The 69,997-nt window shown below is 52.7% G+C and overlaps 1 protein-coding gene and 1 long non-coding RNA gene across 3 annotated transcripts; one reads left to right on the plus strand and one right to left on the minus strand.

Moving 5' to 3' along the window:
• Positions 1 to 13,412: 13,412 nt before the first annotated feature.
• ACKR3 (atypical chemokine receptor 3) lies at positions 13,413 to 27,514 on the plus strand. 2 transcript variants are annotated; one of them, XM_019793124.2, is made up of 2 exons: positions 13,413 to 13,773; positions 25,626 to 27,514. In XM_019793124.2, exons 1-2 carry the CDS (start codon positions 13,608 to 13,610, stop codon positions 26,738 to 26,740), a joined length of 1,281 nt encoding a protein of 426 aa, XP_019648683.2. In that variant the 5' UTR covers positions 13,413 to 13,607; the 3' UTR covers positions 26,741 to 27,514. The 2 variants fall into 2 exon arrangements, with proteins under 2 accessions (XP_019648683.2, XP_011215374.2); XM_011217072.3 differs by lacking the exon at positions 13,413 to 13,773 and adding an exon at positions 15,847 to 15,971 and having other exon boundaries at positions 25,626 to 27,513.
• Positions 27,515 to 30,863: 3,349 nt separating this feature from the next.
• LOC117801167 lies at positions 30,864 to 40,210 on the minus strand. Its single transcript, XR_004623687.1, has 3 exons — positions 40,078 to 40,210; positions 32,682 to 33,160; positions 30,864 to 31,875 (listed from the first exon to the last, which is right to left on the minus strand). It is a non-coding gene; the product is annotated as an uncharacterized LOC117801167 (long non-coding RNA).
• Between the last annotated feature and the right edge of the window lie 29,787 nt (positions 40,211 to 69,997).

Consider the following 69,997-nt stretch of genomic DNA (forward strand, 5'->3'; position numbering starts at 1 on the left):
CACGGGGCAGNGGGTGGGGACGAGTGGGCAAAGAGCACGTCTTTGCCAGATGAGGTCCTAGCAGGAGACGTGGGGGTGGGGTGGGCTCCCTGCTGCCTCTGCACCTGCCGTCGGCCGAGCCAGGTTAAAGACGGCGTCTCAGTGTCCAGTGGAGAGTCAACATTCTCCGCATCACGGGGCAGTGAAATACGTGCTGACTGACGGCGTTCCCTTTCCAGGGAATCCGCGCCGGGGTGACGGCTGTGCTTTGTTCCGGCAAGTGCAACTTGCTAAGGGTGAGGCTGAGGGTGAACCTGAAGCTGGCCAGCTCCAGGCAAGATCAGTCCTCCCACAGCAAAGACCAGCCTCCCTCCCCAGGCTGGGGGCCCAACGACTCCTAAAAGTCGCGCACGCCCTTGGGCAACGCACAGCCCCTCTCCGAGCCTCAGGTTCCTCATCTGGAAAATGGGTGTATGAATACTCTGCAGGGCAGTTACCAGGTCAAAGATAAATGCAGCCCCTGTCAAAGAATAAATACTCGGTATTTACTTATTGTTGCTGTGTTATGTTTATTGCTAATAAAACCATTCGATGTGTCATGTACATCCCTACCTGGCTGTCCCAGTGGGTGGCCGCAGTGATCTGCACCTGCCTACACCCGCGGCTGGAAAGCTGGGGCCCTGTGCTGCTCAGGTCTTATCGCTAAGCCTTACCTGGGGCTTCAGTCCCGTTGCAGAGGCTGTGTCTTCTCCGCCACGGGAGTTCCCACCCTGGTCTCCCCTGCATCCATCGGCACTGAAGATGCACCTGCCGTCGGGTCTCTTGCCATGGGGGTGGGGGGCACCCTCCGCTGCATTTCACATCCCACCCAAGAGCTGGTCTCAGGGGAGCCTGGGTAAGCCGGTGCACGGCTGCATGACCAGCAACCTGCTTCTCCTTCACCCTCACAGGATTCAGGGCTCCTCCTAGGGCCCCAGCCAGGACACTGACTCCTCATGCTCCAGAGCCCTAGTGCCCTTCCTCTTGGCCAGCTGAAGTCCCTTGCTCCAGTGTCTGGGGACCTCGCTGGTGACATTGAGTTGACAGTGGCTGCCCCTGAGGCCAGCCTTGTGGATGCAGGATGGGAAGTGTGCTTCTGCCGCCCCCCCCCACCCCCACCCTGCCCGGAGGAGCTCAGAAAGCATTTCCCCCTGAAAATCTGAGGCACACGGAGGGAGGCTGGCACACTGCTGTGAGCTGACACTCGGCTCCCAATGCGCCCTTTCTCTGCAGGGGAGTGAGATCCAGGCACCTGCCAATGCATGTACTCACTGACCCCCGCATCACAACAGGCTGTGTTGGGACCCATCACCTGCTCTCCCTCCGCCACCTTAATCCACAGAATGATGGCTTCTAAAAGGAAAATGGAATATTTGCAAACAAGAAAATGTGCCTTGGGCTGTTTGCCTTCATTCTCAGCGTTTACCAGCCCTGCCTGGTTTATATTTGATCACAGAACTCCAAGACCTGCCTGGATCCTGTGCCCCGGGTCCTCTGATTCCTGCAGCTGAGGCCGGGAGGAAGGCCGGTCCCCACCCTGCCTCTGCGCCAGCCTGCCCTGTCCCGGGCTGTGGGTTGGAGGCCGTGGGTCCCACCTGCCTTGGGACTCAGGTACCAGTATTTGGACTCTGGCCCTGATTCTTAGTATCAAACTCTTCTTTCTATCCGCATGTTAGTAATTGAAATGGGTCTCTTCCCTTGGTGGGACTTTCTGCTGGGTTTCCTGTCTAATACCCTGATTCAGAGTATTTACCTTTTTGTAGGGAAGTCCAGGGGGATTTCCCAGAGCAAGTAGTGACTATCTTCTAAGACATAAAGGTGCTTAGTGAAACCCCGAGAGGAGGTGTGAGAAGGGAGGGAGAACTTCCCGGTGGGTGACTCTGACCTTGTCCTCGGGCGTGCACCGAGATGGCAACAAGGGACAGAGGCAGGAAGAGCCAGGATCTCTTCCCACCTGCCTGTCATCGGTCCTGTTCATTCACATTGTTTCTATTTCACATGGTGAACAATTGAGGAATTAGTAAAATCAGAAGTAAGTGAATGTCAACAGTGGCCCCACCACCCAAAGAAAACAACCTTGAGAGTTTTGGTGTGATTTCCCAGGCTTTTCCTCCTCTGCTTTATTCTTTGACAGCAGTGATCGCTACGGGCTGCAGTGACCCAAAGCAACTTCTGTTTTGGTGCTGGAGGGGTACTTTTATTTGGAAAAAATGGTAAATGTCTGCTTTTGTCAAAAAAATTAGATAAGAGATTCTTAACTCTTCAAACTAAGGGTTGCTGGAGGGAATGGGGTCACTGGGCGATGGGCGTTCAGGAGGGCACGTGATGGCATGAGCACTGGGTGTCCTAAGCAACTGATGACCCACAGGGTTCTACCCCTGAAACTAATGATACACGATACGTGAGTTAAACTGAATTTAAATAAGAAATTAAGAAAACATCCCAATGGGAGAAAAAATTAGAAAACATCAACAGTGATGACACCATCAGAAAAGGGAAATCTGAAGTGCGTGTGTCTACAAAGGGCATACGCGGCAAGACAGTGGGTGGCGCAGACCGTGAAGCACCGATTGGTCCCCAGAGCCGGAAGCCGGGGGTCATGGCACAGCCAGGGAGACCTCATGCCGGCCTTTTCCCAGGCCCCTTCCCGGGCCCCAGGAGAGGACAGGCTCCCATGGTTGCTCACATTATCCCGTCCTTTGGAACATTTGGAGAAGTACCACGTTTTAACGGCCATTGGGTGAACACATTTCTCTTTCCATTCTGATTTCAAGTTCCCTCTGGCACACTCCCCCCACCCCGCTCCCACTTGGGGGTTTGTAGTGGCCCAGGTGTTTTCTAGTCGTAATTTTGCATTCTTTTTCTAAAAGGGGACTGCCCAAGTTGTAGGAGCCCCATGGCACCTGGATCTACCGTTACGGGGGAGACAGACTTGGGTGGGGTTGGTGGCTCTGCAGGGCACGCTGGGGTGAGGTGGAGAGCAGCGTGACATTCCCCTCCTATCTGCTGCCTGATCCCATCAGAAGCCAGAGCGTCCTGGGCCCCGTGGATGTGGCCGCCGGCTCAGCCTCCAGGGTAGGGAGCAGGGTGAGAGGGGGGGGGGGTGGGGCGTGGCTCTAAAGGGCAAATGAAGCTCTTTGACACCCCAGATTCCCTCTCCCCATAAAGATAGCCACTGGTGTCACTTAGGCATATTTCTGCTTGTGACCCTTTAAAGACAGCTCTGCTAGACGTGGGAAAGACCAAGATCTGGAGAAGTCAATAAAGAAGAGCCAGAACGGAGAAGACAGGTTCCAGAAGGGTCTCAGTCAAGAAGAACACTGGCTGAGCTGGAACATGGCCCGGTTGTTCGGAACAGAATCGCAAGTTCAGCAAACTAAGACACAGACAGAGAAGCCCCTGGTTAAAATCTGAGATGGATAAGGAAACCCCTCATCTGTGGACGTGGTTGAGAGTGCTTCTGTGGGCCGCCCATGAGACACAGGTGGGCAGAGGCCTGAGGGACCGGCTGGCTGTGCACCGTGGGGCCCCGGGAGGCCTGTGTTCAGAGCAGTTTTGAATGAGCCAGTGCTGGGCTGTGGAGTGAGGTGGTTTGGTCTGCAAGCATCTGTCACAGGCAAGGGAGTGGAAAGGGTCTCAAAAAAATATGACCTTCAGAACAAGAAAGTGTTCTCCTTGGTGATATTCTAATTGTTTCATCTCAGCTTGCTGCAGTCCCTGTGGGAGATTTGTCCTGCATTGTTATTCCATTTGTGTAGGTCTTTGTTCAGAAAATTCTTGCGCACCTGCTCTCTGCACCATCGCTGGACAGGGTCTGGGACAGAGGCTCACAAGCTGTTTTTGTTTCTGAGGGCAGGACATAGGGTCTTAAGGAGCAACTCTGAGACACAGCTGGGAGTCTGACCTGGACTCATATTCAGAGGGACTTAAGTCTAGTTTGGAAAAGCTTCCAGGTCATCCTGATACCTGCCTCTTCTCCCATTCTGGGAAAATAAGTGATTAAGACACCTTCCCTTACTCTTGAGGGTTATTAATCCTTTGTACATTTTACATAAGTATTAATTATGATTAATGCCTGTGTGCACAGATCTACATGAGAGGTCCCTGGTTCCGTGAGGGGGTGATTCACTCTGAATGGGAGGGAGAGGAAAAGCGTCAAGAGGAACAAGGCAGGTGCCCCCCTCAGGGTGTGAACAGGAGAGGAACCACACGGTAACCCGAACAGGGAAGGTTGAGGGTAGAGCCTTATTAGCTAGAACAGAGGATTAGAGGCAGAACCGAACGGCTGGCAAGAAGTAGCGAGAACTCTAAGGAACACAGGATTGGCAGATATGAGAACAGCCATCACTCGGGGGGCCGAGACCCAGACCTCACAGCACAGGGCGTGGCGGGGGCTTCCTGGACGCCAGAGATGTTGCTATGGTGACTCACTGTCAGGACTCATCAGAACTCTGTCCTCCAGGGCACTGGGGAAAGTTGTTCTCAAGGAAATGTCTCATTACAGGCAACCCAGATTTTGTACAAAAAAAACACCGTTTCTGCTACAAGATCTTTTCGGGTGCTGGGGGAAGCTGCTGGTGGCTGCTGGCGGCCATGCACACTGGGAGCTCTGTACCTGGCCCACCCAAACTAGGAAGCCAAGCCCCTTGGGCCCCCTCCACTGACAAGACTCCACATCATGCCAGCTGACATAGTAAAAATATTTAAGGGGCTCATGCCCACTACAGAACAATAAAAAAGGATGAGTTTGCAGCTGAGAGGCAGTAAGGCAGTAAGCATCCAGCAGGGTTTCACTGAATGTCAAGTTTGGAAGGGACTCTCAAAGCCCTATTGTATCCCAATCCTCACATCCCCATTGAGTGGTTGTCAAGCTTGTGAGACATCCACAGCAAGACGCCTACCACCACCTGGGATGGTCAGACAGCCCCTCCTCACCCTGAGCCCCCTTCTGTCTCTGGTTCTGGCTCTGATTTACCTTATGTCTGCCACCTGACGTGAGATAAGCTCCTCAAATATATGAACCCCGTCCTTCTGCTTTGCTTCTTTGCCAAAGCTTCTGTCTCTTGTAAACTACACTATCTTATGACCCCTCCGACAATTCAGAGTCTTTTCACTCTACCGAGCGTGAGGATGAACGCACTTCCACGTGTCTTACTCAAGACTTGGTCATCTCTCCCCCAAAACCTGTTCTAATGTGGTCTGTACAAAATGGAGCACTTGTAACTGACCCTGTCTTGTTGACCACAGTGATTGATCTAAGGAGTGACTTCTGATCTATGTCAGAAATGGTACTTTTCAAAATGGCGGTAGGAAAAAATCTCTTTTCACACCGGGTGAAGAAGCTAAGATGTTATGAACCCAAAAAACTGCCTCCAGACCTGATTCCAGCCAAAGAGAATGCATCCAAGTTGAGAGGGATGCAGAGATGGCAGAGAAAAGGCACTGGGGCCACTGGAGTCCCCCGTGCCCACCATCCCTGAGGCCAGTCCCAGTACCTTTTTGCCTTGGTTTGGCTGTAAGAGCCAATAAATTCCTCTTTTTTTCTTAAACTATTTCAAGTTGGGTTTCTGGCAATCACTAACAAAGAATACCAACACCATCTTTCCTAACATTAAAAGAGGAAAAAAAAAAAAAGGCAAGGATGTCATTGTCTCACTTCTTTGATACAGGGTTTCTGTAGAAGCTAACACATTTTTAAATAGTAACTCTGGGAATTCGTTGTTAGAGTGATTTTTAGAAAAAGTGTATCTAGAAAATAAGATCTTGCTCCTCCTTGTCTTTTCCTTTTTCTTCCTGAGCAATTCAGTCCGAAAGCAATTAAGTCCTTCCCACAGTAGGAAGCCATGGAGACTCAGGATGGGATAAGCAGGGCACTCTCACAGGTCAGTCCTGTGGTGGGTGTTGGGGCCCAGAGAGAGGGAGGAAGACTTTCACAGAAGGGGAATAGGGATGACAAGGTGTCCCAAAGATGTCCACATCTCTGATCCCCAAACATATTTTTTGTTCCTCCAAACCTATGAATGTTACCTCTATGGCAAGAGGTGATTGAGCTAAGGATCCTGAGATGGGGTGATTATCTGGATTATCCAGGTAGGTCCAATGTCATCATGGGGTCCTTATACAAGGGAAGTGGGAGATCTGAGTCAGGAATAGGAGGCGTGAGGACAGAATACGAGGTTGGAGCGACATGTGGAAGGGGCCAATTCGAGGCCTGTGGGTGGCTTCTAGAAGCTGGAAGAAGCAGGAATATGTCTCCCCTGAAGCCTTCAGAAAGGGAGAATCTCCACCGGAACAATGCTTTTAGGCTTATGATGCCCCCAAATGGAAGAAAAGATGATTTGTTACAGCAGCAACAGGAAAGTACAAGGGGAATGAGCAAATGAATTACCAAAATAAGGATCACGGAAGCCAGGATTGTCACCGAGGAGAAGGGAGTTGCAATACACATTAGCTGTAAGCACATTTTGCACCCAGATCTTGGCTTCTAAATACCACTGTCTACTAAGGCTCCTCGGAAGGCTGATTTCAAGCCAGGTTAGAGAAAGTGCAGGATGAGCCTGGATCATCTTCTTGTGCCAAAAAACAATGGGAGTTTCAAAAAATGATGGAGGTCTATTAAAAGGGCACAGATGCCAGCTCCCACTGGCCATATCAGGGAAAAATCTGAGCTGCAAAATAAATACTAAAAGAAATGGATCATAACTCACTAAGACAGGAAACCACAAGTTTGTACAGATTATAAATAAGTAAATGAATAAATGGAAAGTTTGAAGAAGAATGACATATTTGCACAAATTCAAGCTATCTACCCTCAAAATTACATGGGAGAAAAGAGTAACTACAGTGGAAAAAGCCTGACAGACAGTTCTGAATCAACGGATCAGAGCGAGCACCATCCGTAACGGAACAAATTGATGTTGTTCACCATTTGATGGGTTGCAATGAGAACACACCCTCACTTCTGTGAAATTCTCACCAAAAACATATAGCCTAATCAAAAGGAACCATCAGTCAAACTCAGAAGGAAGGACAATCTATAAAATAATCAGCCTGTTATTTTCAAACAGACTGTGGACTCTGGGAAGCAAACTGAGGGCTTCAGAGGGGAGAGGGATGGCGGAATGGGATAGGCCGGTGATGGGTAGTAAGGAGGGCACACATTGCATGGAGCACTGGGTGTTATACGCAACTAATGAATCATGGAACTTTACATCGGAAACCAGGATGTACTGTATGGTGACTAACATAACATAATAAAAATTATTATTAAAAAAACACAAACAGTTTCATATTATAATTGTCGAGAAAGGTCTAAGGGAATGAAATGGAAGAGAGGTAGCAGCTCAATGCAACACATGAGTCAGAGGATCCTTTCTCTGCAAAAGGTGTTATTGGGATAACCAGCAAAACTTGAATCTGTGCACTTGGAGGTGGGACTGTATCAGTGTTAACTTCCTGATTTTGATGGCTGCATTCAGATAAAGAAAGAGGATATCCCTGTTTGTGAGAAATGCACACTTAGTATTTAGAGGATGATAGGACATCATGTCAACAACTTACTCTCAAATGGTTCAGGGAAAAAAAAAGAGTTTTTGTTCTTGTCTGACTCTTGATTTTGGCTCGGGTCATGATCTCGGGGTCCTGGGATTGAGCCCCTCATGGGGCTCCACGCTCAGGGGGGAGTCTGCTTGAGATTCTGTCTCTCCCTCTGCTCCTCCCCCCATGCTCTCTCTCTATCTCACTATAGAATAAATAGGTCAATCTTTAAAAAACAAACATAAAAATAGGAAGGAAGGAAAGAAAGAAGACAGGAAGGAAGTCTTGCTTGCTAATTTCACATAACATGGTGTTAAGGTCTTTAGAGGTATTTTCAAACATCAGTGGAAATGAAAATGTATAACTTTATTAGCATATATGAAATTTGTAAGCTCAAAACTCAAATCAGTTGAAATAATTCTATCAGCTATATTCAGATATTTTTTCTTCATCTTCAGGTTAGATATTTTTGGGCTGAATCATTTTTAGGCTTTGAAGCTAAAATCTATATATTGAACTTTGAGAAGTGTGAAATCACAGCACTTTAGAATGTTGCCAAAGTTTCAGAAAAAGTGAGACTAAGGTTTGACCCGATATGCTTGCCATCTCATTAGGCCCTCCATGCTTTGATCTACTCTCATGGTAGAAGTTTCCTGGACTCACTCGGAGATCAGAAAACATTCTTCTCTGTGTCAAACTTCACAATGCAGTGGAGGGAAAGCAAGACTTCACTCAGAACTTTCAACTCAAGTTTTCTCCCCCTTTCCTTAAAATTTAAAAGCTAAAATGAAAAATCTTGAACACAGAGAACAGCAAGTAATATAAAGTATACCTGTGTGCTCAACCAATAAGATCTAACAAATGGGAATATTTTGCCTAAAGAAATAAAAATACTGTAGAGACTGTCGATACCCCTGTGTATCCCACTCCATCCCCTTTCTCTCTCCCTCATCAGAGGTACCCATTGTCTTCAAGTTGGTGTATAGCCTTTCTTACCTCTAGGTAGGCTTTTTGCATAGTTCCATGAATAATATGTACTTTCCTGTGAGTGCCTTAAAACTTTAAATAAATGGTGTTACTTTATGTTTTCATTGTGCAACTTTTTCAAAAAAAATTGAGGTAAAATTTAATGAAAAGCACCGAGATCTTAAGTGTACAGGTGATGAGATATGATAAATATATACACCCAGTTTAACCACTGGTCTAATCAATATATAGAACATTGCCATCACCCCAGAAAATTCCCTTCGAGTTAATCCCCACCCCTATAACAGCAATAATTTTTTCTGCTATAATATAGTAATATAATCATTCATAAATTTTGTTAATTGCTATGGTGCCTCTGTTGAATATCAGTTGCCTGTGTGTGTAAGTCTATTTTTGGACTTTCTATTTTGTTCCCTTGCTCTGTTTGCCTGTTATGTCAACACCATACTAGATTGCTTGCCATGGCTTTAGAGTAAGTCATGAAATCACAAAGTGAGTCCTCCAACATTCTTCCATTACAGGACAGTTTTAACTATTTTGAAGTCTTTCAAATTTCCATAAAAGTTTAAAAGTCAACTTGCCAATTTCTACAAAAGAATCTCCTGGGATTTTGATAGAATGACATCAGTTTGATAGACCAATTCAGGAAGAATTGGCATATTAACAGTATTAAATACCCCAATCAATGAACACGGTATATCTCTCCATTTATCTTGCTCTTCTTTTGCTCAGGGTTGTTGTTATAGAGGTCTTATGTGTTTTTTGTTAAATTTATTCCTAGATATTTTATGAGTTTTGGTGNTTATTCCTAGATATTTTGTGAGTTTTGGTGCTATTATAAAGGAATTTTACAATTTTATTTTCTAATTGTATGCTGCTGCTATATAGAAATGTAATTGACTTTTGTGTGTTGACTTGGTATTCTGAGGCCTTTCTAAATTTACCACTTAGTTCTTGAAGTTGTTTCATAGATTCATCAGGATTTTCTATGTAAATAATCATGTCAGCTGCTAATAAAGGTAATTTTACACCTTTCTTTCTAATCCATATGTCTTTATTTATTTATTTTTTAAATATTCTTTATTGGCAATAGCTAGGACCACCAGTATAGGTGAAAGGAAAGTGGTGAAAATGGATATCTTCCTTTTTTTTTAAATTTTAGAAGTAGAGTGTTGAATTTTTCACCATTAAATATGATGTGAGTTTTAAGTATTCATACATGCCCTGTATCAAATTCATACATGTCTCTATATCAAATTGAAGAATTAAATCAAATCAAAATCATTCTATTTTTAGATTGCTGAAGGTTGTTATCACAAATTGATTTTGAATTTTTCAAATGCTTTGTTAACTTAGCGAATTATATTGATTTTTAAATGTTAAACCAGCCTTGCATTTCCAGGATGAGCCCCACTTAGTCATGGTATATATATGCTATATTTGATCTGCTTTTTTTTTTTTGAAGGATTTGTATCTCTACATCCATGAGGATATTGATTTATTATATTCTTTTCTGCTCATGTTGGGTTATTTCTGGTTTGGGGAGTTCTTATAAATAGTCCTATTGTACACATTCTGGTGTATTTCATTTGGCCCAATGTATACACCTTTAAGTTATACCTTGCAATGAAATTGCAAGGTCATCTGTATGTATACGTTCAACTTAATAAATACTGCCAAAATGATTGCGCCACATGACACCTCTGCCATTGGGATACAGCAAAGTCCCTTGAATTGTGTGCTGTGGGCTATTTGCTACTAGTCTGCAAAGAAGTAGGGTTAGAAATTGAGAATGAGGGGCGCCTGGGTGGCACAGCGGTTAAGCGTCTGCCTTCGGCTCAGGGCGTGATCCTGGCGTTATGGGATCAAGCCCCACATCAGGCTCCTCCATTATGAGCCTGCTTCTTCCTCTCCCACTCCCTCTGCTTGTGTTCCCTCTCTCGCTGGCTATCTCTCTGTCAAATAAATAAATAAAATCTTAAAAAAAAAAAAAGAAATTGAGAATGAGATATCCTTCAGGAAGGTTTAAAGAAATGTGACATTCTTGTGACACACAAAAACATGGTCAGCCGCCTTGTGTGACAGCCTGAGGCATAGACAACTCACGTGCTGCATTTGCATGATGACATACAGTGGCAGGAGCTCCTCCCTAGTCATGCTCAGTGGGACCATGTCCTGGTGTGCACTGCATTGGAAATCTTAAGAAACAAAAAACAAAAAAAAACCCCCAAAAAACAAAAACAACCCTCCCCAAACCACTTGTCCTTCACCACATAGTCTGAGATGCACTGATGTGGGAGCATTCTGGTGGTTCCACATCCCTTAAAAAACAAAAAACAAAAAAACCCCCAAAAAACAAAACAACCCTCCCAAAACCACTTGTCCTTCACCACATAGTCTGAGATGCACTGATGTGGGAGCATTCTGGTGGTTCCACATCCTTGCTAACGTTCCCTAATTTTCATTTTAGCCTTTCTGGGGGTGTCCAGTGGTAATGGAACTGTGTTTTAACGTGTATTTTTCCAATGACTAAGGAAATTGCACACTTTTTGTATTTTTATGGGTCACAACTTGGTGTGAAGTACCTATTCACGTGTTTTCCCTACTTTCAACATATGTATTTTAAGTCTTCCTAAAACATTTTTTGGGGGCTCTTTCCTTACTGACCCCTCAACCACTTCTATGAGGCAGAAGGTGAGTGAAATATGGGGAGGGCAAGAACCTGATTAAAAATTAGACTCTTCTGAGTTTATTCATTCAGTTAATATTTATGAGTCCCAACCATGTGCCAAGCACCCTGTGTGACAATGGGGACACAGCAGTGAACAAAACAGCAATATTCTTACCCTCAAGGAATTTATACTCTGGTGGGGAGAAGACAAACACTAGACTAGAAAATTGGGTAACAGTAAGTGCTGTGAAAAATATAAGATAATGACAGAGTAACTGGAGTGAACCAGAGCAGTGAAAGAAGGTTTTTCTTAAAAAATATATATTTAAGTCGACTTTAGAATAACAAGAAGGATATCACCATACCATGATCATTGGGAAGAACTTTCCAGGAACAGAAAATATCAGGTACAAAGGTCCTGAGGTAGACACAAGTTGGTCTGAGTATTAATTAGTGAGTATTCTCTTATTTGGGTCAAAATTGACATAAGAGGTGCCACTGATGCCTAGTACAGTGGGTACGGGTGGCGTGCTCCCAGATCCCTTCGACCTCCTTATATGTCTGGGTGTCTGCTTAATGTGGGTTTACTGCCCAGGCCTGTGACTGGAACTTATCTTTGAGAGACTGACCTCAGGTTACTGGAGCTGCTCTGCCTACACAGGGTGGGAACAGGAAGAAGGGGGAGGCTACGTTCCCCACCTTCCCACCCAGCAGCCCTGATCCAGGGTTTGGAGGACGTAGGAGTATAAAGGCCAGAACTCTTGCCTGTAGTTGGGGTGAAATCAGGGTGGACCGCAGGCTTTGGAGGCTCATGAAGGGGGTCAGGCTGCTGATGAGACTTGGCCAGGAACATACCTTTGGCTGTGGTTTTTCCTTCCCTTGCTAGTTTCTTCTGGAGTACTTCTGTAATAAATGGGTTGCCCCGAATTCTCATCTCTTCTGCCTTTAGGAAGCCCAGCTTAAGACAGGCTGATATATTTTGCCATGGCTTTTCTTTTTTTCTTTTAAGAGTATGTCTTCTGTGGTACCGGATGATAGCCTGTGCTGTGAAGTCAGACAGACCTGGGTTCGAATTCCCTCCATTCACCAGGCTGGGCAGGTTATGCACTCTCTCTGGGCCTTAGCTTCCGCAGTTACAAAAGTGGGACAAAAATAGTGCCAATATTGGGTCACCATAAAGATTCAATGAAAGAATGTAGGCAAAACACTTAGGTCAGCAAAGAGCAAACGCTCTTATTATGAAACCTGTCCAGACTTTACCAAAGGGTTCATAAAATGTTGCGAGCCTTGGGTTATATATCTATTTTATTGCTTAAAAAAAACACGCCGTGTCACTGGAATTTCGTTAGCCGGGGGTGGGAGGAGGAAGAGAAGTAACCTCTCTGGGATCTGTGAGGTGTCTCTAATATGTAATCTTTCATTTAATCCTGAGAAGCACCTGGCAGGAATAGAAGGTTTTATTATAATTATTATTTTTTAAAAGATTTTATTTATTTATTTATTTGAGAGGGGGTGGGGAGAGAGGGGCTCAGGGAGAAGAGAGTCTTAAGCTGTCTTCACATTGAGCGTGGAGCCCAGTCTGAGGCTCAATCCCATGACCCCTAGATCTTGACCTGAGCTGAAATCAAGAGTTGGAGGCTTAACCAACTGAGCCACCCAGGCACCTCTATTATAATTATTTTAAAGATAGGAACTTCATTTTCAAAAAGGCTAAGCTGCCTAAGGATACATGGTGCGTGGGTTGGAGCTCCAGGTCAGACCTGTCTGGAGGGAGCCCAGGTTGGGGACCCTATCTCCTTGGGGGCGGGGCTCTGTCTTTACTTCTAGATCCTTCCCCCAGAGAAGGGGCCTGTATCTGCCATTCAGGGGGAACGTCCAGTGCCAGCTGAGACCACTCCCACAGGCCCAGGCACGAGATGAGATGATGCAGCTTCTTCCAGGGGCATGACTCCGGGAGTCTGGAATGTGATACTCTGGAGACTGGAGCCAAGACCCAAGGTTGAGCAAAGTCAGCCTTCCAGCTTCAGGCCCATGGTGCCCTTGAGCGTCCCTGTGGCCAAGCCGCAGTCGTCAGATTCCACGCTGACTCCATTCTGATGGTGCTCCCTACGAGGCCAGACCCAGCCTACCAAGGATGCCCGCGCTGGTAGAGTGAGGTGGGGTTCAGAGAGCAGGCCCGTTGGGCGGCTACAACCCAGGCAAGAAGAGAAGCTTCTATTTATAATGATTTTCTCTGCAGGCAAATCAGGTCAGAGCGGGGAGAGTCCGCTCGGTGGAGTCTCCGGTCCCAGGTGCAGATTAGACACAGGGAAGGAGGGGCGAGCTCGGCCGAAAACCCCTCCACCGAGCCTCCCACCCAGTGCTCACGGCTAGAAAACGCAGCGAGAACGGAGTCATGAGTCAGCTGGGACAAAACTCCAGCGACAGGGTCCCATTCCTGCCTTCTCAGACTTTCCTGGCCGGGATAACCGAACTCCTTCCTACCCAGCTAACCACTCTGTGTGCCGCCTCCCTTACAAACGCGAGCCTTCCGCAGAGCTGGAGCCGACCCGACCGCAAAGGTTCCAAGAGACATTTTAGGGCCCGGGGCGCTGGAATCCGGTCCCCTTCCAAAGCGGTGCTTACTGAGCTTCTCATTTTCCCCAGGGCTCGGTTCTGGCACCTGGTGGGGCGGGGGCGGGGCGCACGCAGCCGAGTCAGGGCCGGGTCGGGGATGCTCCGCGTCCCGGGGGCTCTGCAACGTCCCGGGGGCTCTGCAAACCCGGTGGAGAGCCGGCCCCACCGCCGAAACCGGGGTGGGTTTTTTTGTTTTTTGTTTTTTTAACAACTACGTTGGGTTTTCCTTCCTCCGCTTGAGCGACTGCATCCTGCAGCACGTTGCTCGTCAATGCGTGTTTTCTTTTAGAGAGAGCCGCTCACTGAGAGCGGATTCCAGCCTGGCCGGGCTGCGCTCCTGCGTCCCTCCGAGCTTGCCAAAGCAGAAACGGTTTCCCAAAGAAGAGACTGTCAAGTTCTTGGAAGCAGAACGCCAGGCGTGTGTGTCAGTGTCACAGAGGCGACCTCTGCTCGCTGGCGGGTGCGTGCATTTCCAGCAGGCTCAGACATAGGGTCACGCGCAAGAAGAAACCAGGACCAGAAAGTTATGGCAAAGCGATCTTGCAGCGGGCGCTCAGTCCCGGGCAGCGCGCCCTGCGCACACCGCGGCCCCGCAGCTTTTCTTTGGCGCAGCTTTCTCGCCGGGCGCCAGGAGGTGGAGTTCCGGTGCCCAGGCGACAGGGGGACCCGTGCGGGGCTGGGGCGGGCCCTGCGGGCAGACCCCCCCCCCTCCGTGAGCCCCGGGAAGGGGGGGGAGCAGGTGTGCGCTTGGCGCTCGCATGTGGTGCTCCCCCGCGGGAGAAAAATGGGAAGCTTTGATCTCAACAGAGTATTTCTTTTGTTAAGGGCGTTCTCCACACCAGGGCCTTCTAGCCGCAGGAGAGTTTGACCTCACAATCCCTCCAGGCTCGGCATTTCGCCGTCTGCTGTTATTTTTAGCAAGAAGTATAAAAAGAATCTCAAAAAGTTTTAGCTGGGGAGAAAGTGGGAACATGCGGGTGCCTCCACGCCTAGGTGCCCTTAGAGAACCCCAGGAGAAGCAGAAAGCAAGCCAAAAGCCAAAATGTTGCAGGATAATCTAGGCGGAAAAAGCTCAGTGAGCACAGGTTTTAAAAGTGAAAGTTTAGGTCGTTGTTTCATGGTCGATTTTTCTAAATAGGGTGTTAGAGGTGAATATCATATGGAACACATTCCATATTGCCCGTGGACAGAACTGTAGCTATACACTTCTAGATGAGAATGTAGATTTCAGTAATAATAATAATAATAATAAATCATAATAATACATTTGTTAAACTCACTTCAAAAAAGGACTATATGAAAAGACCTTTATTATAACCCTAATGTGTGTCCGGCACTGGGTATGTGTTTCAGAACACCAAAGTGTTTAGATTTTCAAGGACTTTGGACCTGAAATACTTTACAAATAAAAGTATTCAAATAAAACCTTAAAATCTATTTCTAAAACCCTTTCCCCCACTCTTGGGGTATGTAAAATGGTGCCGATTAATTGCTCATACCAAAACTGTTACTTCTGTTTTGGAGGAATTAACAAAGAAAACCCAGGCCAAATAAATCAACACGGAGGTTCAGAAGGTCAGAGCAATTTGTCTTGGGAACAAAGTCTTCCCTTGAGCTAAGACGCATTCAAAGGAACTCTTGGTGGTAATGGGATTATTAAAGATATACCTGAGACCAGATAAATATTTGATGATTTCGCAAAGCACTAGGGTTTCTCTGCAGCTTTTCTTCTGCTGACACGTTTCCCCATGGGGTCCGGACCTTGTGGCTTCATTAGACTTTGCAAGTCAAGGGCGGCTGGGGTTTCCCCCAGAGTGCGTTGTGGGGTACGGAGCTGCGCGGGAAAAGACAGTCCAGGGTTTACCGGAGGGGTGTGCGCGCGTGTGTGCGTGCATGCTAGCGCGTGTGCGTGTAGGAGCGCGCGCGCGCGCGCGTGTGTGTGTGCGCCTGCACGTGTGTGGGGGGCGGCGCGGGTGGGGAGGGAGGGAGTTGCGGGTTACAAAGCTGCCACCTAGAGGCGCCTTCCTGCAGCGTATATAACGCAGGTCCGCCGGCGGAGAGCTCAGTCCTGCAAACACTGCGCAGCCCCGAGGCGGTGAGCGCAGCGGCGGCGGGGAGCCCAGAGCCCGAGCCCAGCCGGGAGGTAAGGAAACTGCTCTCCGCAGCCCTGCCTGGAAAGGAAGGGGAGGACGGCGGGCAGGGTTTCTGTTCTTGAGCTAAGCTGTCTTTTCCAGAGGACTCTTTCTGAATCTCTGTGATGGTTGCTGGGAGTCTGCAGGTCTGGTTTCCCGAAAGCACGGGCTGCATGCTGCATGGCTGCTTTGCAAATCCTGTCTGCTAACTTGGGGGCTTCGCCCTTCTGCTGCAGAAAGTAAAAAGGTCAGCTTTCCTTAAGTCACTCGTGGAAGGGACGCTCTGTGTGTGTGTTGGCTTTAGGCATCTGGTGTTTATTTGTTGCTGTGGGTGTTTAAGCTCCGGTAACTAGAGAACTTTGGAAGAATGCAGACTGTCCATTCTGCTTGCTCAGAGTTGGCATAGGGAACAGCCTGGCACCACTGCTAACCTCGTTCACTGGTAGATCGTCGGGAAATAGAGGGACTTGCCAGTAGATATGTAATTGCAGAAAGATGTACACTTTATTAAGGGGCTTCCTTAAGTGAAGCACTAAACCGAGGTGTGAATCTTTGTGATTCCAGAATGTATTTGAATTCGGGGCTTTGGGGGATTACCAGCTTCTGTAAGCCCGGAAGCTATAAGGGTGAATGTTCATTCAACTCGGTATTCGTGGCTTTGATTGCATCCTTGCTAATCTGATTTGAGTATTTATTGTGCTAGGTAAGTCCAACTTTAGTTAGGAAAAAAAAAAGGCACACACACAAGTCTAGGATTTTGTAATTTAAATACACCCTTCAGGTAAAGCATGACTTTTGTTCAATTTTGTTAGCATGCATAAAGATTCAAGGGGTGACTGACAGTGAGAGCTTTGGAGTGAGGTCAGGGGTGGGTGGTTAGCCAAGACTTGTAACTTCCAGGCAGAATGAGAAGTTGTAAAAGTCAGACTGGCTGTCTCCCTCCTTCCCTCCCACCCTCCCTCCTTCTTTTTTCTGTCTCTCTTTCTTCCTTTCTTTCTCTTTCTTCCTTTCTCTCTCTGTCTTCCTTTCTTTCTCTTTCTCTTTTTCTTTTCTTTTCTTTTCTTTTCTTTTCTTTTCTTTTTTTTCTTTTCTTTTCTTCTCTTTCTCTCTCCCCCCCCTTCACTTGCTCACAACAGGATCATTAGCTTTTCCAGAAGTAGGAGAGGGCCCCCCTGACATGGTTTATAGCTTTGAAGGTATTTGGTACGCTGACATCCCCTGAAACTTCATTCTGCAAAGTCTCAATGTGGTAACTTTTTCTTTTCTTTTTAAACGCAGATGCTGCCTTTGTGTCCTTTTATTTATTCCAGGAAAATGCGGAGATCAAATAGGCTTGCCTAGAAAAGAAAGTGGAGGCGGCTGGGGTCTGTGCTTAACTTTCTATAGATTTTAAATGGATAAACTGCCTGTCCTTCCTCCCATCAGCACCCGAGCTTCCCCAGATGCAAAGCCTTTCTCTAAAGCAAAGTTGCACATGGGAGCTCTAGCTTGGAAACAATTTGCTCTTTTTCTCCGGGTCTCTGCCATAAACACTTGAGTGTGTGCACAACTGCTGAGCTAGATGCCACAGCCTCCAGGGGATGAAGGGGGGGTGCAGGGGGGTGTGGAAGAGTAAGAGAAAATTGAGAAATGCCTGTGTTTTGCTGCCTGTCCAATTTTTAAAAGGGACATGCATTGCAATCATAGTTTAAAAAAAGTTCCAGAGAGTATAGCCAAGGCAGCATGCGGGTGCTAACTGAGTCAGGACTTTGGAGGTGAGTTTTTCCCTTATTAACAGCAAGTCCTGGGAGAATTGAGAAGGTATTATGGTTTCTAATCAGACCCAGAACAGGCAGAGTATAGGCTTTCTGGATGAAAAAAAAAAATCCAAACAAAAAAACCTACTTAATCAGGAACAGTGGCTTTTTGTGCGATCATCTAGGCAGAGGGGCTCCTGTTTTCGGGGAGGCGTGAGCGAGCTGGCTGAAGTTACTCAGACCTGAGACTGGCCGACTGTCACTCTAGAAACCCTAAGAGTCAACCGAGGAGGAGAAAAACCTTCAAGATTTCAGGACTTTAGATTTTTGTCAGTGGTTTTGCCGGGCACACATGGAATTTGGAACTAAAATGTATAGGGTTTGAACTTAGTTTTACTTTCAGGAACAAGTACGGTGTCAGAACGCCTTTCTAGTTGAGTTCCATGCATGTAGGTAGAGTTTAGAAAGAAACCCAAAGCTGGCTCACGTCAAGTGTTTTTCAAGTCCAGAAAATTATAGCCCTGGGACACATATTTTCTATTAAAGTAAAAACAAACAAGGAAGAAGAAAAGCTAGAGAGAGACAGGGTGAGAGGGAGAGAAGAAAAGAAGAGGAATAAAAGGGGGATTATCTGATTTTGAATACTTGATGGTTTTGTGCAGGGGATATATATATATATTTTTTAATCTGAGGATCTACTAATTTAGAATTGGAGAAAAAAAGTAGGTGCTTTCCTTGTTAAAGTGATGAATGAGGGGCTTGCATATTTTTATGATGAACATTCTGGGGAGCCACAGGTAGGTTTGGGAGCTGACTTGGTTTTGTTTGTGCTCGAAGGGTGGAGGGACTGAGAGTAACTCAGGTGACGTTGGACCGCTGTTGGCTAAGGGACAAGTAAAGGGCTGTGCGTCTGGATAGCCAGCATCTTCGAATTTTCTTACGGTAACAGATACCTTTGTGGGGATCATCCCTGAGTTTTAGGAGGAGAGGCCAAGATGGAGTAGTCTTCTCTTGGGAACCCTATTGTGTCTCGCCCAGAGCCTGGCTGACCTCCCACTGCCTCATCCAGGTCCTGAGCTGGGTGGGAGCGAGGGCTCTGGTTACACGGGGCCAACCCAGCCTGCAGGCTTTGTGACGCGGATCTCTGGATCTGCCCTTCTGGGCACAGCCCTGCTTCCCCGTGGGCAGCTGAACACAATAGGCCAGATCGGGTTTCTGGCTGTGGGGTTCGTTTTCTCCCCGAATGCTTAAAAGTGGGCGAGGATGCCCCACCCGGTGTGTTAACAGGAAGTATGTTGAGGACCCCATCGATAGGTGGCCTCTGTCTGAATCAGGATAGGGTGTTTTTGTTCCTTTTGACTCTCTTTATTACTTTTAGAGTTTTCCTATGATTTAGGGCAGTTCCTGACTTGTGTGAAATAAGTTGTAGTCAAGACAGCATTGTTCCTCTTTGCCCTCTTTGCCTGGCACTGGGGGACGGACCGATCCCCAGTCTGCCGTCAGCCCCCGCAGCTGGCCACAGGGAGACTGCCGGGCCTGAAGCTTTTTTGGACTTCCCCACAGATTTCATGCAGCATTGGTAAAATACAAACAAACAAACAAAAAACCCCCAAAAAACCAACCCCAAAAAACCCTGACCCCAATGACGTACCATTGCCTAACGATTTTCTAGAGGTTGTGGGTTCTCCTTACCTGAACCGCAGGCCAGCTAGAGTAGAAGGGGCGGGACTCCGGCAAGCAGGCCAGAGCGTGGCTCCCCCTGGGCGAAGCCTCTGGAGAAGCTGGGACCGTGCGGAGAGCTGTTGTGAGCCACAGATGGAGATAAGCGGGTCTCTTCTGGCCTCGGCCCGCGGGTGCGCAGCAGTGAGACGCTGAACGAGGTGATCCGGTCTGAGGGGCACGGAATTGCTCTGTGAGATTCCCTCCTGGGAGGACGCAGATACCAGATTGCAGAAAGCTAATAAAAAAGTCACCTGGAGGCAGAGGTCCTAAAGAGCCCCGAGGGCCAGAGGACCCCTTGCTGTCCGACTGGTGCCCAGCCCTGGCCTGGCTGGTGTCATCTTATCTGCAGCACCGGGGACTGGGTGGGAGCACCTTCCTCCAGCCTGTTTTCACCCTGTCACCAAGGCGCCCCACTGCCTGCCTTCAACCTGGGTGCTGTCACCTCCACCCCCAGGAGCCTTTTCTGCTGCAAGCCGCTCCCTTGCTCAGAATCTCTGTGGCTCCTGTGGGGCAGGCCCGGCCTGACTCCCCCACTCCCCGCACCCCTGCCCCTAACTCTGGTCACCAGCTTTCCTCTGTGGGGAGCTTGGCCTCAGTCAGATTCAGGGACCCGCTTGATCATCTCACCGCCTCATTCATCCCCCATAAACCACTGGAGCGGAAATTCCTCACCTCCTGCTTGGCTGGGGGGGGCACCCACCACCACCCTGCTGCCTTCTTGCCCTTCTCGGTTGGCTGGCGAGTTTTTGGGGGACGGGGCATGGCGATTCTGGTCTATTAGGCCCAGAGCAGTGCCCCTCACACACTCCATAAACATTTGGGGCTTGAAAAGGCTGATGTTTGTCTCAGCTCCATGAGGGTTTGGAAAAGTCCTTCTGGACTCCTGTTCCCAGGGATGGCCTCGGAGTCCAGGACTTGGGGGAGCCTGATTGTCACTGCTGACTTACTGACCGGATGCACCAATCACCCGCCTCGTGCTGGGAATGGTACACGAGGATGAAGACCTCGTGGGGGTGCGGGGCTTGGGCAGGAAGATGGTGCGGTGACACGGCATAGAGATGGTCTGGGTGCGGGGCAAGGCGTGAGAAGCGGGACACGTTAATTGGGATAGAGGCAGCTAAGGGGTTGGTTGGGAAGAATCTTCCAGGTCTGTGATGGGTGTTTGCAAACATGCTGGAGGCCGTTTTACTGAAGAGCATCCAGATGCCGGAACACTTGGCAGTCTCGTCACGGAGGGACTGACTGTGGGCCAGAGGGCCTGTTTTCTGCAGGCCGTCTGCCACCCTGTGCAGGCCAACCTTGGGGACGACTAATTCTGGCTTGACCGCCAGCTCCCTGGGTGAGCTCCGGCCGCCGTTTGGAGGCAGCGAGATGCCTCCGGCCGCTTGTGGTAGTTCAGTCGTTGTGGGGATACTTGTTGACTAGAGCCTGAGATGTGGGTGGCACGTCTCCCAGGAAAGTCCTCCCGTTGACGAAGAGGAGCCTTCCTCCGTGGGGGCTGGGGGTGGCGGATGAGTCCCTCTGCAAACGCCAGGCCGGTGGGGGGGCCCGGCCAGACACTGGGTCCTCCGCTGGCCATAGGAAGCTTCTCTTCCTGTCCCAGCAGAGGTGGGATGCTCCCTGCACGTGAGTGGGGGTCAAGGTCTAGAGCATGTGGCCGTGGCCGCTGTAGGGGGGGGGTCAGAGAAAGCACGGGGAGTACGGGGAGAAGGGAGCGGAGGGGGACAGCTCTCTGCTCTCGTTGGGTCTCTGGGCTCTAGGACAGTGGAACTTGAACCGCTCAGGTTTTGTGAAACATCCCTCCGTCAGAATCGACGTAATTCCTGATGTCAGATTTCAAATAGTACAGAAGTTTATGGAGTAAAATCTATAATCCCCCCCTTTGTACTCCCACCCTCTCCTGCCTGCCCAAAGCTTTAACCTCGAAGGTCTTTGTTCTGTGCCTTTGTGCGCAGGTGTTTACATACAAAGCTGCGTGTACTCTTTGCTCCGGTTTTTACGTCCGTGAGGTTATGCTCAGCGCCTGTGTCTGCCTGTCGCCTTTCCCTTCAGGTGTGCAGGCCCCTCTGTCTTCTCACAGCTCTGTTGTATTTCAGGCAGCGGGTACGCGGTACTTGATCAAACCACCCCTCTCCCGATGGACGTCTATGTTGCCTCCGATTTCTTGCTAACGGAGAGAGAATCAGTAAACATACTCGCGTGTACAGTTGGGGACACACGAATCTTTCGAGAGGAGAAATGAGTGAACTTGTAAAATCAAAAAGCTGTAAAAAATGCAAAGCCCTCTTTTTCTCCTTCTCTCAGGACCCTTTTCGCAGATGACCTACCACTTAGTTGTAAGTGGGTCTCATCCTGCCGCCTGCGCTGGTGGGGGCTCTGAGCGCACAGGGACGCAGGCCGTGCTCACGTGTGACTGACTCCAAGCTCTGGCCCCGGCGGCAGGAATGGAGTTGCTGGCTTATCCCAGCAGAGAGCAGCTGGTCCCAGTGGGAAGAGGGGTCTCCTCCAGGTCCGGGGCAGACCGCTCCTGCCTCCCAGCATGAACAGACCAGCACACTGGCTTGGAGGCCTGACGGCTTAGACGGGAGCACAGACGCTTCCCGACTGGCGCAGAACGCGCTTGGCTGTCCGTGTACCGGCTCAGGTGATGGCCTGCTCTTGCTGGAGGGCAGCTGNCCCAGTGGGAAGAGGGGTCTCCTCCAGGTCCGGGGCAGACCGCTCCTGCCTCCCAGCATGAACAGACCAGCACGCTGGCTCGGAGGCCTGATGGCTTAGACGGGAGCACAGACGCTTCCCAACTGGCGCAGAACGCGCTTGGCTGTCCGTGTACCGGCTCAGGTGATGGCCTGCTCTTGCTGGAGGGCAGCTGGGATTCTGGTGTGGGAGTTCACGTGGCCCTGTGGCTCATTAGGTGGCCCCCTCCCTCCGCGGGGACAGGAAGGGAGGTTTCCTATGGCCTGCTAGGAGCTTTGTCACCAGGCCTTTGGAAACCAGGGGCCTGGGTAGACACTCTGTGGTTTGCCACATTGGTGGCTCTGCGGGTGCCGCTTGTGAAGATCTCTGCCGGTGGATGAGGAAGAGTCCTCTCTCCGATGGTGGCCACACACCGTCGGTGGAATGGTGTGACATTGGACGTACCTGCCCCAGCCGTCCTGGACCCTCACTGGGGCAGACCGGCCTTTGCTGCAGACCCCATGGGATGTACCATGCAGATTGTCTTTGCCAAATCATGTTCTTTTCTGGAAACGACCCTTGATTGTTTCCAAAGCCAAATGCATGAAGAATACCGAAAGGACAGGGCTGAGCTGTTGGGAGTCGTGTTTCCCTCTTTCGCCCCTGTTTGGATTTGCAGGAGTTTGAGGACTGCGGTTTGTTTCATCTTCTCTCTGTGCCTCCCTCCTTCTCTTGACCACTAAGGCCTCCCGCCCTGGGAGGGTGTACAAGGAGGTCCCCCTGGGGGAGGTGGTGGCCAGGGCAAGGGCCTCGGACTGCAGCTCCTGGGCTGATGGGTGGTAGGAGATCGGTGATTGGGGGCCAGCTGGCTTTCGCACTCAGGCCAGGAGCCTCGAAGCCTCTGCTCTCCCCTTCAGCCCTGGCTGGAAGAGTCCCACTGTGCCCCCGAAGGGACGGGACAGGACGGCTGGAAAGGAGCCGTGCCCTGCAAGCAGGTAATACTTCTGGCTCAGATCATGTGATTACGTGATCACGAAATCTCCATTGCTCAGAGGGCAGAGGTGGAAACCAAGGATGGGGCCAGAGCCCTCCCCCACCATGGCTGGAACTCTGGGAATAATGATGGTTGGTAGCCCCAGAGGGTGGATCTGGACACCCTTGACCTGGTAATTTCCAAAAGGGCAGGGTGTGAGAGGCAGGTGACTTCTCATAGACCCCTGCCCCTGCGTGGGTCTGGCTGTCCATACTACACAGTGCCCGGCGCCCGTCCACTGAAGAGCATGGGCGGCCAGAGCTCGCTCACTGTCTCCTTGTGGTGAGCGAAGAGCTGGGGGTGTTTGGACCCAGTCAGGCTAACCAGGGCTGGGGCGCATTCCTTCCTCTCCTGCCCCACGGACGGCCGAGCCCCCGGGCTCTGTGGCTGTGGCTGCCAAGGCCTTGCGGGGCTGTGCTGGAGCGGGCTGAGGAGGGCGCCCTGCCGATGGGGCTGCGGCTTGCCGAGCTCGTCAGCTCTGCAGGGACTCCAGGGTCAGATGAGGTCCTGAGGCGAAGGCCCTTTATAAACTAGCCTGTGCTGCACGTGTGTTTCATTTTAAGGAGATGGGGGGGGAAAGGGGTCACCACATGAGAACCATGAAATCTTTGCTTAGTTCTGGAATTGGGGGCTTCACGGAATGGGGAGGGGAAGGTCAGCCCCAGGCAGGTGAGTGGCCAGGGGGAGGTGGCAGTGGGAGCTTCAAAGCGCAGTCTGGGGCTGGCTGCCCACCCCGAGGCCAGTCCGGTGGGTCAGGGAGTCCTGGCTCCTCAAAGGCGCCCTCTGCTGCCTCTTGTCCCCACGTCCTTTGGGGTCCTTAGGCTGCCTCTTAGGACGGGGTTGTCCAAAGTCTGGTAATGTGAGGAATTTCTTTGTCCTAAACTTGGTCGTGCTGAGTCTCCGTGGGTGACCCGTGTGCTTGTATGTCTGTCTGGTCTGGCCCAAGTTGGTGGTCCTACGGCATGGGGATCCTCCTGGTGGGGTGCTCCGAGGACCACCAGGCTCTCTGGCTCTGGGCCCTGCCCCTGGCCTCCCCTCCTGGGAGGCCCAGCCTTCTCCCTTCAGCAGCGGGGACACGGGGACCTGCTTAGGTCACTGGGAGAGGGACCGATGGCCACTTTGAACCCACAGAGAAGAACTGCTCAGAAGCCTGCGGGTGGTCTCCGCTAACTGAGACTTAAGATTAGGTCACCTCTTGTGAGTTTTGAGGCCAAGAAGCTGGTCCTGGGAGGCAGCAGAATGTCTCGCTCATCAGGGATTTTGTTCATTTATCCTGAAGGTAAACCCGTCAACTGCCCCGGAGTCTCCCTCCAGGCAGGGACGTGTGTCACTTAGGCTGTTAAGAGGTCGTTTGAAATGTGGAGGAGGAATTAACGAAGGCTGTGCTTTTTGCCAAAGGGATGGGGGGGGAGATTTACAGAGCGTCTGCTGTGTGCTAGATTCTGGATTGGGCCCTTTGGTTCTCGGGCACCTTTGTGAGATGGCGTCCCGAGAATGCAGCCGAAGACAGGTTAGCGAGTCAAGTTAAACACCACCAAGGAAGGAATCAGGATTCCTACCCGGGAAGGTCTGATCTCGGGATGGGTGCTTTTCCCAGCTATGTGTCCTCATACTGTTCGCATAGCCACCTGGGCGTTGACCCATGGACCAGGGTTTCCCATCCTCCTATGTGACCTGGGGTCCACTTTGGATGAATTTGCAAGAGAGTTGAGATGATTGTCCCCTCCCCCAAAAGTGCAGCAGGTGGTGACTTTTGTGCTCTGGGTCTTGGCACAAGTTGCTCTTGAAACAGTTGGATAAACAAAAGAAGGGGAAAGGAGGCAGTGGCCCACAGCTCCAGACAGCTGGGTGGCTGCCATTTGTAAAAACCCCACGGCAAACCCAGGGTCTGCAGGTTTGGGGTGCAGTCAAGCTGCAGGGCGTTGCACACCTGTGATCTCCATGACTGCAAAGTGAAGGTGACCCAAGACCCAGGTTTCCATGCACATTTTGCAGGAAGGTTAAAAGCACTGAGTCCCATTTTTGATGCGCACTTGGGAGGGAATCTCATTAAGACAGCAGAGCGGGATACTCGTAATACAGCAGTAACAGGAACAGATGGACTCTGCCGTTCTTTGGGACATGGGGACGACGGCTCCGCTGTCCTGTGCCAAGAATGAGCCAGCTGTCTGCGTCACTGTGGCTCTCAGACGTTTCTCTGGCCCCTGGACCATGCTGATCTCACACTGTGGGCACAGCCAGGCTGGTGATGGCTGGAGAACACAGCCATAAAGAGATAAAGAAGGCAGTCCCTCTTTCTCGCTTAGGCACCGCGTGAACTTAGATGCTGGGCCTGTTTTATGTCGTTGTGCGGAGCTCTGCTACCCTGTTTCCTTTTCTCCTTTCTTTGGGAAGATACGGCCGAGTGCGTGGGCCCTCGGAAAAGCGCCTTGGCCGGCCCTCCGGTGTTGCCTAATGAAGCCACTTTTCCATCGCATCCTTTCTGTTTGATTTCTGCGCAGGCCGTTTGCTCGCTGCCCACAGCGCCATGGATCTGCACCTCTTCGACTATGCGGAGCCGGGGAACTTCTCCGACATCAGCTGGTCGTGCAACAGCAGCGACTGCATCGCCGTCGACACAGTGCTGTGTCCCAACATGGCCAACAAGAGCGCGCTGCTGTACACGCTGTCCTTCATCCACATCTTCATCTTCGTGGTCGGCATGATCGCCAACTCCGTGGTGGTCTGGGTGAACATCCAGGCCAAGACCACCGGCTACGACGTGCACTGCTACATCCTCAACCTGGCCATCGCCGACCTGTGGGTGGTGGTGACCATCCCCGTCTGGGTGGTCAGCCTCGTGCAGCATAACCAGTGGCCCATGGGGGAGCTCACGTGCAAGATCACCCACCTCATCTTCTCCATCAACCTGTTCGGCAGCATCTTCTTCCTCACGTGCATGAGCGTGGACCGCTACCTCTCCGTCACCTACTTCGCCGGCACCTCGAGCCGCAGGAAGAAGGTGGTCCGCCGCGCCGTCTGCGTGCTGGTGTGGCTGCTGGCCTTCTGCGTGTCCCTACCCGACACCTACTACCTGAAGACCGTCACGTCGGCGTCCAACAACGAGACCTACTGCCGCTCCTTCTACCCCGAGCACAGCGTCAAGGAGTGGCTCGTCAGCATGGAGCTGGTCTCTGTGGTCCTGGGCTTCGCCATCCCTTTCTGCATCATCGCCGTCTTCTACTGCCTGCTGGCCCGCGCCCTCGCCGCGTCCGGCGACCAGGAGAAGCAGAGCAGCCGCAAAATCATCTTCTCGTACGTGGTGGTCTTCCTCGTGTGCTGGCTCCCCTACCACGTGGTGGTGCTCCTGGACATCTGCTCCATCCTCCACTACATCCCCTTCACCTGCCAGCTGGAGAACTTCCTCTTCACGGCTCTGCACGTCACGCAGTGCCTGTCGCTGGTGCACTGCTGCGTCAACCCCGTCCTCTACAGCTTTGTCACCCGCAACTACAGGTACGAGCTGATGAAGGCCTTCATCTTCAAGTACTCGGCCAAGACGGGGCTCACCAAGCTCATCGATGCCTCCAGGGTGTCGGAAACAGAGTACTCCGCCCTGGAGCAGAACACCAAGTGACGCGCCCCGCGGGGGCTCTCCGGGACAAGCGCGCTTGCGTCGTTCCAAGAGTAAAGCAAGGTGGCTTCGGGGCTTGAGGCTGGAGTCACGGGAAGTGGGGAGCGGGTGCCGCCGCGCACCCTTCCCCTCCTTCTCGGGCCACCGCGGTGGCCGTCGCGCGGCTGTGAGTCCTGACGTGTCCGAGGCCTGTCACGTGTCCACGCCGGCCGCGGGGCAGGCTTGCCTGCACTTCTGTACAATAGGACGTTCTGTGTTCCCTGGAGGTTTTATACGGTGATTTGTATTTAAATCTTAAGACTTTATTTTCTCATTATTGGTGTACCTTATAAATGTATTTGAAAGTTTAAATATATTTTAAATATTGTACGAGAGCTATAACGCTGACGTGTATTCAGAGTGTTGTAGTTTTAAGGCTAGTTTGATTTCAGTTCTGACTAAGGATGACATTAATTGTTAGCTGTTTTGAAATTATATATATATATATAAAAATCTATAAATCTATAAATCTATTCCAGTCCTGGCTGAAATGTTGTATTTACGATAGTTTTATATCTGTGTGGTGCTCTGAACCGGCATGGGATATGGAACAGGAATGACCCCATAAAGCCGCCTATGATAGTCATAGTTTGGTAAAGTTACATTAAAAAAGCAAAACGGAGCAGAGCTATTCCAGGCTGCAACGCTGTGCACAAAATGAACAGTGTATTTCGGAGAGTTCTCTCAACTTGTAAGTTATTATTTTTTTTTAATAAAGATCTGTTTTTCCTAAAATGGCATCCGAGTCTCCGTGTTAAAAGCATGTTTGGCATTCAGGTGGCGTGTGTGATAATAATAGTTCAGATCTATACCGCATGTCAGCTTGACCTAATAAGCTTAAGAAAAGAGCGCTACCAAGAAGGCAAAACCCAAGGGGTTAACTTGGATGCAGTGACATAAAAGGAAAAACATTTGAGCGTATTGAGGGTTTTGGTTTTTAAAAAATATGTTGTGCAACATATTTGTGGGAGAAGAGACGGCTGGTAGGTGTGGCTCTCAAGGCCATGCTGGTGCTGGTAGGTTCTCGGCTGCTGGCGGCCCAGAGCTGTCCAGAGCCCAGGACTCACATTGTCGTGTATGCCCCCATGTGCCCCCAGGGCCACATGTCACAGTCCCTTGATGCTTCCCTGTTCTGTGGTTTAAGTCCTGCTTTCTGTTTCTGTGCCCAGGACAAATTCTTCATTTAAAAGATAACACCAATCAGTGACCCTCTTCTTGAGGCCGAGAAATGAGCTAATCGTCAGTCTGTGCATTACCAAATAAATCAGTTTACGAGAGGCTTGAAAGAGCACGGTCAGAGTGGCCAGCTCTGCCGTGACCTCACCGAGGCTCTGGGGGGGGGCGGTCGCAAAAGAGAGAATGGTGGAGGCCTTAGCAGGCAGGTGCATCGGGGCAGGACCTGGCTCCCCAAAGCTGCCCTTACCACCTCCACCTCTGATGGGACTGATTTGCACAGGGAGCGATTTGCCAGCACAAGGATGGACCCCGGCTGGGAGCTCTGCTCTCACCTGTGAGCTTGGGGGCTGCTACCATATAGGGAAGTCCTCGTGCACCTCGTCCACCCCCCACAGCCCCCCACGGCCCATAGACGGAGCCTGCTGCAGAAGGGCTCCTATGTCCTCAAAGGCTTATGGCTGAGAGTTTTCAAACCAGGGTTATAAATTACTCTAAATATCTCCTTGGTACACACACATGTTCTCAGGTGTGTATGTGCCTTGCCTTGTTCCAAATAGGACTCTGGTTGGATAACAATAGTGTAGCCCGTGGAACAATAGCTTGACTACAGGCGAAGATCCCAAGAGCCAGGGCAAGTAAGAGTAGACGGCCCAGTGGAGTCCGTGAATCATGCCTCAGACACTGCGTTCCCGACAATAGGACAGGATTGCAGTCTGCTCCGAGCTTCCTAGTGGTCTAAGTCCAGACAGAAACACGCTCACCAAGTAGTAAATTCAAGGTGGGGGCAGAAGCCATAAGCTCCGCTGTGCAGTAGGTTTAATATAAAAGTAATTCCAGAGAGTTTCTATTTCGACGCCCCACGTCAGTCAGTTCAGAGGCTCCGCACCCTTGCCCAGTTACCCTGGGATTTGGGGCAAGCTCTGCAGGGGGGGACTTGGGGAGGTGGGGGGCCATCCTCACTCTCCTGCCAGTATCTTCAAAAATGCCCATCACCGCCTGCCTGGTGCTTATACAGGTCTCCTCTGTGTCACCCCATTGCAGGGCCTCTTTCTGTTTTCTCCAACCCCACTTTGGGTCATGGGATACTTGGGGACTGCCCTGGCCCTTTTCTGACTTCTGACCACCCTTGGCCTACAAGAATCACCCAGCTGCCCCCTCCTGCACTGAGGGGTGGAGGGAGGGCGTGCAGATGTTCAACGGATTCTGGACATACCATGAAGCACTTTTTGCTTTGTGGGGACTCCCATCTCCCCCCAGACCCCAGGACGTGGTGCCCTCAGAGCTCTGTGGGGTCTCTGGTGTGCAAGGTTTGTCTCGGGGATGCTGCGGTGACTGAGCTCTCTCTGCTCCTTGAAATCCCCTTCTTTGCCCTGCCTGGGACTTGAAGACTTGCTCGATTCATCCCGGTTATCCAGACTCCAAAGCCCTTCCTTTGATCTCTGGCTGTACCAGCCTTCCTGGGAGCTCTGGCTCTGGACTGTGGCGCTGCTGGTGGATATGGAGGCACGGGTCAAGGGGTACAGAACTCTGTGAGGGGGCAGATAATCAGTTAATATTAAAGAAATTCCATCGCACCCATGTGGATGTGGAGTTAGGAGAAGGAGCCCTGTGCCAGATTTTGCATAGGAGGTGGGCTCTAGGGGGAAGAAGATTGGGGCAGGAGCCCCCGGTTCTCCTCAAATTCATTGTCCAGAAAGCCTGATGCTGACATTTCTCCCTTTTGAGGTTCATTCGATTGGCATCCCTTCTGATGGAAAGATCTTTGAAAATGCCAGCCTTGCGACATGGTAGTGAAGCTGTTAGTGATTTCGTGCACGATGGCATGTGGACCCCAAGAGGGGTGGCTGGCGCTCCAGCAGAAGATGGGGTATGGGATGGGGAGAGAAGTGGCCTGGAGCCCCCACTCCACTGGAGAGAGGGGAAGCCTTTCCTGTTCTACTGCCTCCCTCTGACCCTGCTCCGAAGGCAGAGGCAGGCCAGCACCAGGGGCTCTGACCTGATGGCAGCTGGTGTCAGGGAGTCACCAGTGAACATATAAATGGCTTCCTGGGTCCCTGCAAGTGAAGAGGGAAAGTACCGCAGCTGAAAACACCAGTTGTAAAATCCTGTGGGCATCACGGAATAAATCTGGCCCCTGGATGATGGACTTCAGCCTTCTAAGAAGGCTCAGGGTAAGCCGGCATGAGAGCCCACGGACACTTGTGTTCCAATCATGTGTACCCTCTTGCTGGGTAACAAGAAATTTAAAATCTCCATGCTTCTGGAGGTCTGAGGCAGCAGCCCAGGATGTGGCCTATCTATGAGGCACCTGGCAATTCTGTCTCACTGGGCTTCTTCCTGGGTCCAGGTGATTCCCTATCCACACTGAGCCTGGTATCTCAGAACCTGGGGACCCATGGGGAGCTGCGGTTGTGCACCAGATGGGGTCTAGTGCAAGGGCTGAGGGGTGCAGGAAGTCCTCCCCTGGAGGTTCGGGCCTCTCTCCTAAACCGCAGGGATGTCTTTGGGTAGACGTATGCCCCTGACGCTTCTGTCCTTCCAGGGTGATGGTTTCCGGGGGGCCTAAATGCTTGAGAAGATCTGCCAGTGTTCTAAAACACTTCCCACTGCATGTTCTAGTCCCGGAATTCCCAGGGAGAGCTCCTTGCATCCTGGATGGTGCACAGATATGCAGGGCCTGCGAGCAGCCCCAGAACCTGACACCCCTCGATATGGAACGATAGTAGTTTGCATACGGCGTGATAGAAAACCGACTTAGTCATTGTAGGCAGTTTGCATTTGCAACGGATTTTGCAGTTTCTTGGGATGTAAGCCCATCCTAAGCGGGAAAGACCTGTGTGTCCTACCTCTGGTGCACTCTCGTAATTTCCAGGCTTGTTGGACCATTACGAGTGGGTTTCTGTTCACCTGTGTATGGCCGCATGACACGGTACACGTGGCCTCTGTCTAGATGCCCCAGGGCCATGCTTGGCAAGGACTGAGAGAAATGGCCACCAGGGCGGATTCTTACCGAAGGAGGGGATGGTCATCTTATGGTATGAGAAGAGTGATGGGCAATTTTGGCGTTTTTCTTATTTTTCAAAAGCTTCAGTTTTTTGGCTTTTCATATGCTTATTTCCTCAGACCTTTCCATGTGGGAGTCAGGACGGCTGCCAATCACGTCATGTCTCCCGACGTGTTGGGGACACGCGGTGATCATCAGCCGTTTGTCACAAGGTAACGTGCCGAAGCCACAGAATGGAGAAGTCTGAATTTCCATAGCTATTTCCTGAACTAAACTGATTAAAATCATTTCCTAGGTAGGTCGGAATCTTCCCTTTAACAAGTTTTAGAAGAAACAGCAGAGAGAACGTCATTGTGGCAATGGCATTAAATCTGCTTGGATGACTCAGAATGTACGTTGGCACGGCAACATATCATGGGGCGAGCCGCAAACACGACGTGTCGGTGGCCGCCGCACGTCTGAAAGAGCCCCGGGCTCCGCTATACCATGCTGGATTTGCTTCCTTTTAGCCTTTCACATGAAAGTGTTTGAAGCTAAATCTTTTCATTCCCTTTTGCAGCGCTGTAATCAATAGGAAAAACGCATTAAAGGTTTTCCAGCCACTGCATTTCTCAGGGTCGTTGTTGAAAGTGCGGATTGTGTTTTATGCGGTCCTGTAATGAGAATTTGAATTTCGTGCGGAGCCTGAAGTGTAAATGAGAAGTCGTCAGTGGCCCAGCTGTGCAACCGATGGATGTCTTTCTCTGCAATTTATTCCACACTTGCTTCTGTTCACGTATTCACCCATCTGTGCCCTTGTTCATTCAATCACGGATCCGATGAGCTCTGCGCAGGGCCCACTGTGTGCCAGGCACTGTGCTTGTCTTTAAAATGTCAGAGACGGCCAGGGCTTTGTCTTTCCTTTTGATAGGCTCCCAGCCTGGAAGAGGAGACGGACAATGAGACGTAGAGAAATCGTTACAGGGCAGCGTGGTCAGAAGGATCCTGGTGGCCTTTTTCTGGAAATATTCAGAGCTGACGGGAGGGAGTAATCCTTAGAAGGAATCAGGGGAGGCTTACAAAGAAGGGGTCCTCCTATCCCAGCCCGAGGATGGGCGGACTCCAGCAGGCAGGCCCAGGCGACATGGAGCTGGACAGCAGGCTTTGGGAGGGTCGCTGGGATGCCATCACTGTTGAAAGTGAGTGTGTTACGGAGAAGTAAAGGCATCCCAGAGGTGGCCAGGAGTTAACGAATACTGACGTCATTCATTGCTGTGTGATAGGAGCCTATTTCTCATTGGGAATCAAAGGTCTTCATGGCCACCCCCACCCTGAGGCTGGAAAATGAGGCTTTAGGACAAGAACGTCGGGGGAGTGGCCAGAGAGGCTTTGGGGGAATCTGCACTCTGTTCTCACCAGCTCTGGAAGGCACCCTTGGAGCCCTGTTTCCAAAAGGAAAGGGCAGTTCTCTGTGAGCGGTGGCACCTACCGCGGGTGACGGGCATCTGCCAGGTCTTTGCGGTGCCTTGTGGAGGAGACGGAGACCATGTCATAAGTGCTGGCTTCTCGCCGTCTCCCCCAGCCCCCCGAAACTCAGTGTTTTCATTGCTTTCTCTCCTCCCAGCTCACGCGGGGTCTTTTGGCTGAGAGCTTGGTCATGTGCTATGTACAAAACACACTCGGGACGCTGCCACAGGTGGCAGGGGGAGCGCGTCCCGGACGCCCAGCCGCCCCTGCCTTTCTTACCTGGTCTGAGTCCTTGGCTACTCAGCACTTGACCTGAACCTTCAGGCTGCTGTCCTGGGCCCTGGGGCTCCGGGTCTGTAATGAAGACTGGCCACATGACTTTTGCTTAATTGTCCCAATTCTAGCCTTTGCCTCTCACCACCAGCTGCTCTGCCTGAGGCCTCGGAGCCCAGACTCTGACTCTGTTTCTCCATGGGAGGCACCTGGTTTAGGGTGGAGAGGGAAGGGGGGTCTCCTGACTGTGGAGTAGGGGTGAAGCATAAGGGTCTAGATCGCAGAGTGTCTTGGCTGAATGTTCAACAACGGTCCCTCTGGACGGAAGAAGAAGTCCTGATTTCCAGTGTCTGTTGATTTCTCCAGGATAAATATTCTCACTGCGGCCGATTTCGCACTTCCTGTGTGATGTCCCCGAAGGCAGAGTGGAGGCGAGAGGGTCCGTGGCACACCTTCGGTGGCCCTTCCAGCAGCGAGATGCAATCCTGTCAATTGCCGCAAGAGTGCAGAGAGGGGTGAAATGGAACCGAAGAATCAGGAAGTGATACGTTCTGAGTGTCGATTCCCTTTGTTTTTCATGCAGGGCATTTATTCTGAAATTTATATTATGTAGCTTTAATAATGGCTGTGTTTAGTACCTGACTCACGGAAGTTCTAGAAGTGAGACCGTGGGCTCTTGCAAGCTGGTATGAGTGGGCTTTAGCGCCCCACGCCACTGGGTCACATCCTGCCCTGTCGCTGGCACCTGGCCGCTCAAATTTCTAAGGCTTTCTGGGGTTTGTGGCATAAATAAAATGTGTTTCTTATTGGTTTTGCTCTCTGCAAAACTTCTTTGGATTTCATTCCGGGTTTGGAAGATAGAAGCTAAAAGATGATACACGTGCCTATGTGTGTGTTTATGTTTCTGTGAATTTTCCCCATGGCCATGTGGTGAGGATTTTGGAAGATATGCCAGGGATTCCTTGCTATAGTTTATAACCCTTTCTATTGAACTTCCTCTGTTCCAATTTCTTCTCCTGATTGTTCTGGAGTGGTGGGGCTAAGTCAGTGCCTGCAGGTGTCTGACGGGGTTGCCGTCCCCACATGGTCAGCAGCCCCCTGTCACTCTCCCACCACGGCTCTCGGCTCAGTCTCATGTGTGGGTTGGCCCCCAACTTTGTCTCCGTCCAACCGACTCATCATTCATATGAGTGTCAGACTTGCTCTCTCAGGGGCCCTGTACTCTGGGGACCCCCGGCCGCTGGCTTCTGGCCACCCTGGGCCGGTGGGGGCAGGAGGGAGACCCCAGGGCATTCTCTCCTCCCTCCCTGCTTCGCACAGCATCCCCGGCAGTGGCTCCATCCTCTGTGGTCCTTGTATGCACCCGTGGTGCCTGGCCATAGAGCATCTCCTGCCAGGTGGCCTTGACCTTTTGGCTTGGGTAACCCACCTCCTCCAGGGTCCCGCGGGCCCTACGGGTGGTGTCCCTCCCTGACAACGATGGCTGGGTTGCCTCATTGTCCTCAAACGGCTTCTCAGGGCTGTCAGCACCTTTTATGAAGGCTCCCATGCTACATTCTTTCCCTCGGTGGCTGGCGTGGTCTCTTTGCTCCTGGCTGAATCCGATGAGTTAGTGAGTCCTTCCCCGAACCTGACCAAGTCTCCTGCCAAGGGCAGGGTGGGCGTGGGAGCATCCCTGATTCTCATTTGCCATTCCCTCTCCCGTTGCACTCAACATTTTTCTTGTCTGTTTTCTTTGGAGTCAATTCCAATACTTGTCACACCATGGGTCAAACTTGACGTTATTTCTAATGCTGTCCAAGCAGACTCCTGCGACTGCAAATACCACCTGGTGAGCACTCAGGGGGTCACCAATGGTGACCAAAGGCAGTGGTGCTAACAGAAGGAAGCACACCCAGCAGCCTGAGCCGGGATGTGGAATCCAAACAGAGAGGCCCCAAGTGGCCAGTGAGTAATTAGGTGTGGTCACTGGTGGCCTGCCTCCAGGCTGACTCAAGCCGTTCATTATCTCTGGGCTGCTCGGTCTCCGCTGACTGCTCCTGGTCCTGGTCCAGCTTCCTAACCGGAACTGCGTGTTCAGGCTGGACACTCGCAGGTGACAGACTCGGCCTTCTCCGATGAGAGCCCACGGGGTTCAGGCAGCTCTGTCTTATGGTGAAGAAACAGACCCCGCGAGCGCAAGGGGACAGCTGAGGTCAGCCAGCAGGATCGTCGGGATTGGTTTTATGGGAATGCATCTCCGCCGGGTTCAGCTCTGAGCAGCTTGGGCTCCAAGGGCACAAATATTAATGCTGAGGATGATGAATGAAGGGGATGCCTGCTCCTTTGTGTCCTGGCAACATTTCCCAGGGGTGCCCAGCCCCGCCAGAGTCCTGGAGCGTTCCTTGAGAAAGAGGTTTCTGGGGTCAGACAGGTTTGAGACGCGCTGTCTTGCATTTGCGGGAACTTCACCTGCACCTGGGAAAGCTGATGCTTGCGATGTCCCGGAGTGAAGAAACCCTCTCGGGTTTGCTGGCTGTGTGGAGCCCCATCCTTACAGAGCTGGTATTTCCGACTGCAGAGCTGGGTTAGCCTGTACCTGGCAGGGTTTCCAAGCCTGGCAACGGGGAGACCCCCTGGGAAGGATTTGAGACAAACGTGATTCCCGGGGTCCACCCATTGCTGTTTTGCACCCTACAGCCCACACTCTTTAAAAGTTTTCCAGGTGATTCTGATCATCATTCAGATTAGAATTTGGACTCACGTGCCCATGGAAGCATTTTAGGGGCCGCAGAACCCAACAGTCATGTTGTTTCTTTGTTTTGATTTAAGTCTGAGCATCCCAGAGGCGAATGGGAGAGGGAAGTCCGTGGGGGCCCATGTCTGTCCTCTGACTCACCCTGTGCGTGGGCGTCCTGGGAAATGTCTCGGGACAGACCTCGGTAGGGCAGTCATCCTTTCAAGGGTTGGGGAAGATGGCTGTGGGGGAGGCAACTTTACCCTGGGGCTTGCCCTGATGTTGAGTGGCAGGAAAACGTCTCCCCCAGAGGCACTGCCCAGGACTGATAGATTAGCAGCTCTCCCTTCGGGAAGCAGCAGGAGGAAATTTTCTCCTCCACCAATGTTTATTCATCCCTGGCTTGCCCAGTAACCTGGCAAATGCTTACAGCCTATTTCCACCCAGCCTGGGAAATGTGTTCTGTGCTCAATATGACATGGAAAAATCAAGTCATAAGAGACATCTGAGAAGTGTGTGGACCCATTTAAAACTACTTTAGGAAGAGCCCAAAGCCATGGATTAGAACTGATCCACAAAGTGCCTCTTACTAACCAGGAAGGCAGTTAGGCCGGCAAACCCTTTGCAGAGGGGAGCTTGAACGGTGGGCCTGGCCGCCAGATCAACTGTCAGGGGTGTGGCCTCCATGAAGGACAGAGAGACCGGCAAAACCGGGGCTCTCCCGCTCTCATGGAATGGAGCTCCAGGGAAGGGTGATTCCAGTAGAACCAGAAGGCCCTGGACAAGCACCCTGCCTGGTGGACCCTGCAGTGAGCTGGAGCCAGGCTGGGCAGGGCTCCTTGCCAGCCTTAGGAACCTCGTGCGGTTAAGCTTGGCCGCACGAAAGAATCTGAAAATCAGCTGAATAAGTTATGTTTAATAAGCGACCATATCTCATCCTCCAATTAAGTTTCGGGGTTGTTGAAAGCACCCAATCATACTTAGCTCACCGAGGACTTCCTTGTAGAGAAAACTCAGGAATTTATTAATAATGCTTTACATATATGTATTTTTTTTAACCTTCTACCCTCCGCTATCAAGATGCCTTGGGGGTTTTGAATAGCAGATAACCCAGAGAAAGGTGTGGCTGGCTACTCAGAGGTCACAGGTGAAATAGCAACTTTGTTCTCCTCGATCTGGGTTTTACTCCCCACTTCCCTCTGAGATGTGACTTTGGGAAAGTTACATAAGCCTGACTCAGAGCTTTAGGGTCTGTGACTGTAATATGGGAATTCTGGAGGGATCTTCTTCATGGGCTTGTTTTGAGGATTAAATTAGAGAAAGTGTATAAACTGCACGGCACCATGCCTGACAAACGCAGGACTTCACGATCGGGCAGGTGCCGTCAGCAGACGTTATTTGTCCCATGGGCTTCCCACGAGCTTTGTCCTGCCCACCTTCACTTCCAAAGAGACCGGGAATTCGTCTCTACTCCTCCAGTGCCCAGCACCGAGCCTGGCTCTGTGCCGCTTGCTCAGTGCGGAGCTGTTCGTGGACAGATGGATGAACAGCGCTCTGAGCTGGCCCTCCATTACCTCGCCTGCAGAGGGAACGCGGTGACAGCAGACACAGTGAAAGCAGGAATGTGATTGGTGTTAGCGGATTAAGGGATGGTCTCATGCGCGTTCGTCTGTGGCTACCTTCAGAAGTGAGAGCAGATAGGGCAACTGACTCCACAGATCTGGGTGGGAGGTGGCCTTGGACTTGGTCCTCCCACAGTGTCCAATGGTTTCCTGTTCAGAGACCTGGAAACTGAGATACTAAGCTGTATACGGATTTTCTTTTCTCCATGCAAAGGCACAACAAGTATCTCCATGTGTTTTGACTTACACAGTAGTACGAGGCCCACACAACCGAAAAAAACAAAAACAAAAACACGACTGTTTTCTTAGCGTATAAAAGCTTGGCAGTTCTGCTCAAGCTTTGGGTGTTTTGACGGCTCTGGCAGTGAATGCCACGGGAGCAGCCACTGGAGACGGTGGAGTGGGAACCCTTGGCTGCAGGTGGGAGGAGGAAACGCCAGTGTGGACGCTGGGCTGAGCCTATCACTTGATCTCCATCTGTTTCATGCGTAGAGGTGCTGGCACGAGGAGGGCAAATGGGTGAGGCCGAAATCTGAACCTAAACCCGGTAGGTTCTGAGGCCGCTCCCCTAGGCTGCCCCTGGAAGGAACTCAGTCTCAGCAGACCGTAGCAGGGACCCAGTGGTTGCTCTGAGCCAGCTGGCCCAGCTGCCCAGAGGAAACCCCAGCACTGCCAGAGACCCAAACCCAATTTACAAAAGAATTTTCTTTTTCCTCCTCCCGTCCCTCTGAGCTATGGATTTGAGCATAAGTCCTTCATTCTCCGTGCCCAAGAGCAGATACCCCGATGAAATACACATTTATTTTACAGAATTTGCCAAAGTCAGAGGTTATCCAAAGGCCAAACAAGATTGCCATCCAGGAGTAGTATTTGAAAATAGTTAATTGGACCTCTGGGGTTCTACTCAAAAGGTCGGACAGATGAAGAAGTAGGTTTAAACCTGAGCAAAGTTCATCAATTTCTACTTGGGGGTTCATTTTCCCTTCCTTTCTCTCCAGTAGCCAGATTTGGTCTTCTGAGGTTGCTCTGAGGTTGTTAAACTGGCAATTCATTCTTCTTCCTGACGATGTATAAAAGTAATATTGATTGCCGTATGGATGGAGACCTTATTCGTAGCAGCTGGATGGCTGCCATAGAGAGATGGTAGGCAAGGAAGGCGGAAACCCCAAACCACGTGGCTTATTTTTTGGTGTAAAATCCTGAAATGCCTGAAACATGATATGTTTTTAGGGGAGGCCAGTCTGAGGCTGCACTGCTCCATGAAGATCCTCTATAGAGAGGGGGCCATGCTTTTCGCTGCATTTCTGATCATAAAGCAGGGCTTTGCTTCAACAGTCATTTCTATAACGAGCTATTGACTCATGTGCAGTGCCTACTTTGGTTACTTGATTCAGAAGACAGCCGTGCATTCGCATGGCCAGCAAGCAGTCTTTGCATGTTTCTCTGTGCTTGGCAGCTTCTCATTCAATCATATTCCAAGAGCGGCCTCGCTGGGGGGACGGCTTCCGCACCTCGGTGGCTCCGGGGTCTCACACGGTGCCTGGCAACGTAGCCGGCCTCACAGAGGCTCATTGACTCCATAGACAATTGAATGGCTGCTCTTTTTGGCAACACTTCCTTCAGTTAGGGAACACGCAGACTGAGTGGACCCATTTGGATTTTAACTCAGCTCCAAGAAGTTGGCCAAGACCGAGGAGATGATGATCGTGGGGGTCAGGTCTGGCTTTGGGCCAGATGAAGTGTGCTTCACTCCACTTTGGGGTGCATTTCTCCAAACTTCCCTGGCTTTGGGGTGGGCCAGATTGCACCAGGGGACCAGTCTTCATGGGATTCCTCCAGCTCGAGTCTTTGAAGCCAGGAGCTCAGTAAGTCAGACTTTCATTTTGGATTTCCCTGGGATGGCCCACCAAGCTCACAGCTGGGCTCTGGAAGCAAGGACTGCCCATCCCCCCAAGCTGGCTGCCTCTGCCTGCCAAGTGCTTGTTGCTTTCTTTCCAGCACCTTCTGTTTCAGAGATGGCATCGGAGCTTAAGAATCAGATCCATCTAGATTCAAATTCTCACTCTGGACAAGCGTCTCAGCCCCTCTGAGCTTGACTCTGTCCTCTAGAAAACGGGCTCCACTCTGGCATCCGTCTCAAAGTGTGTGGTGAGAGGTGATCCAGACAGTTCTGTGACAGTCCAGGCTTCGCACTTGTCTATCAGCGCCCCTTTTCCGTCCCCTCGCCTGTCTGTCTCTTCTTCCTCTCTCGCTTCAATGTGTGACATTCTCGTCAAGGGACAGCTGGGAGGTTGTGCGAGGAAGCCTGTGACAGGCAGGCCTGGACGCCGTTGGGAACACCTGTGGCTGCAGGCGGGGCTCTGAGGTTATCACTCGAATCCGTGGATTAGCTCCATTCCCCCATTAGGACACTTGGCAGGTTCAACTTTATCCGGACGCGGCTGATTGCCCTGCACTCCTCTTGGTCCCCTCGAAGAGGAATTCTTCCCCTATCATCACTCTCTATACAGATTTACTAGAGGTTGTTTGTTCCTACATTTCAAATGTCAAGTTCTTTTCCCATTTTAATAGCCCCTTGCGGTTAGTTTCTAAAACTCCACCCTGGGGTTACGTGCATAATATCTGAGGAATTCACATATTTCCAAAAATTGCTAACAGTGGGGAAAATAAAAAACAAATTCTTGTCCCCACCTATGATGACTCAATTCATGTTACCCTCGGTCTTAGCCAGGGCCTGAGTACGTGGTGGTTAGCAGACAGCATTCCCAGAGGTCAGCTAATTCAGTTTGTGGCACAGCACCAACCCCGCAAACGGATGGGGCTCCAGCTTGCCCTACAGGGCTTCCTGGAGGAGGTGGAATTCCTTGAGGGATCTTTATCAGAATCTACCCCACATGCCTTTTTGAGGCAGCTGTCCTGTCTGTTAGTCCTTGAGCACCCAGTGCCTCCCACGGTCCATCTCTATGTGATCTCAGGAGTGGCAGAGAAGGGACAGGGAAGCTCAGGCACCCCGCCCACCTGGGCGCCACTGACACAGAAGAGACGGGTCTGGGTTTTGTTTTACCTGTGGTTTCTTCAACTCCTGCTGTAGTTTTCACCTAAAAGGAGGGCAGCAGAACCATCGAACAGGAGACCGTCCGGCTTGTCTTGACGTCTTCCAGTCCGCAAATGTGCCCAGCACGCTGAGGAGCCCTGCATCCCTGCTGGGATAAGGAATGAATGAATGGAACCCGTGCCCTTGAGAGAACAAGTCTTCACTCATTCAGACCCAGCTGACTAATTTATGCACTTGCACGAAGCTTTCAGAAATTTGGCGGAGACTGACCACATCCAGCCTCGGGGCAGCCTGCGTTCCTGAAAGCAGCTATCTGCGGGTTCCCTAATGAAAACCAAACAATGTAAATCGTGCCAGGACTCACTGGCGACAGCCCCGGGGAAGCAGGCTCGTCTCTAATTACGTGCAGTGTGTCTGTGGGGAGCAGCCTTGGCGGCTGGTGGGGCTGCGCATCCGACGGATCCGCAAATAATACCAATCATCACAACAGAACCCGTAGCTGTCAATGCCGTGCCTTCTGGCATCCTAGGAACGTGGCGTGACGGGGCCGATGCTCCGACCGATGATGGGGAAGCCTCCGAACCAACCTCGGGCCGCTTCCCATGCCCGCCTCCACCCCAGCACCTGGCAGGTAACTTTCCGAGGAAGATACACACAAACTACTAGTTTGAATGGTTCCGTTTTCCTACTGAGAACAAAACTCACAAGTCAGAGTGAGTGACTTTTGTTTAGCTCTGCAGCTCATGAAAGACGTTAGCTGCGCGACCAAATACTCTAAGCCCCGCTGTCCGTGTGTGCTGGCGCTAAAACTGATTTTTACCAGCAGGAGCCAAAGGCGGGCTTCGGATGTTGCTTTAGTAAGAGAACCCTCATGTGCTGTTTGGCTGAAGAGAAATATTGCCGTTTTGGTCACCTGTGTGCGGGTTGACCAGGTCGTTCCCTCTGAAAACATCGCCTGGGGATACTCATTTTACTGAGATAACACCCAGACTTTCAAGAGGTGAGGCCAGCTTCATAGATTTTGGGGGGAAAAAGGTTGTTTTTCAAAAGTGCTCAAATGACATCATAACCACTATGTTAGAATAAAAACCACAGTATTTAATGAGGGTTCTCTGAATGATTTTTCTCATCAATTATGTTTGAATAAACGGGAAAAAGCAAAAACAGAGCTCTGAAGGGTTAGGTATGAAAAATCCACAGACCGGATGAGCAGGTGACCACAAAGGGGTCCCTTTCCCCCGTGCTGCAGCTGCTGGGGGGGGGCACGGGGTGCGCGGGGGGCCCAGGGTCGTCGGGGGCGCACGGCCGTGGGGCTCTGAGACCACCACCCCAGCGTTGGCGCTGTCAGAGACCACAGCTGGCCTCAACAAATAGTTAGCAGGTATCTTTTGTCAGTCCAGGAAAAATATTGTGTAAGGTGAGTTTTCATTCGTCTTGTGAATTTTATCATCAGAAACACCTGCCCCCCTGCCCCCCCCCCGGCTTTTTGCACTTGGAAATTTATGATGAGCAGTTATTGGCATGTGGGGTGCAGAGCATCGTCCCCCAGGGCTGTGTGAGCCACAGTACCAGGCCCTGTGGCCACGTTTCCTACTCTCTTAAAGGGACAGTTTATCAGTCGTTCTCAAACGTATCAGTGGGCACATCTTTCCATTACTGGTGCAAGTATAGATTCCCCAACATTTATTTTTCTTCTGTACTTAGAATTCTTTCGTATGACTGTTTATAAGACAGTTCTTTTTTTCCTCTTGTGTCCGAGCAAATACCATGGTGGAAATTTTATGGAACTTGGAGAAGAGGGGTGAAATTGAAGGTAATTTTGCTTTGCTCTGGGTCAGTAGTGCTCGGGAGGTGGCATTACGTAGCAGAAGAGGTCCGAATTGAGGGTTTGGAGGTCTGGGTTGGGTGCTTTCTGCCCAGAGACCCTGTCCCAGCTTGCTTTTCTGGAATATGCCTGAGAAGCACGGCTCCCCCACTTAAGGATCCAAGAATTTATGGGGGGTGAGCAGAGGGGAACTGCCAAGTTTCCAAAAATGCGTTTTGTCCTCGAGAAAACTGGTGAGAAACTTAACAGATGATTCAGGGTGGTTAAATATTTTTCTCCAGAAAAACACTACAGTTCCTTTAGGGTCTCCTTTATGGAATATCTGTAACTTAATAAGGCTCAGGAGAGGGCAAATGACTTATTACACAGTTTAATTAATCAACAGGCATCTTATCCCCCCTACGGGATTTCTTCAAAACATTGGAGGAAGCATCCAGCAGCACAATGCAGCACCATGAAAATACAACGGCGGCTTCTCTAGGACGCGTCTCCTCGGCACGTCTGGGAAGCTTTTAAACCTTTCAGGAAGCTGTTCACACATAAGAGAAGCCCAGGATCCTTGGAGGACGCAGTGGCCTGTGTTGATTAAGAAAAGAACCGTGGTATTAGAGAATAATTATAATTTCCAGAATTCACACCTCAATACAACTGTCGCCCTTAAAAATGTCCAAGGCGTTGCCCACCAGCTTCTAGGCCAGCACCCATTTCCTCCTTGAAAAGTTTAATAAAGAAAGAATCTAATGATTCCAGACTGTTCTTTTGCCTGAATGAGCCTCCACCTGGGCCTCAGACCTTGTGGTCCCAGCTGCCTGAGTGCACTCCTTGGCTCAAACCGACCTTGCCTTCCCTCACGGGCTCTACTGCATGCTGGATCCAATATGGTAGCCGAGAACTACCTGTGCTTATTTCCATTTCCATTAATGAAAACAAAACAAATTCAGTTGGTTAGTTGCACCAGCCTGTATTCAAGCATTCAGTCACCGTGCGTGGTCCGTGGCTCTCTCACTGGACAGTGCAGATTTCTCAGCCATCAAAAAGATGAAATCTTACCATTTGCAACAATGTGGATGGAACTGCAGGGTATTATGTGAAGTGAAATAAGTCAATCAGAGAAAGACAATTATCATATGATTTCACTTATATGTGGAATTTCAGAAACAAGACAGATGAACATAGGGGAAAGGAGGGAAAAATAAAATAAGACCAAATCAGAGAGGGAGACAAACCATAAGAGACTCTTAACTCTAGGAAACCAACTGAGGGCTGCTGGCGGGGAGGGGGATGGGGGGATAGGGTCACTGGGGGATGGGCATTAAGGAGGGTATGTGTTGTAATGAGCACTGGGTGTTACATGCAGCTGAGGAATCCCTGAACTCTGCCTCTGAAACTGATAATACGCTATATGTTAATTAATTGAATTTAAATAAAATTTTAAAAAATAAAGAGCATTTCCTTCATCACAGAAAGTCCTACTCTGTCGTGCTGCTCCCCAGGGTCCACACTGCTGGTCCCCAGCACGGGATTGATACACGCATCCCCATCCTGTCCTGTCCCGGGATAGTTGCTGCTGGAGAAAAATCCCTAGACCATGTAGACTGGTGCCAATCACATGGATGTGGTGGGTTCCCCAGACCCTTACAATTATGTCCTTCTTCAGAAACCTCCCTCTCCCTTCGGACTCTGACTCCAGCCCCACCCGGGTATCAGGGCAGATGACCTTGCCTGTCACACCCTGGAAAAGGAAGGGTTTGCCCTTAATCCCCTTTGGAATGTCCCCTCCTTCCTTTTTCCCAGGAGGCTCATTTATGGCCTCCACTCCAGACTCCGCCCTGCAGTCAGGGGCTTTGCTCAGGGCTGTTTCCCAAATGTGCCCATTCGCCGCACATCCCCCAGTAGCCCCCAGTGGGGCTGTCCTAAGGAAGTACCACAGACTGCCACTTGAAGACAACAGATTTGTTGTTCCACAGTTCTGGAGGCTGGAAGTCCGAAGTCAAAGTGCCGGCTGGGCCGTGCGCTCCCCGGAGACTCTAGGGAGAGTCTGCCCCTGCCTTTCTCTCCACTTCAATCCTTGGCAGTGATCCTTGGCATTCTGGGCTTGTGGATGCTTCCTTCTAATCCTCTGTCTTTACACAGTGTTCTCCCTGTGATTCTGGCTTCAGGCAGCTGTCTTGTCCTGAGGACATCAGTCCTGCTGGACTAGGGCCCACCTACTCTAGTGTGACCTCGTTTCAACTAAGAACATCTGCAACCAGCCTATTTCTAGAGAAGGTCACAGTGTGAGGGACTGGGGGATAGGACCTCAACATATCTTTTTGGAGAAGACACAATCCACACATCACATCCCGCAGATTCGTGATCCCCTCTGTGCCCCAGGGCATGACCCCTGTGGCCTGGCTCTCTCGCTGTGCATTCTGGCCCTCGGTCTTTGGATGGGTTTGCCTACCGGGGCCTCTAGGAGATCGGAGGTGAAAAGAGGCAGACGTTAAGCCTTTCCTTCCGTCCTTCCCTGCGCCGATGCTGTAGTTCTGAGAAAAACACCAAGTCCTCTAATGCACGACTTTTTTTTTTTTTTAAGATTTATTCATTTATTTGAGAGAGAGAGAGAGACAGCGGGGCGGGGGGCAGAGGGAGAGAGAGAGAGAGCACCCCAAGTAGACTCCATGCTGAGTGTGGAGCCCGACATGGGGCTTGATTTCAGGACGCCGCGATCATGACCTGAGCCGACAGCAAGAGTTGGTGCCTTAACTGACTGAGCCTCTAACCCAGGACCCCTTCCCTTCCATGGTTCCCGTTCTTGCCTGATGTGACCATCCCTGTTTCTCGCTCTCTTCTGTTTGGGTCTGAGTGCTTACTGACTTTGTCCTTGGGTGTCTCAGCATCCCTCTCTGTTCTTTGACACTGCCCGCCGTGCTCCCAGGGCTCAATTCTGTCCACAGCGCCGGTGAGTGTGCCGTGTGCTTTCTGCTGGATCGTGTAGGATGCGTCGTGTCCCTTCCATGCCCCACGTCCCCTTCTTCCCCAAAAGCAGCCTTGAGTTTCTCATCCAGTGTACGTGCTCTTTACCCGGAACAAAAGAAAACGAAACTGTAGAATCTTCCCTGGACGCCTGGCGGCCTGAGGCTGCCGCCCCGTCCTGTCTGCCCTTCACCCAAGCCTCTTGAAGAGTGTTTCCTCCTGCTGTGTCTGCGGCCCGGCCTGCCCCTGACCGCATTTGGTCCAGCCCCCGCTTTGTCCCTCCTGCTCGCAGAAGCAGCCTTGGCTCTCGGCGGGCGGGCGGCCTCCCCGGGGAGCGTCTGCTCGAGGAGGTCCCCACGGAGCTTGCCTGCTGCTCCTGGCGCTCTTCACAGGGGTCCCCGTCCGTTGCTGGTTTTCTCCAACTCCCTCACGTTGTTTTCCTGCAGAACCCCTTGCTTGTCCTTGGGTGACGTGTCACTGGGCCCGGGCCTCAGTCACTAAGTGCCACAGCCGGGGCTTGAATGACCGAAACTTCCTCCTGGTTCTGGAGGCGGGAGGTCTGAGATCGGGGTGCTGCGGGGGTTGGTTTCTGCGGAGATCATTCTCCATGGCGTGCGGATGTCTGTCTTCCTGCGGAGTCCGCAGCGGGTGTTTCCTCCGCGCGTGAGCATCCCTGCTGTCCTTCGGTGTGTCTACTGCTCTTCTTGTAAGGACGCCAGCCGGACTGGAGCACAGCCTTCTCTGACGGCTTCGTTTTAAGTTACGTGCCTCCGTAGGGGCCCTATCTCCAAATGTGGCTGCGTTCTGAGATATGCGGGCGAGGGCCTCCCGAACAGATCGGGGTGCGGGTCCCAGTCACCTACAACATGGTGATCTTAGCATATGTCGGTTCCGAATCCCTTCTGGGAGTCAGTGGATGTCTTGCTCTGCGTGTCCAGTCCCCACTTGCCGTCTGAGACCCAGATCCGTGTTCCTACCCACTCTCTGGACACTTCCTGGTGTCTTCCCAGGAACTCAAGCAAAGCGGCTTGCCCACACCAACCTTCTTTTCTTCCACCTGCCCGCCCCCCCCCCCAACACCCGCGGGGGGCGNCAACAGCCGGAGGAGTTGAGATGTTCCTCCCGGCACAGGCCGGAAGAGCAGGGACAACAGCTCAGATACCAAAGGCACCTTTTGGGGCCTGACTGTCCAGGGAGGCTGATAGGGCACCAGTTCTGCCCTTGACCCTGGGTCCTTTCTGAGATTGCCTCTGACCTAGCAGGGCTGGCCAGGTTCCCACGGCATTGCTAAGTAACCCCCAGATCTCCAGCTCACCCTTCCTTTGGGCAGGAGTGGGGCCCATTGCCTTGCAGCCTGGCTGGGCTGTCGTTCAGTGGACTCTGCCCAGATGGGAAGTGCCATGGCTTTACACATGGCCCTGCTCTCAGTCCCCAAGGCAGGCACCTGCAGAGAGCAGTGACCACACAGCCCCATCCCTTCCTATGGCCCTCACATCTCCACTCCTGTCTGCTTTCTTTCAGAAAGGACCCCTGCCCTCCTTCCTGGACTCCTTCCCTTGGCCCTCTAAGGCCTTCACCTCCTAGTCAGCTTGGGCTGTCATAGCAAAGCCCTCAGACAAGGGAGCTCAAACACTAGTTTTTTCCTCACAGTTCTGGAAGCCAGGAGTCTAAGATCAAGGTGCTGGCAAACATGCTTTCAGGTGAAAGCCCACTGCCTGGCTTGTGCATGGCCACTTTCTCTCTGTGTCCGCACATGGCCCTTCCTTTGTGCACATGGGGTGGGAGGAGGGAGAGAGCGATTCTCTCTTGCGCCTTACCTTCCGCTTGTACGGCCACAGGCCTGTCTGCTTCAGGCCCCACTTGTGACCTCATTTAACTTTCATGACCTCCCTAGAAGGATTGCCTCCAAACACAGTCACGTCGGAAGTTAGGTTTGCAATGTGCGAATTTTGGGGAACCCAGTTCAGCGTACAGCAGAGGCATTTGGGGCTTGGGGATTATGGAGGGGTACCCAGAGGGGTGCATTGAGCCAGGAGACCGAGGAGCAGCGTTCGAGAACCAACTCTGCCACGTCTCACCTGGGTGACCTCAGCCACGTCCATCTACCTGTCGGACCTGCCGAGAGGGGCCCTGCCCATGCCTCGGGGCTGGGGTCCCCAGTGGAGGCTGGCTCACGGTGGGGGACGGTGCCCCACCCACACGAAGCTTAGTATCATATCCCACATCATTTTTGACAGTGAGGTTTGGTGACAGCAACATGGAAATGGTGAAATCACCAGGAAAACAGACTTGTTGCCGTAGCAACACTTCTTTCAAGAAAACCTTGTCCCTAGAGGTAGGGCCTGGTTGCTGACATTCAAATACCTTCACATTTTCAATGAATACAGTTCTTTTTTCCATTTGACTAGGAGCTTGATAATATTACCACGTAATGAATTCCAGATGAGAGATCTGAAGTATCAGGATGGCGAGCCCGTCCTGGATGTGTGTCGGGCTGGCTGGGTCTCACGGGGCGCGTGTCCTGACATTTCTGCAAGCTAAACAGAAGATAACAACCAGATTTTGACTCTTAAAAACAAAACCATAGTCTCCGGTAAGAGATGTCACTGACATTTTTGGGTCTTGACATGATTTTGCCAGTCTAGCAGAAATGAAAGGCCTCTGAGAGTCCAACAGAACCCGAGGGCCGTGCTTATCCTCAGGCTTGTTTTGCATTTAGTTTTCCGAAACAATCTAAAATGATCTAACAGCTCCTTTTTCCATCAAGTCCTAGGAGAAAAATGCCAGGTCTGCCTGCATTGTGTGATTCTGCTGTTATAATTCAATATAATTCAAGCTTATATCTTGTGAAGAACAAAGGCACCCGGTGACCTAGAAGTACGACGAAGGCCCCACGGAGGACGGTGTGACGGACACCGGTACAGAAGCTCAGGTGTGTGGTGGCCGCCCGATGTTTCAGCCAGGGGGCCCGGTGAGGGGTACAGAGTTGGGCCCTGGGATCTGCTCGGTGTTCAGGCAGCTCTGGGGCTTTAAGCAGGTCCCACGGAGTCCAGCCGCCTTTTCCTTACCTATAAACAAGGCAGATGGAATTAGCTGGATGGGGTTGAAACATTTTTGAGATACATGACCTTTGTTCAGGTGAAATGAAATACAGAGAAAAATAGAAAAATCACAGCTGTTCTGGTGAAGGCGTCAGTCAGGAGAAGGAGGCTCCCCCCTCCCTCCTCTCTGCAGCGAACGCCGGGGACTGCCACAGAACGTGGTGCAAGGACCACAGGACGAGGCTAAGACCCAGGCAAGCTACTGTGCACGTTACTCTTCACCGATCTGTTTCTTTTTTTTTTCTTATAATAATATTTTTTTATTATATTATGTAAAGTTGGATGATTCATTAGTTGCGTATAACACCCAGTGCACCATGCAATACGTGCCCTCCTTACTACCCATCACCGGCCTATCACAGTCCCCCACCCCCCTCCCTCTGAAGCCCTCAGTTTGTTTCCCAGAGTCCATACACTCTCATGCTTCATTCCCCCTTCTGATTACCCCCCCTTTCTTTATCCCTTTCTTCCCCTACCGATCTTCCTAGTTCTTATGTTCCATAGATGAGAGACACCGATCTGTTTCTACGCCTTCATGAAAAATCACCCAGCAACTCTGCATTAATTTTATTTTGAAATACATTTAAATAACAATTATTTCCATACCACTTATATGAAATAGTTCCTTAACTGATAATACCACAGGTGATGGTAAAATAGTTAATAGACCACGACAGATCACATTTCCCAAAGATATTTGCAGTAATGTCTTCTGACCCATGCTCTTTTACCGTGTGGCTTCGTCACGCCCCCAATGGCAAGTGGGGTCCTTGTCCCATCAGTGACATACCTATGGGAAATCCTTGTTTTTTATTACCCATGGCAACACCAAAGTTATTTTCCAGTTCAACTACTGAATTTCTCTCCTATTTTCAAAGAAAATTCCGTGGGAATGCTTAAGGGTGGAGGGGAATGAAGTCCATGGGCTCCAACTACCGTCTTCAAATGCAAGACTCAGAGTCAAGTTATAATTAATCCCAGCACCTTCTTGGCTCACCTGACTTCTTTCCTTTCTCACTTTTGTTTGGTATTAAAAAAAATCAAGTCATTGTCTGTATTTGTGACTTACTTTGGATTTGTGGTAGAAAGAAATGGAAGGGGTGCCTGGGTGGCTCAGTTGGTTAAATGTCGGCCTTTGGCTCAGGTCATGATCTCAGGGTCCTGGGATCAAGTCCCATGTTGGGCTCCCTGCTCAGCAGGGAGTCTGCTTCTCCCTCTCAAATAAATATACAAAGTCTTAAAAAAAAAAAAAGGAATGGAAAAATGAGAAAAACAATGAAAAGCAAAGCCATCATGGCTCCCCATCTGTTTGTGTAAAGCTTATTTTCAAAATAAAATGAAGGTTTTAGATGATAGCTCCTGAATGAGATACCACTAAACAAGAGCTGTGCCCCGAAGGCAGGTGGGAAAAATCATGCTCTAGGCATGAAGATTCGGGAGAAGGTGCTGCTCCTTTGTGCCACCAGGTCCCCGTGGACGACAGCCCTAACTCACGGGGTTCCTGTGGTGTGACAAGGGCTTGTCATTCGTTGTCCCTCAGGCTCTCGGCCACTCTGCAAGATGGCACGCCTCTGATCTCTCCCGCCAGCATGCCTGGGGAGATGCTGTCAGCATCGGAGCATGGGTCTGCTTAATTCCAAGACCTTCTTTTCTTCAGGGTAGAGTGGGACAGGTTTTCTTTTTGATGTGACTTAGGATGAATCAGAAAGAATGGTTTGTGCCTGGCTGGTGAAGGTGAGGACTTAGAGGGCACTTATGCCGGGCCCTCCTCCACGTGCCTTGTGTATGGATACACGTGACGTCACGCAAGAGCGGAGCCAGCTCCCCCTGTGACGGCCCCATGTGTATTAGCCGATGACGCATGAGAACACGGGTTGGCGGCTTCCACTCTTCACGATGCACATCCAGGCTGTTCAGGAACTTGGGAGTGAGCCCTACAGCGTACACATTTGCTCGGGAAGTTAGTGCCCAGGGCCAGATGTCCTGTTCTGACACACAGAACACACCTGAAAGTTACACGAGTGGAAGGCATGGACCACCTTTGGTCTTAAAGGGGCAGAATTCCGAAGACGAGTTCCAGGGGCTTTCTTCAGGTCACTGTGAGAAGAGCTCCTGCAACCAGAGAGCCTCACTGGAGGAACAGTGGGGGAAATCGGCCAGTGGAGCGTGTACGCCGTGATGCAGGTGTTTTCAGTCCTGGATTCAGCCTTGGGGTTTCTCAATAAAGCAATCCGCTGGTGCCGTGGTCCCACAAAGGCTTTATTAAAGCAACGTCAAGTTGATAGTGAGCCTTTGGTGCTGGACTTGGTTCAGATGCAGGTGGGAGCCCATGGAAGTTCAGCGATACCTACTAGCCCTTTGAAAGTAATCCTTCCCGATGCTTCGGTCTTGTGATGTAAGCTCAGCGGGGTTCCATTTCAACTGCTCAACATTATATGCTAATTACCTTCAGTGTCAGTAATAATTATGCATCAGCGCAAACCTTCTAGCCTGTTTCTTGGTGGTGGACGGCTTGAGCGAACTAATTATGTCCAAATGTATTTTGCTAACAGTCTCAGGCGAGCTGTACCCTGGGGCCAGACCGGCCTCTTCTTGCGCCCTCAGACCCAGCGGCGAGTCGGGAGGGGTGGAGGCTGCCCCGCTCTCAAGGTCACAGGGTCTCCAGTTAGAGGAGCTCTTCTTAGGAGTGGGGTCATTGGCTTGGGTGGAGCTGGGGAAGCAAGCCCGCTGAAAGACCTGTAGGTGGGGAATGAACGTGCGGCATTGCTAACACCTTTGGTGGCGGTGGCCGGCATGGCTTACTGACCCTGTTTCTCTCCCGCACGTAGTCCTGTGGGCTTGGCTTGAAATCCTGCTAACACAGGGTTCACAGACGCTCTGCCAATCAGCTGGGGTTGGCCCTGAAGGTGAAACTTGTCAGCCGCTTTGCTTCCAGGGTCCAGCACTAAGGAAGCCTGAAATTGGGGGGTCTCCTATTGGGTCATGTGGGGGTGGGCACTGGGGACCAGACAGCTTGGCCGTTGCCTGCTGGTCATGTTAAAGTCTGGTCTTAGAACCACATGGGGTTGAAATCACTGCTACTTAACAGAGGGTCTGACCGTGAGGGCCACCTACTGTGGTCTCCTTCTGTGTTAGACTGCACGCTCCCTGAGGGCAGGCTTGAACCTCATTCAAATGTCCACTGGCCCCAGCACCTGCATGTGGCATGGGGTTCTCAGGATATGCATGTTGGGTGGATGGACTGGAATGGAGGTCCAGTAGAGATGAGGTGACCAGTGTACTCAAAGGAAAGCCACAAATGTTCTTCTTCACTAAAGTTCTGGTTTTCTATCTTTTGGAAGGACAGTTTGGGGTTCACGACGGGTTTCTGCTATGAATGGCCTTGGGCACAGAAGCTAAGGGGCCGCTCACCTGTCACTTCTCTGCAAGGGACCTAGTTTGGCACGGGGCAAGTCTACAGCTAAGGTTTGTGTGGGTCCTAGAAACGTCCAGATCTCTTGACGGATACCCAGAGGCTCCCAGGCTCTTGGATCAGTTACACAGATTGAAAAAAACCTTAATTGTTGCCTCTGTGCCTCCCCTTGCCCTCAGGGAGCTTTAGTGCTGTGTCCACACGTGACTCACATAAGAAGTCCTTGGGCTGCCTGAATCCTCAGTGCCATTTGCCCTGGGGCTCCTCCTTGACCTTATTCAGCATGACATAGTGGGGTGCTGCCTTCTGCTCGCCTCCTCCTGGCCTCTGGCCTCTGCTCCCTGCACCTGCATCAGAAAACCAGGGTCCCGTGACCCACAGCTGCTCCGTACTCCGTGCTTCCGATCAACTGGGCCCTGCCCCTCCAACTCTCCCATCCCCTAAAGAAACAGCTTGTTTGGCCCGAGGGACCTCTGTTCTGGCTCTCCAAAAGGGCAACCTCATCTTGGCCCTGCGGTCCTCTTGGGAAGGCCACAGGACATGGAACCTGGGCAGCTTGTCCACGTGTGGCTGGCTTGGACGCGGACCTGCCCAGCCCTTGTGTGGAGGGTGAGCCCCGTCCAGGGTCTCTGCTGGCACTCATGGAACAGTGAGATTCAAGGAAAAGCAGCAAGAGCCACAGTCGCGTTTTCTAGTCGGTCAAGGTTCCCCGTTAGTTTTCTGAGCTGATTGCTAAGACCGAGGAGGGCGCCAGCTCCTTGCAGGGACCCTGGAGAGTCCTGTGCGGAGTCAGGAGACTCTGGGCTGAGATGTACCTGCAAGAGCTTCTTGTTGCCTTGCTGCCTTCTCGCAAGGATCCAGAGCTCTGTGTGCCTCACGGGATGCGTGCCGGTGAGTGTGCGGCGGTGGGTGCACCTAGCTGGGTGGGGAGGGAAGGCGTGGCCAAGAGGTTGTGTTTTCATCTCTGGGTGGGGTACTTGATGCTTATTCTCAGGCTTGTAACCGTTCTGGTCTGATCTACAGATGGGGAGGCTGGGGGTGCGTGTGGGTGCACTGCTGGTCCGTGGTGGCGGGGGGGGGGGGCTTGCCAATGGGCTGGCTGCAGGTGCAGCCCTTGCCCGGCCTCCCTGCCTCTTGCTCAGTCCACCCGGAGTGCTTCAAGCCTGGAGAGAGGCCCCTGGCTCTCCCACCCTGACCTCAGCTTTTCCTTTACTTCTCCACGCTTGGCTGCAGGACCTGAGTCCTTCACACCATCTGCCAGGTTGGTTTTTGTCTCTAGGAGTCTCTCCAAGGTTGGCATTTGCCAAGGCCACCAAATGAACATCTCCCCACCGCATTTTACCTGGCCGAAAAAGCAATTATGTCAGCAACATACCCTTATTTCAACCGCAACAAAAACCACCATCCTTTCAAAGAAGGAAATATCTGTACTATTTTAGAACCATTTGTTGTGCTGAAAATAGATTTTGGAGTCTGGAGGTGGTATGTGCTGGTGTCTATGCAGGAGCAGTGGGGAAGGAGGGGTGCTTTCTGTCCACGGGGGTTGTCACTGAGCGCACGGTCACTCCTGCGTCTCCGTCTCCTCCCCGCTGACAGAGAACGTGCAGGGAAGCTTCACCAGGCCCCCCGAGGTCTCAGGGCTGAGGGTGTCAGTGCCGGCCTGGTGAACTGATCCCCCCTGGGTCACTGTTTCTCTGCTGCATGGTCACCCCTACGTGGGGGCCTCCGTCTTCACATGAAGCATGATTTTATGAAATGGCCAGACTGGGAGCCTCTGCATGTTTCTGCAAAACTGCTATCCCTCAATTCTAGAAATCCGTCCTGCTGTTCTGTGCCCATCCCTCGGAGGTGCAGGTGGCATGTTCTCTCTGTGGCTCTGGCATAGGAGAAACATTCTCTGTCCTGGCAGACGGGCATTTCTCAGAGATGACAGTTGTGGGATCATCATGTCTTCTCTTTGTCACGGCTGCCGAAGAGCCCGGAGCCGAGCTCTGTGAAGCCACCGAGGTCCTCCCTCTCTGCTTAGGTTTTCTGGTGAGAATATTGGCCTCTCCACCTTATTCTTTCCCTGTCTTCTAATTTATGCTGCAGTGGTTTGGGGATTTGTTGCATCTTTCTGGGTGTAAATGGCCCCAAACCTTCTCCGGTAATAAGCCACTTTCTTCTCCATCACTGTGTGGCTGGCTGGTGGCTTGGCCATCCCAGGGAGCCGAGCATTTAAGGAAAGACAACACCAGCATCTGGGAGGGGCTCACCTTAACCTCAGTGCACTCATCTGGGAGAAGGAACCGCTACACCGGGGCCTGGCAGACATGGGAGACACGGTTTTTCAATCGCCAAGCCGGCCCACAACAGGCTCCTGAGATGTTCCTGCCCTTCTCCTGAGTGGCCTTGGGTTGGTGGGAGCAGGGGTGGGACCAGCCCGTCACAGGACGTGCACTCAGATGGGCCTGCACTTCTGCACTCACCATCTGGAAACCCGATTTCACCTTTGGATCTGTGTTTTGTGAACAACGTCTGGTGGGAGGATGGAGCATGCACCCCTGCACCTCCCTGAGCCCCCATTTCCCACCCACCGTGCTCAGGCCCCTCCACGGTGCTCCACCCCCCGTGGAGGCCTGGGCGGGTGCGCGGCGGGACCTGACCCCTGTGCAGGCCTGCAGTCACCTGGCACGCATCCCTGTGCCTGAGTGAGGTTGATGTAACTAGCCAACGAACCCCACTGTGGTAGAGACAGACGGAGGAGGCAAAGGGAACGCTTTGAATAAGAGAGGCTGTGCGTTGGTTTTGCACGGGGCCCCCCAGACTGTGTGTTGCTCTGGGTCTGCTCCCCGCTCCAAGGGTGTGGGGGTGCCGGGCCCACGAGCGGAGGATTCGTGTAGCCCGGCTGCCCGCCTTCACTACCTCAGGAGGGGAGGAAGGAGGAAGGAAGGAAGGACGGCAGGTTGGTCCCCGAGGGCTGCAACGACAGTGCGCCGAGGGCTGGGCACTGAGCACAAGAAAATGTGTTGTCCCGCAGTCTGGAGGCCAGATGTCTGAATCAAGGTGTCGAGGGGCCCACGGCCTCTGAAACCTGCAGGGGAGAGGCCTGCCGTGCTCCCTCCAGCTTCTGGGAGCTTCTGGCCACCCTCGGAGCTTGTCGGCTTGGGAATGCCAGCCTTCCTGGTCGCACGGCAGCCCTCCCCCCTCCTCAGGTGTCTGTGTGTCTCCTCGCTCCCTGTGAGGACACCAGAGGTCCTCATCTGGGCTGCTAGAGCTAAGAACCACGGACTGGTGGGCTTACAGACATCACACATCTATTTCCAGCCATCGTGGCCTAGCTCGCTGGCTGCCTCTCATGGGGGCGCTGATCCCATTCCCGGGGGCTCCAACCTCATGACCTGATCACCTCCCAAAGGTCCCACGTCCACATACCATCACACTGGGATGAGGGTTTCGGTATTTGAGTTTTAGGGGACGATGCAATCATTCGGTCCATACGCCAGTTTGACCCTATTGGATTTAGAGCTCACCCTTACCAGCGTGGCCTCAGCGTAACTGGATTATAACCGCAAAGACTCTAAGCGTAAACAAGGACACGTCTCCAGGGTCTGGGTGGGTCTGAAGTTTTGAGGGACACCGTCCAACCCAGTGCAGACGGACCTGGTGATTCCTGAACGAGACCGAGGGAGACCGTGCCTCAGCATCTGGCACATGGCGGCTCGGAAAGCACCTTTACTTTCCTTGCTGCGCCACCAAGAGCTTCCACGGGGCGGAACATGGAAGACATGGCTGTCAAAGGGCCGTGGCGTCGAGGGGTGGCCGATAGCGACTCAGGAATGCAGATGTGTGGAACCTTGGAGGCGCACAGCGCTGAGCTGGGTCCCGCTGGGGGAGCGCTTGGGCTGCGGGAAGTCCTGCATCTGCCATGTTTTGCGTGAAGTTTCATTTGTTCTTGTATCTGTTCAGCAAATAGGTACCGAGCGCCTGCTGTAGTCCAGGCACCGTGGCAGGCGCTGGGTGCAAAATCAGGATGAGGAGACAGGGACTTTTCTGAACACAGGGAGCCACAGATTTGGCCTGGGAAGATGCTCGATGGGCTCAGTGGAGGTCCCCTGGGGCCCAGTGTGCAGGCGGGGACGCAGGTCTGCTGGGAGACCAGCAGGCTGTGTGGAGGGCATTCCGGCGGGCCACTGCAGGGCCACGTCACTGGGGGGGGGGAGCTCCACGTGTCCAGGGCGTGGCTCCCGGGTGCAGTGCCACCAACCTCAGCCCACGACGGCAGGGCTGGCTGGCTCATGAAGACTTCAGGGAGGGGTCGTCAGTAACAGAAAATAGCTGGAAACGGCCACATTGTTCGTCATGAAAGGGGTGACGGGACAAGCGGAGGGGTGTCCCCACGGACCAGCGCTCTCCTGCCGTGAAGGTGAAGTCCGCGTACACAGACAGACACGAAGGGAACTGCAGCCCGCACTGTGGACTGGACGAAGAGCCTCCCTGGACAAGGCAGAAGCCGTGAGTGTCCGTGTGCCGAGACAGACGCATGTGTCCCCAGTAGCGTCCCGTGTGTATGTGCCCAGGAGAGGATCTGCACGGATGAACCACACGTTGTTGTTAACGCTTATTCCCGGCGCTGGGAAGATGGTGTCCGGACGGGCCCGCGGGACTTCGCCGACTTTGCACACGGAGGCTGTGCTCATCTCTGGGTTCCTGTGCTGTGACCCACCTGCGAGCGACGAGCCACACAGACCCGCGGGGCGAGACGTGTTTCGCTGGGGGGTTGGAGGGATATCGGGGGGCTCCCCTTCCGGATCGCCACCTCAATGATGTATTTTGACTGTTCCCTTTCCATCCTCCTACACGGGGCTTCCTAGTTACACTGTCCTTCGTGTCTGATGAACGGCAGGCCTGTAACTCCCGGTGACTGCTCTGTGCTGGCAGAGTTAGTGTGTGTCCCGAGACCGATACGGAACGCTCACCATCTTTGTGGGAGGCCAGGTCCTGGTGAGCACGCTCTTTGCCTCCGTGCGTCCTCTGTGGAATCCCGGTGGGGGGGTTTGCCTGGTACCCTAATGCTCACAGAATGCGGGCACGCGAGGGCCGGCAGCTGGGCCTCCAAGTGGTGGAGCTCGGGGCTGAGTGAACCGATTCTTGCTCGGGGAGAAGCCGGCGCTGCCTGAAAGCACAGCGGAAGAGCTGGTGGTAGGAGGCCGATGGCGGGGCCTTGGAGTGTGCATCCAGTGGCCCTCAGCGGGCCTGGGGGTCAGGAGATGTCATCTGCAAAGAAACATCACTGAGGTTTCTACTTTGGCCAAAAATAGAACTCTTTTTCTATTAGACAGCTGAGAGGTCTATTGGGCGTGCTGGATGACATAGTCAGGAGAAATACCACATCATACCTAAAAAGATAGAGTTTCATAAGCAAAACTGACCTGGCCTCAAGAAACCGATATTACGTAGGAACAAGGAGGATATGTTTGATGATGGCAGGTGTGTAAGAGGCTGGGTTCTGGATGAGGGAACGGATTCAGGGGTGAGTGATTCAGTTGTGGCCATATTCACAGATGTGTGGAGTGTGGAACGAAGACCCGGCAATGTGGCATTCATCCCCGGGCAGCTGGCTTCCTCAGAAATCATTGGAAGAAGTGATTTCCAAGGAGTTAGAAAGAACTTTCTAACAGCCAGATTGGTCCTAGGATATAATGGGTTTCACTGAATGGGAGTGAGCTCCCTGTCACTGGACATGTGCAAGCAGCCTCATGGCAGGGAGGCAACTCCACAAGGACAAGCCCTGGGGCTGTTCTTGACCACTCAGCTCCCAGCAGCGGCTCCAGGCCTGACTCGACATGCTCCGAAAGACTTGCCCAGGTAGTGAACTGATGCATGTCACAAATCTGGAGAAATATCAGGGGGCCCAGGGGGCCCTCCCAGGCCTGCACACTGTGGCACAGTGAAAGCCCCACCTGAAGGAAGAGACATGCATTAGTGCTGCTGTGACAGATGACAGCAAGCTTAGTGGTTAAAACAATACATACTTACAGTTCTGGAGGTTGCACATCTGAGATTGGTTTTCATCAGGCTAAAATCAAGGTGCTGGCCAAGTGGCCCCTCCTGGAGGCTCAGGGGAAAATGTTTCCTTGCCTTTCCAGTTTCTAGAGGCCCGAGTTCCTTGGCTCATGGTCCCTTCTTCATCTGCAAAGGGCATCCCTCCCACCTGACCGGTGGTCCGGGGCCGGGGTGGGTGTCGAAGGGGAAGGAGGTGTCTGGACTGGAGAAATCTCAGGGTTTGGCCCGACTTTTCCACTGGGGGACACTCGGTGCCTCAGACTGTGGCTACAGTGTCTGGTGCCAACTAGGTACCTAAGAATTTGTTGAAAGAAGGAATAAATGCAAAGATTCCTCCTTAGGACAGCAGGCGCTGGGCTGGTGCTCCTGGGTCAGCGTCGCCCCATGCTGGGCTCTGTAAATCCCCGTGGGAACCTGGGATGGGGGCCGGGCATGACCTGTGCCAGATTTGGGAACGGGGCCCCGACAGAGGCCAGCCCTCCACCTGCTCTGTTCCCGAGGCACGGGCCCGCCTTTGGAGTATGAGCTTTGTGTAAGGTTCCATTGAACCCAGAGAAAAGGTGAAGGCGGTGGAGCGAATACTGATGGGGATTTGGCAGGCGGAGGGGGGAATGCTGCGAGGTGGACGGCTTTGGGTTTTGTCCCACTTTCTGAAGGAGAAGATGGGAGACTTAGCCCTAAGCATTCGTTTCTGTAAACCAAGGAACACATTCCCCGCCAACAAGCAGACTCTTTATTATTCAGAAACCATTCCTTCTCTTGGAGTCTTTCCTGCTTCTGAGACAGGCCCAGAACTGTCCCTGCGTTCCAGCTCTAACCCCAGACTCGCCACGGATGGGAGGGCCGGCCCGGGGCCTTGCAGGGCCAGCCGTGTTCCGCATGGTCTCTCCTGCTCGCTCGGTCCAGCAGACTGTTTATTCGCCGAACCTGCTGAACAATTATGTTTGCTTGCAAAATACACGCGGAGGGAAAGGTCCAGCCGGAGCCGGCGCTGAGGCCGGCTCTGATGAATGGCCTTGCTGTCCCTGCAGAAGGCTGGGGGGCTTTGGGCTCACTTGGACCAGCGGGTGCTGGGAAACCCAGGGCTCCTTAAAATTCCTCTGCCCTGTCAGTGACATGCTGGTGTTGGCCCCCTGTTAAGGGCTTTGATATTGGATTTCTTAGAATTCTGAGCAAGTTATTTATTTTTCAGCCCCTGCAAGTTAGTGCAAACTAAGCTCTCTGTAAGACTGTGTTTACTCTTCAGTAGGGGAGACACCAGGCTGTAGGTTTGTGCATTGAATCCATCATTCATTCGTTGATCCAGCACCTAGGGGTGTCCGCCGCGCTGTGGGCCGGGCACTGTGAATACAAAGATAAAAGGGGCCCGGCCCCTGTTGGCTGAGCTGCTGGGTGAGGAGCCTGCAAACTGCCCCCCTCGGCTCCGCGCAGGAGACAGCGTCTGCATAAGGCGCCTTGGGCGCACCGAGCGCAGACTGACCATCAGCCGCAGCCAGGGCAGGAGGCCTCAGGTGGAGGGCATTTGGTGGGATCTTGAAGGAAGAGATGCGGTTTGGTTTTCCAGTAAAGAAGTAAGGGACAGGGGCGCCTGGGTGGCACAGCGGTTAAGCGTCTGCCTTCGGCTCAGGGCGTGATCCCGGCATTATGGGATCAAGACCCACATTGGGCTCCTCCGCTGTGAGCCTGCTTCTTCCTCTCCCACTCCCTCTGCTTGTGTTCCCTCTCTCGCTGGCTGTCTCTATCTCTGTCAAGTAAATAAATAAAATCTTTAAAAAAAAAAAAAAAAAAAGAAGTAAGGGACAGATGGAGACTTGGGCCCAGCGGGAAGGCCGGGGCAGCCCCTGACCCTGCCGCAAAGTTGGTTCACGTGTCCATTTAGGGCACCCGGTGGGCAGGGTGAGGGGAGAAACAGCTGGGGCAGATGGGGAGAGCCGTAAGTGTTTGCTTCCTGTAAGGAACCGGGTCGTAGCAAAGCTATTTAAACGGAGAGCCAGCCTGACCGACTGGGGGCAGCTTGACTGGTGAATCAGGGAGAGGGGAGACAGGAGGCTGGGAGGCCCGGAAAATGGTGCCCCAGCTGCCAGGCAGTGCTGGGAGGATCACCGTTCAGCAGAGGGGATGAGGGAGAGGACGGCCTTTTGAGGTGCTTACTTAGAGGGTAAGTTCTGGGCTGCATTGTGTCCCCCCTTCATCTGTATGTTGAAGCCATAGCCCCCAGTACCCCCGAATGTGACTGTCTTTGCTGACCTTAACAAGGTCACTAAGGCACAACGGGGTCTCTGGAATGGGTCCTGATCCAACCTGATTGGAGTCCTTGGAAAAAGAGGAGATCAGCACAGATGCAGAGGGAAGACGGCCCTCTGTGAGCCACGGAGCCTCGGTGGAACCTACCCCCACCCCCGCCGGTGGCCGCTGACGAGCACAGGGAGGGAGGGCTAGACGTGGGTTCTGCCATGCACAGTGGGGGCAGCTCTGTGATTTCTGAGACACGTGGCGAGTTTTGCCATCATCTCAGGGACACGGGAGAGGAGTAGAGGGTAGGGGGGTAGGGGGCCGGTGCGGGGCTGGTGTAAGCTCTGAGAAATGGAGCAAGGAGGAGCACTTCAAGAAGCTGGGGTGGAATGGGGGGGTCCAGAGGAAGGGGTAGAGAGTGGGCAGTCATGCAGGAGGATGGAGTGGTGACAGTAATGTCGGAGCCGGCCTGGGGGCGGGGTGGGGGGAAGACACCGAGGAAGGCACAGCCGGGGTCTTGTCAGGGAAGCGGTGGGACCGGCTGACGGGCTGCGAGATGACCCAGTGAGGCCGGTGGGAGCACTCCCCTTTTCCAAAGGAAGAGAAGGGAGCAGCCAGAGCTCTGAAGGAAGAGGGGGCTCCAAGGTGTTTGCCCCGGCCAGCTGAGTGAAACAAGCCTCTGCCTGCCCTGCAGGGATGTGACGATGCTTGGCTCCGCGACCCAGACCTCCGGCAGCCCTGTCCTCTCTTCTACCCGACCCCGAGGCCAACGCCTATCTTGAAGCCCTTCCTTTCTCTTCGGACCAGTCATATCTCAATTCTGATAGCCCTATGGTCTTTAGACTTCGGTGCTGGATTCTGTGACCTTCTTGCTTCCCTACATCCTCACAGCTCCTCCCGGGACCTGGCGCCTCTCGCCCTCTCCCTGCCAGCTCTCAGAGGCCAGGCGAGAAGATGCCTGAGGACCGAGACCATCGCTGGTCAGGAAGGGCGGGGATGGGGCATGCATTTTCCTGGGCCTCTGGCCGAGCTCTTCCCCCTGGGGCATCAGCGGGGACCCCAGGAGGGCACATTTGGCCGGGATGGGGGTGCTATTTCTCTGGAAGCAGCCTGTTGTAGATTTCTAATCATAACGACAGGTGTCACCTCTTGCATCTAGCCCGAAAGGACTCATGGCAGGGCGTTCACTGGTGGATCTCATTCTGCAGCGAGTGGGAACAGACTGCGCCCCCCAACCACAAACGGGGAGTGGGGTTCAGAAGGGCTAGTGGTGCTGCCTGGGAACACGTGGGGAGGGGGCCGAAGAGGACATGCTGCTTTGAGAATCCAAGTCCAAAATGCATGCTCTTTCTGCCTTGTCATGCAGCCACGTAAGATTGCCACAGTCGGCGCCCAGCAGGGGCTCCAACACATGGACGAGGACAGGAGATACCGTTCGGTGTGAGGGCTGATCTGACCACTGGGGCCGCTGGCAGCACGCTGGCTAGAGGCTGTCACGAGGACTGACGGATGTCTGTAAGTTCACAGGCGGAGACCAGGTGAAACCAAGTGTCTGAGGCTCGGGGATGGGAAGCAACCGTGCCCTGGCAGGACGCACGCGCTCTCACGGAGCTGAGTCATGGAGGGTCTAGAAGGGCAGTTCAATGTCATGGGGATCCACCGCTGGAGGTACTGGAGGTTTCATCCTGGGAGGACGGGGATGGAAGGCTGTCCGGTGGCTGAGCGAGGAGACTCTCCTCACCCTGGTTCCCGCTTACCTGATTTGTAAAGTAGGACTAAAAACATTAAAAATAAGTAGGAAATAATACTCAGAGAAACAAACGAGAAACATAAACTAGAAAGGAAAACCGTGATCGAGGCGGTGGAAGCCAGGACGAAAGGATGGAAATGGTTGCGCCAATAATCTAGGCTCGAATCAGTTTTCTGACATGGTCTGAGGGGTCTTCTGGGGCCCTGACACCTCCACCCAGTGGGGTGCAGAGCCTGCCCGGACATTGTGCGCTCCGCGGTGGCCAGTTCTGAGTGTGGGACGGGCACCTGGGCCTTCCCTCCTGGCCCCTCGAGGCGCCTTTCTGTCGCTGGTGGCTCGCGCTCCGCGGGGCCGCCCTTGTGCTCGGCCGCAGAGACGCCGGTCAGCGGGAGGCTGCTCCGGGGCGCCAAGCCCGCGTCTTCTGGTCCAAGTCACGCATGCGGCACCCTCTGACCCTGCCCTGTCCCCGTCTGCTCAACCCTGCTGCCAGTGTCACGGGTGCCAACTCCAGCGACCGCTCGTGTTCACGCTCATGACACGGGCTGTGCGGACGTTTGGTTTGCTGGAAGCATCTCTGGGTCCAGAAGGACCCAGTGGGCTGGATCACACAGTGCTCCGAACGTGCTGAAATGTGGTCTCGACGGGACTGCCTCTGCGTCCCAGGGCATGCGCCAGATGGCTTCTCCTCCCCTCGTCTGATTAGGAGAAACGCCAACCCGAAGAACCCCACTGTGACCAGTTTTCCCCATTATGTTACTTAATGGCGCTCACATAAGCAAATACGTGACACAGGCTTCTCTCTGAATTCCTGCCCCGAAAAAGCTGGTCTTGACTCAGGGCCCACAGTGCCTCCTTTTAGCGGCCAGTGGAAACCTGCCATGTTCCCTTGTTGCATTGTCTTCCAGGAGGCTCTGTGCAAAAGCTTGCACAATGTAATAAGCATCTCATTTCCAGGAACTGGAGGAACTGGCTGCGCCTTTCCTTCATGTGTGGGAAGCTTCTCCCTTTTGCCTGCATGTGCGTCTTCATCAGAAGAACTGAGATATCTTGAGAGACAGACAGCAGTGCTTATTTCCAAGTCTTACACTAAATACAGAAAAGCCCAACTGGGCAAGGACAGTTGAGAGAGCTGGTTTCACAACCGTTCCTCTGAAAATGATGCGAGGGGCATTGGGCTGTAAATACAGAGCGAGTCAGGACAGCGGGGAGGCTGCTCAAATGTCCCTGGGCCTCGAGACAGAAATAGCCCATCACGTCAAGGCGCGGGCTCCCCGGAGCCGTGCGCTGCTCAGACCACATTTGCAGTGTGGCCCTGGGTCCCAGGCCGGACGTGAAGAGGGGAGGGGACAGGCCAGGTGCATCAAGCTGGTGGGCAGTGCTGGTCAGGGAGTGAGAGGGCTGCCTGGAAGCGGTATGTGCGGACGTGGGTTCAACTCATTCTCTGTGCTCCTAGGTGAGGGGGTCCAGGACGAGGAGCCGCAGAGGCCAGCTCAGTGTAGAGATGTCCCAGGTCATTGGTGCCTAATGTGAATTAGTGGTGATGAGACCCCGGCCAAAGGAGGCATCCAAGAGGAGGCGTTCACCCACTTATCTTGGACAGTGTAGAGGATGTGCATGAAATGGGGTTGAGCTTCCAGCCTCGAGAGCCTGTCACTCCACATCCCCTGGACGTGGGAAACCTGAACAGGTCAGCCTGGCCGCTCCGGTTCCCAGTGTCCAGCCTGCCCTGTGTTCGCCTTTGTTTGGGAATCGACCTTTTGCCCTGCAGCCCGCTGTTGGTCTGCTTGGTGCGGGTTGGGGGGCAGGTTCTGAAGGAGGGGTGGGAGGCTGAGGTCTTGGAAGCCATCCGGGGCATGTTCAGGGAGGAGGAGACGTGCAGAGAACGGGGGGGCCGGTTGGCTCCTCGTTTCCAAAGTTGAGCCTTTCTTGACCCGGGCAGTACTGTCTGCAGGAAACGGGAACCTCGGATGTGCTCTCCAGCTTTATCCTCAACTTCCTGTGGATGGCTTCGGCCTCAGAAACGTTCCAGTTTTTTGGCCTATTCTGTTTGGTGACTTTGCGTTATTAGCTCCTGTGTTTTGGGGGTGAGGAGGGAGCGTAGTGGATTTGTGGACGCCGAGTTCACGACTGGGAGTCTAGCCTGAGATGCACCCGGGATGTCGGTGTATATTCCACAGATGCTGACCAAGCTCGTAAGGAGCAGAGCTAAGGGGACCACAGCACTTTGTGCTCAGGGAGACCCCCAAGGCCCCAGGGGAGGCAGCCTGGGGCTGGCAGCTCATAGCAGAGCTGAGGAGGAGTTCCACAGTAGAAATGTGGGGAGCCGGGGGTCCAAGACGAGCCCTGCTGAGCTCCCACTATGTGCCAAGCACAGGTAGGCTTTGGGGTACAGGATGAAGAAGATGGTATCCCTGTGCTTAAGAGGCCCAGGTGGAGGGGTTGGGGCATTGTGGGGAGGCAAACACAGAGATGCCACCCATTCACCCCACGACATGAAAGGTGACCTGGAGCCATGCCACGTGGAGTTCCCAGCGCCTGGGATTGGGGGCATGTGGCACGAAGAGTTGGGGACAAAATGAGGGCCCTGAGCCTGGGCGAGTGGGGTCACAGAGAGGAGGTGACACCTGATTCCATCAGGGGAAACAAGGCCATCCAGGCAGCTGGGGGCCGGGGCACGGGCGCCCACTGTGCCGGCAGAGAGACGCACACCTCACTTTGCTTTCTGCCTCCCTAACTCTAGGGCTGTGGGCGGCAGCCTCCCCATTTGCTCAGAGCTGGAAACCGGCACAAATGGGACTGGGCTTCCTGACGCTGATTTCCCTTTAACAATTTCCAGCGGTTCTAAAGCCAGCACTTCACGCAAGCCGGGAAAGGAGCTGGCAGTAATAATACAACTTGGAGAAGGGAGGGCAGAGCAGGTGAGAGAAGCCAGCCTGAAGATTTAGGGAAGTTTATAAAAACCCATGACTGCACAGAGGCGGGTGGGGCGAGCCCTCAGGGACGGTGGGCTTCTTCCTGGTGGTGGGCACATGTGGGGAAGACGGGGGGAGCTCTCGGGTGCCTCCCCCAGCTCCAACCCCGTGGGTCAGTGTTTCATTCCGCGGCTCAGCCTCCAGCGAACGCAGAGTCAAAGGCTTCCCGTGAGCCCCGAGGGAAACCGCTGCCCACTGCTCAGAAACCGGCCTCGCCTACCTCGTTGCCCCTTGTTTGGCTCTGTCTCCACGGCAGAAAGATGATGGTGTGTGAATAGAGGTGGGGGGAGGCAGTCCGGGCGGCCTCTCTCTCAGGACCCTGCTACTGCAGCATGGCCTGGGTGCTCACCACGATGGGGGGCTGAGCCTTCTAGACAGAGGGCCATTTGTCACGGTCATCGGTTTCCAGGAAAGCACCCTGGAGGTGGCCCCCTTCCCTCACCGGGTGCCAGGATCTCAGCTCCTTAATGCAGAAGCCCCTCGGAGTGGGTGGAGAGGTGGGAGGGGGGACAGCCCCTGTGGTGTCACTTAGGGAATCTGGCCAGCTTCTGAAGGCTGGCCTGCACAGTGGTGGGTCTCAGGCACCCCCAGCCTCCCAGTTCCGCCTGGCCGGGCTCTCAGCGAGCAGCTGGTGCTGGGGGCTCCGGGGAGTAGTACAAAGCGTCCAAGCTGCGAAGAGTCTCAGCCATTGGACTGAATTTCCCTTTGGGACCCACAGATCCTGATGTTCCCTAGGTGGGCCCCAGAGGGAGGGGTGAGGGATGGGCTAGAGGGCAAGGAGGGGGCACCGACAGGACCATTCTTCTCCCATTTCAGCTGGAGAGCCCTTTAGATTAGTTCTACTTTTTGCAATTCTACGTAAGATTTTTTGGGGTCAGTGTAAACTTCTCTTTGCTTACGGAATGTTTGAGACCTTCGGGTAGCAGACAAGGCATCTAAGCGCCCTCCTGGATGTCCTACACCTGATGCTTCGTTACCACCGTCCGACCTGCTGTCTCGTGTCCGGTCAACGCCTGTCCTCCCGACCGGGTTGGGAACCTCCAAGGGCGGGAGCTTCTGCTCGTCTTGCTCATGGTCGTGCCCCCGTGCCGGAAGCTGGGCCTGGCTCATGTCTGCCTATGCTGAACATTTGTTAAATGATCGACTAAGTTCTGGAATAGGAGTCAGGACCCCAGCTATGAAGCTGTCCCCCCCTGTGTAATAAATCTTGATAAAGTGATTTCAGGTCTTTGAGTCTCAAGTTTTCTCATTTGCAAAATGGGTGTAATTGTGGAGCCAGGGCTCTGCACCTGCGAGGAGTGATGTCCCCCGTGTGCTGGACATGCCCCAAGGCACAGAAGAGAGTGTCTCCCTGCAGTTCCATCTGATCTTTCAGAAAAGGGAATATTGGACTAATGAATCAACACGGCAGAAACATCACAGGTCAGGCCAAGAAGCAGTTTCTCCTATCCCTGTGTTTCCCAGGACCATCCTCAGGAGCCACTCCTGCTCTCCCAGGGTCACTGCCCGTGAGTTGGGAGGGGACTAAGCCACACTGGGACCGCAGCCGCCTGAGCCAGGCCCGTGGCCAGCCGAGCGAGGCCCTTGGCCCCCAGCTCCCACTGCCAGTGGCGGACGGATGCTTTGGCAAGGTGCAGATACCTTCTTGTGCAGACTGGTTGAAACCTACAACCAGTAGGTTTGTTGGAACCCACAAATGCCGAGGATCCTAGGCTATTCTTCAGTGGGGTGGCACGTTTGAAAGTAGGGTGACTGGGCCACTTGACGTGAACTGCACCCATTGGCTTTCACTCTGTTTTCCTGTCTGTAGATCTGAGCATTTACCTGGATGCACTTTGAGTCCCTATTCCGTCCCCGTCCGTTGTGGTGGCCTGGGGGTTTCAGTGAGGAGGGGGCACAGGGCAAGGGCTTCCCCAGACTAATGTGAGGTCCTGTTTTCAGACCCCAAAAGGCACCTTAGGATGGGCTAACAGCGTTTCTCCAGGAGGACAGGGACCTCCAGCCCCAAATCCAAGGGAAAAGTGGGTGCCAGGGTCCGTGCTTGCTGAAGACACCTGGAGGCTAAGGGGCGACTAAGGGAGAAGATCTTGTCTCCACAGAGGGTCCGGGGAGGCAAACCCTTACCCTGAGGGGTGTGGACAGGGTAAAACAAGTGTGTGCTCTTTTGTTGAGGGGAACTGGTGTCATATGACAGGAATGGAGGCAAGCTGCCCTGGGGATGGGCTTATGGTGCTGGGATCAGAGGGAGGGATGCTTCAGACCTGCCTGCGATCCCTCCTGGTGTGGCTCCCCGCCCCGCCCCCCACATCTGCATGTCTGCAGCTCTGCACCCTCAGAGTGGGTCGGCCCCTCCCCCGTGAAGGAGACAGGATTGTGCAAAGCCAGTGCTGGTCCCATCCCCGATGCCACGGTTGGGGGACATGGTGGGAAAGGCGCTGGGAGCCCCAGCTGTGTCCAGGGCTTTCCCTGCACTGATCGGCAGCTGCTGGCTGCCAAGAGGCCAACGTCAGTAAGAAGATATGGTGTTGGGGGGACCCCAGAAGACAGAAGCCTCCAGATGAGTGCAGAGGAAACATCGGCTGCCTTTTCCACCCCTGTCCTCCTGATACCACCAATGCTTGTTATGGGGTGTGGGGTCTGGGGAGTTGACAGCTGGTGACCTGTGGGGAGGGCTTGTGTCATGTGGGTCAGGGAGTGTGACCCAGGACAGGTGATTTTCAGGGCAGACCTCCTCTCTGACTCTGGGGGCCTGGACCCTCTAAGAAGGCTGCGAGGAGGGGGAACACTTTGTCCCAGTTTGCTTGCTACTTACTGGTTCAGCACTGAAGGTCCTGTGTCATGGGAGCCCCCCATAGGCAGCTGCTTGGGCTGGCCAGGATGTTGCTCATCCCCCAGCCTGGAGTGGGTGGGGAGGTGCTGAACCCCGAACTTCTGGGTGTAGTTGAGGGGGCCTTCATGGGAGGAAGAGGTGAAGGGAATCACTGCCTGCAGGAACATGGGCCCCAGGAAAGCTGCAAAGACCCCTTTTTTCAAATCGGGTCACATTCTGATTCCAACATGTAGACATAACTTTTGGGGGGCACATTCGACCCACAACATTCAGCTGCGCACAGAAGTTGGGATGCTTTGGCTGGAACCATGCCTGCTCTGCTAAACCTTCCCAAATGAGGGCTTGTTCTGACCACACAGTGGAGCTGGCTGCATCCATGGCCCCCGCCGGTCGTGCCTGCCTTCCCCAGAGTCCAGGTGCCCGGGTCCCTGGCCTGACCTTAGCTCAGCAGTCGTGCATTTTCTGGTGACTCAGCTGACCGAAAGCTGTTCCGCTGGAATCTGGGGCATGCTGTGTGATGAAAGCACTATCTTAGGTGTTTTCCTAAGCCAGCGTCTCTGGGTAGAGGGAGTGATTCTTTCCTTGACTCTCTGAGTTCAGAATCCAGGCAGCGTGGTCTGTCCGAGGGGCCCTGGGCCAGCATGCTCAGGGGTCTGAGGCTCTGGCCCCGAGCTCCCTGTCCTCACCTGCAGTCTGAAGGGCTAGAAGCAAAGACCCCAGTGTTCCTTCTGCTCCCACAATCTGCACCCCGACTCTGCTCAGAAAAAACAGGTTCAGGCTTGGCTTCGATTAGTGGCTGGTCATGGCCATGAGCCAGCTGAGCACCGAGGCCACTCTGCACACACAGCCCAGCAGGGCCCGTCCGACCCTCATGGAGAGTGGAGAGCGAGAGCACCAGATGGTTCCTTCTCGCCGTGCACAACGCCCCCTTACATCCCCACGATCCATCAGGAGCTCCCCAGCGCCCCGACACAAAGCCACGACACGTCTCTCCGGCACGGCTCTGTTCTCCGCACTCTTCCGTGTCCTTTTCTGGGGCAAACGGTTGTGTGACCCTACCTTCATTCCTAAGCATGGTGGGGCCAGGCCCGGTGTCCCGATTCGAGGCCTCGCCCCCGCCACTCATTGTTTCGGGGGATCTCAGTCTCTTCGCCTTTCTGCACGTTGTTTCCCCAGCCGGACATTTGTCTTCCCTACACTAAATTATGCCTTTCCCATCATTTTACGTCATTTTTGGGGGAAGCGTTATCATCATCACTAAGGAAAGGATTCTTTCTTTTTGTAATTTGACCAGGGCAAGTTTATTTATTTATTTTTAAAGATTTTATTTATTTGTCAGAGAGAAAGTGAGCCCAAGGGGGGGGGAGCGGCAGAGGGAGAAGCAGGCTCCCCGCTGAGCAGGGCCCCCCCCCCAGGCGGGACTTGATCCCAGGACCCTGAGATCATGACCAGATCTGAAGGCGGACACTTAACCCACTGAGCCACCCAGGCGCCCCTGACCAGGGTAAGTTTAAAAGCAAAGGTGGGATGGAGGCTTCATGGGTTTATTTTCTCCCCTTCTGTTGTCTGTCCCAATCCACCGCCCCTTGAGGTCCCTCCTCTGTGGGCCGCCTCCAAGGTAACCTCACTGAAGCCAGCGTCCCTCACCTCAGGCACGTTCACAATTTCTCTTGTGTTTTCTAGTGGCAGAAAAAGAAACATTTGCTTCAAAACATATTGTGATAATACCTTTCTGGAACTCAGGATAGGTGGGAAAGGTAGAAAGTCAACATTTAAAAAAAAAACGGGCTGTGCTGGAGACTTCGGGTGGAGATAAAACACAAGGCCCTTTTGTGGTGTGGACGGAGGACAGCAATGAGATCGGTTTAGGAAAGGATTTAAGCACCACGCACGGTTGGCTTCCCCATATCTTTAAAAAATTAGGGGATTACGAGCATCGCACTCCGTGCCAGACGCGGCCCTTGGCTCTTCAAACTCGCTGTCTTACGTGATCCTGACAACCTGACGAGGGGGTGTCTTGATCTGCGGTTTTATGGGGAAGTAGGCTTAGCCGTCTCTGCACTTTCTCGACGACTCGCTTCAGATCCCCGGGTATTTGGCACCAGAGTCTACACGGTCTCTCCGGGACGCTGAGCCACAGACGGCCTCCTGCCTCGATCCCTTCAGGAGCCCCAGGAGCCACTGGGCCTGGATCGCCGGGATGTTCTGCGATCCCTGCCTGCACGGGGCCCAGGGTTCAGTGGGGGCGGCGGAGGGGAGGCAGGACGTCATAACCCAGAACGGTGGTTGGTGTCGTGACAAAGTCCCCGCTGGGGGGATGCTGGTTTGCCTGTGAGCAGGGCCGCTGCTCCAAGGGGGAATCAAGAGGAGGCCTGAAGGGTCAGGGGAGCAAGCATGTGGGGCTGGGGGAGGGCAGGCCCACGAGGCAGAGGCTGGGGTGTGTGAGGGGCAGAAGGGGCGCAGCGTGGCTGCCTGCGGTGAGGAGGGAGGAGTAGAGGCAGGGCCACGCCAAGCCAAGTCTTCTAGACCCGAGTGCGGACTCCAGGTTTCTTTGCAAGGGCGGAGAGGAGCACGGGCCGTTTTAGGTGGGGAGTGGCTTTCCATGAGTCACTGCTGAAGCCACGTGCCTTCAGGCTGGAGTGAGGCCCGGGCAGGAGGTGGCCGCGTGGCCACGCCTTTGTGGTCTCCGCCCTGAGCCTGAGAGTCCTGTTGTCAGCTCGCCCGAAAATGCAGAAATCCTCCGTGGCCACAGAAGGGTCCAGGCTCACTGTGGCGTTGTCGCCAAGCTTTTTCTTCTGCCCGGGGGC

Source organism: Ailuropoda melanoleuca, chromosome 2, assembly GCF_002007445.2.
Source record: "Ailuropoda melanoleuca isolate Jingjing chromosome 2, ASM200744v2, whole genome shotgun sequence".
NCBI lineage: Eukaryota > Metazoa > Chordata > Mammalia > Carnivora > Ursidae > Ailuropoda > Ailuropoda melanoleuca.

Bases quoted from the DNA above. Each gene is read 5' to 3' on its own strand.
- ACKR3 (XM_019793124.2), top strand. From the start codon at position 13,608: ATGAGTCAGCTGGGACAAAACTCCAGCGACAGGGTCCCATTCCTGCCT. The intron at 13,774-25,625 runs GTTCCAAGAGAC...ATTTCTGCGCAG, and splicing joins GAGCCGACCCGACCGCAAAG to GCCGTTTGCTCGCTGCCCAC.